This window comes from Lampetra planeri, chromosome 47 (assembly GCF_965212315.1).
Source record: "Lampetra planeri chromosome 47, kcLamPlan1.2.h2, whole genome shotgun sequence".
Classification (NCBI taxonomy): domain Eukaryota; kingdom Metazoa; phylum Chordata; class Hyperoartia; order Petromyzontiformes; family Petromyzontidae; genus Lampetra; species Lampetra planeri.
The window spans coordinates 9,244,753-9,316,841 of record NC_136153.1 but is presented as its reverse complement, the minus strand read 5'-3'; the positions used below and the strand labels follow the sequence as shown (position 1 = coordinate 9,316,841).

The 72,089-nt window shown below is 52.3% G+C and overlaps 1 protein-coding gene and 2 long non-coding RNA genes across 4 annotated transcripts; 2 read left to right on the top strand and 1 right to left on the bottom strand.

Annotated features, from left to right (window-relative positions):
• Positions 1–1,844: 1,844 nt before the first annotated feature.
• LOC144733430 (uncharacterized) lies at positions 1,845–7,116 on the bottom strand. The gene is made up of 4 exons (XR_013588359.1): positions 7,036–7,116; positions 5,649–5,675; positions 3,892–4,034; positions 1,845–2,250 (listed from the first exon to the last, which is right to left on the bottom strand). It is a non-coding gene; the product is annotated as an uncharacterized LOC144733430 (long non-coding RNA).
• A 6,434-nt stretch (positions 7,117–13,550) lies between these two features.
• Positions 13,551–18,874, top strand: LOC144733429 (uncharacterized). The gene is made up of 4 exons (XR_013588358.1): positions 13,551–13,676; positions 15,029–15,055; positions 16,814–16,956; positions 18,473–18,874. It is a non-coding gene; the product is annotated as an uncharacterized LOC144733429 (long non-coding RNA).
• A 3,945-nt stretch (positions 18,875–22,819) lies between these two features.
• LOC144733428 (solute carrier family 2, facilitated glucose transporter member 9-like) lies at positions 22,820–66,914 on the top strand. Of its 2 annotated transcripts, XM_078615340.1 has the most exons (14): positions 22,820–22,892; positions 35,753–35,852; positions 44,080–44,178; positions 52,374–52,534; positions 52,994–53,118; positions 53,619–53,748; positions 55,248–55,396; positions 56,123–56,325; positions 56,933–57,043; positions 58,370–58,471; positions 59,606–59,681; positions 60,528–60,655; positions 64,723–64,939; positions 66,617–66,914. In XM_078615340.1, exons 2-13 carry the CDS (start codon positions 35,829–35,831, stop codon positions 64,912–64,914), a joined length of 1,500 nt encoding a protein of 499 aa, XP_078471466.1. In that variant the 5' UTR covers positions 22,820–22,892; positions 35,753–35,828; the 3' UTR covers positions 64,915–64,939; positions 66,617–66,914. The 2 variants fall into 2 exon arrangements, with proteins under 2 accessions (XP_078471466.1, XP_078471465.1); XM_078615339.1 differs by lacking the exons at positions 22,820–22,892; positions 35,753–35,852; positions 44,080–44,178 and having other exon boundaries at positions 52,174–52,534.
• Positions 66,915–72,089: the final 5,175 nt, after the last annotated feature.

The following is a 72,089-nucleotide window of genomic DNA, read 5'->3' as shown; positions in this document are numbered from 1 at the left end:
TAGTTTGAAATCGCATCCGCACAAACCATGGTAGATTGTGAATACCTGATGCACAAATGGAAAATACTAAAAACCCTCCAGTAGTGTGCGACTGTGGTCATCAAGAACAGGTCAATGCCACGACCCGTATATACGAAGGAGACATCTCGACGATGCACTTCGCTCCAGCTCGTAGTTGTTGCTCTGTATCTACATCAGCCATACGAAAGAAGAAGACAGCTCAACAAGAGCTTTTAATTTTATACTTGCATTGTTTTTGTGTTGTTTGTCTTTTGGCGTTCTTTGGTCTAACACCGTTGGTGAGATAAGGCTGTAAAAATGGCTGTCTCTGGTGCAGGCCAATGTGTTTCAAAGACAATGCATACATCAATAGCAGAGCATGTTGGTTTGCATGTTTTTCCACAAGTACGTGTGGTTAGTGCAGACTTGATTCCTTGCAATGAGTGTGTTTTGTGTTTTCACATCTAAACACCTGCGGATTTATTGCCAGAAAGGGTAAAACCTATTATTCGTTATACATTTATAGTTGTCATCATTATTATTACACCCGCAGTATTAATCAGTGCGGCCGCTGGAATCACGAACTGCGAACGTCAACAATAAGTGGCAATCGCTCGACCGGTGTGCCGCGGCACGCAGAGGTGATGACACCTGTGATCCGCCGGTGAGCCCCAGGTGAGCCCCAGGCGAGGGACGCGCCTCAACCCCCCAGCCCACCTGCCGCCCTCGCCCCTCCCCACATCGGTCGCCCTCGCGCAGGGCGGCAGCTGACACCGTCAGCCACCAGCCCCGGCCCTCCCAACTCCCTCGGTCGCGCATGCGCATTTGGGCAAAGAGCCTCGGACACACACACGCAGAGACACAGATATATACATAAACATGGATACAGAGATACGGATAGACACACAGATATGTAGGCAGACACGGCTCACAGACATACACAGATACGAATACACTCACAGAGACACAGACGCAAAGACACGTAGACGCACGTAGAGACGCACAGACACACAAAGAGGAAGGGCTGTGGACTAAAGAGGAAGGCAATGTGGTGCCTGAAGAGTGGCATGAGCAGGCCATGTTGGTCGAGGGGTTGATGGCCAACGGTGAAGAACGATGATGGAGTTGCAGCCGACGCATCCACGAGGATGTTCACCGAGCAATGAAGACGTGAAACCATATCCCGTGTAGGCAGTGTGCAGATTTGTATTACATTACAAGATTGTAGGTGATGGTGGATTGATCAGGGCTGACGATGACAATGATTGTCACTTCTTCTTTAGTGCTGCCTAACGGCGTGTGCGACTTCACGATGATATTGGTCCCGGTCTAGCACGGCGTGTAGAGTTTGTGCTGCTGTTGTTAATTGTAGCCATGTTTTGATGTTACTGAGCCATGTCGTTTTTGGCCGTCCTGGTCGTTTTTTCCCTTCGATTTTTTCTTCCAGGATTTGCTTTAATAGCTGGTATTTGTGGTCGTTTCGGGAAATGTGGCCTAGGTAGTAACACTTCCTGCTAATGATGGTCTTCAGCAGTTGCCTGTCAGTGCCCATATCTTGCAGAACTTGTGTATTGTTGGTTTTGGCTGTCCGTGGGATTTTCAGCATTCTTCGATACAGCCACATCTCGAAATTGTGACAGTAGGTGGCAACTGAAAAATCACGACAAACTTCTGCATGACGAGAATCAGAATCTGTATTTATCCGTGATAAATCCGATTAGCTATGAAGCTATTTTTGTCACAGACATCCAGTCGGGGCGGGTTAGAAGTGGGCCCCGCCATCACATACGCGTGTTGTCACGAGCCTCCTGCAGCTGAACATAATAATACTGGTAACAACGAAGATCGTTGATAGATTGTGATTTATTCACGTTTTAAAATATCGTAGTACCACACGATTTCAGTAATGTAGTGCATTCGTCAAAATCCCTGCGAGATGTTTCCACCTCCTCCGTCTTCACAGGTCACATCACAAATCCGCAGCAGCCGCTTCCCATCCACTTCCCATCCACTTCCCAGCCACTTATCCAGGCTCACGCCACGGCGTTCTCAAACATCTGTTTCACCCCCCTTTTTAAAACAATAACACATTGATGCATCCAATAAAAATCGATTTTCATGAGAAGATGAGGCATACGTATGCGTATTTAAATGTCAACCACAGAGATCTGCATCCTTTCCATAGGAGCCTGCTGGTCCCAACAGGTTGGATGCGACGATTCCATCTCACTTATTTTTTCCCGGAAGCACCTGGAAGAGAGAGTTGATACGGGAATCAAACTCAAGCAACTGCAGACGGAAGCCCTTACTGTACAGAGACATCCATCACAATAAAGCGGCAGCAAATAAGGCGGACATAATATTGTGGGCCCCAATTGTGATTGCGAAAAAAATAATTAACATCGCTATTTCTCAGAAAAACTATGGAACTATTCACTTTTTTATTTGGCCAGGTAAGACCCACCGATCGAAATAGCTGTTTTTCAGATACGACCTGGCCACAAAGAATAGCTCAACGAAGTGGCTTATCACGTGGGAATGTATTGCAGCCAAATAGCTTATTCTAAACGCATGTTAATTCTAAATGTGGAGGGAAAAACCAGAGGATTTGCAAAACTTCTAATATACAACAAGTGTCAGGGTCGGGATCGAACCCACGACCTCCTGTATGACAGTTGTTAACATCTCGCCACCGTGGCTGCGACGCGCGTACGATTGTCTATTTATAGTTCTCAGAATGTGCACACAATTTGGATCAACGGAATTTAATGCAACTGTTGCCCCAAAGTGTTTGGAACCACCCAGTGTCGTCTCTTAGCATCTCCATTCTGCCATCTCTGTCTTCATTTAAACCCACTCTATTAAAGTCACTAAAGTTTAAGTGTAATTATACAACAATTGCTATTATCATTAACTATGCTTGATTTTCAAAATATGTAATTGTGGAATGATTTTATGTTGTATGCCGACCGAGTCGCACTTCAAAAAATACCTTCTTGTCTCTACGGCTTTAATCGGGGAAATACACTCCTGATTCTGACTCTGAAGTGCGTTAGTGAGTGTGTGAGTGGTGGGTGGATGAGTGGTGAATTGGATAGATGAGTGAGTGGGTGGGTGAGTGAGTGGTGGGTAGATGAGTGGTGAAGTGAGTAGATGAGTGAGTGGGTGGGTGAGTGAGGGGTGGATGAGTGGTGAAGTGGGTAGATGAGTGAGTGGGTGGGTGAGTGAGTGGTCGGTGGATGAGTGGTGAAGTGGGTAGATGAGTGAGTGGGTGGGTGAGTGAGTGGTGGGTGGATGAGTGGTGAAGTGGGTAGATGAGTGAGTGGGTGGGTGAGTGAGTGGTGGGTGGATGAGTGGTGAAGTGGGTAGATGAGTGAGTGGGTGGGTGAGTTAGTGGGCGAGTAAATGTGTGGGGAGGTGAGTGAGTGAATGCGTGAGTGAGTGGGTGAATGGGTGTGTGGGTGAGTGTGTAAGTGGGCGACTGAGTGTGTGTGAGGTTGTTTAATTGTGGGGAGCGGTAGCGGTGAGCGTGCTGCACTGTGAACGAGGTGACCCGAGTTCGATTCCCGCTTACGGCAACCAACACCAGTGACGATTATCTGGGTCAACTCAGCCTCAAATGAGTACCTGGTGCGATACGTAAACATCGCCACTGGGGAGACAAAAGCGGCCGGACGTGGTGCTGGCCACCCACCCCCTCGTGAGCCGTGCCGGCCTTCATAGGTGCTCGCTAACAGCACTTGCCCCAACAGTCTGTGAAGGCTGTGCGGGGGATGTTTGTGTTTGGTGTTATCGTGGAATACGTTGATGTTAGCCGCCCGAGTCCCCCCACCCTGAAGAGGAGCTTCTCAGCTCTCGGGGCTGTACTCTGTTGCTTGGTGTGATACTCACCCATCTGCTGGATCTTGGAAAAAGTGCTCCCGGAGGAGACTCCTCCACCGCTGCTCTTCGCTTCAGATGAGTGCCACCCGGAAGCGGACGATCCGCTGCGGACACCGCTGCTGGTGAATCCGACGTCGTCCAAGGTTGGACTGCTGCACGCGCACGCGAACGTGGTTCTGTTTTGTTGACCTGCATTGAAATCCGCGAGGATTGTGTGTAGGTGTGTATGTGCGTAAGTGTGTATGTGTGTATGTAGGTGTGTATGTGTGTAGGTGTGTAGGTGTGTAGGTGTGTAGGTGTGTAGGTGTGTATGTGTGTAGGTGTGTATGTGTGTATGTATGTGTGTAGGTGTATAGGTGTGTATGTGTAGCGGTGTATGTGTGTATGTCTGTATGTTTGTAGGTGTGTATGTGTGTAGGTGTGTAGGTGTGTATGTGTGTATGTATGTGTGTAGGTGTGTAGGTGTGTAGGTGTGTATGTGTGTAGGTGTGTATGTGTATAGGTGTGTAGGTGTGTATGTGTATAGGTGTGTAGGTGTGTATGTGTGTAGGTGTGTATGTGTATAGGTGTGTAGGTGTGTATGTGTATAGGTGTGTAGGTGTGTAGGTGTGTATGTGTGTATGTGTAGGTGTGTAGGTGTGTATGTGTGTAGGTGTGTGTATGTGTGTAGGTGTGTGTGTGTGTGTATGTGTGTAGATGTGTATGTGTATAGGTGTGTAGGTGTGTGTAGGTGTGTAGGTGTGTGTATGTGTGTAGGTGTGTAGGTGTGTATGTGTGTATGTGTGTAGGTGTGTGTAGGTGTGTGTAGGTGTGTATGTGTAGGTGTGTATGTGTGTATGTGTAGGTGTGTATGTGTGTATGTGTGTAGGTGTGTGTGTATAGGTGTGTGTAGGTGTGTATGTGTGTAGGTGTGTGTGTGTAGGTGTGTATGTGTGTAGGTGTAGGTGTGTGTAGGTGTGTATGTGTGTATGTGTGTAGGTGTGTATGTGTGTAGGTGTGTATGTGTATAGGTGTGTAGGTGTGTATAGGTGTGTATGTGTGTAGGTGTGTAGGTGTGTATGTGTGTAGGTGTGTAGGTGTGTATGTGTGTAGGTGTGTGTGTAGGCACGTCGAACTTTCTTTCGCATCGGCTGTCGTGAAACGAGCACGATTCTTTTGGAAGTCCGCAAAGTCAGGCGAGAGTCCATGAGACACGCAACTAAAACGAAACTACCTTTATTTTACCAGGTAAGGCCCAACTGAGCTGCACCGTAGAGCGCTTTTTTCAGAAGCGACCTGGCCACAATTGATAGCTCAACGAAGTGGCTTACCGTCACGTGGACATTGACAGCAACCAAATACTCAAAACGCGTGATGTTGATTCTAAATGTTGAGGGGAAAACCGGAGGACTCTGTAAAAAATCCACGCGACCGTGGGGAGAGAGGGAGACATTCTCCAAATATACAGCAGCAGGCGACAGAGTCGAGATCGAGCCCACGACCTCCTGTATACCAGGCGAGTAGTTAACATCTCACCACCGAGGTGTTAATTCGCCCGCCTGATATGCAGCTGCATCAGGCGGAACGCGGCTGACAGGCGCGGGACAGCGGGAGGGAACAGTGCGGACGACTCCCGATGGAGCAAGAAGTCAGTTTAGCACCAAAGGCCGACGTTGAGGGGAGCGGAGAGGAGGAGAGGGAGGGGGAAGTGGAGATCGGAGAGGCATCGTGAGGCTACGAAGCAGTGCGTGTGCGGGGGAGATGATGGGGAGGGTATGGGCAGTTACCTCGATCCTGAAGCTCCCATTATGTTTCTGTGGAGCGCGCAGAAGATAACAAGGCGACTGTGAGACAGCTGTAGGGATAATGCGACAATCACTCGGGTCGCCGGGCTCGTAGCGCAGCGTAGCGCTAACCACTACCCTACCGCTCCCCACGTTACTACACAAAGACAAAGATCTCCCCTCAAAGCGTTAAACAGACTGTGGGGGCAAGTGCTGTTAGCGAGCATCTACGAAGGCTGGAATGGCACATGAGGAGGTGGGTGGTCAGCACCACGCCCAGCCGCCTTGTCTCCCTCGTGGCGATGTTTACGCACCACACCAGGTACTCATTTGAGGCGGAATCGACCTAAGGGAGGCCCAGGACCAGTTCAGATAATCGTCACTGGTGTTGGCCGTGAACGGGAATCGACCTCGTGCCGCCGGGTTCGTAGCGCCGCCTGTTAATCGCTACTAACACGACTGTAACACACACTAGTACACTGACAATGTTACACACACACTATTACATATGCACATACAATATTACACACGCAAACAATATTACACACACCCAATATTACACACACACAATATCACACCCAATATTACACGCACAATATTACACACACACAATATTACACACACAATATCACACGCAATATTACACACGCAAACAATATTACACACACCCAATATTACACACACACAATATCACACCCAATATTACACACACAATATTACACAAACACAATATTACACACACACAATATTACACATACAATATTACACAATATTACACGTACAATATTACACACACACACAATATTACACACACACAATATTACACACAAACACAATATTACACACACAATATCACACACACACAAAATCACACACACAATATTACACACACACAATATCACACACACAATATCACACACACAATATTACACACAAACAATATTACACACACACACAATATTACACACACACACAATATTACACTCACACAATCTTACACGCAATATTACATACACACAATATTACACACACACACAATATTACACGCACAATATTACACACACACAATATTACACACGCACAATATTACACACACACAATATTACACAGACACACAATATTACACGCACACTATTACACACACACAATATTACACACGCACAATATTACACACACACAATATTACACAGGCACACAATATTACACACACAATATTACACACACAGTATTACACACACACAATATTACACGCACAATATTACACACACAATATCACACACACACAATATCACACCCAATATTACACACACACAATATTACACACACACAATATTACACACACACACAATATCACACACACACAATATCACACGCACAATATTACACGCACACTGCTGCTGTAGCTGCTGTCGCTGCTGCTGCTGCTGTGGCTGCTGCTGCTTCTGTGGCTGTCACTGCTGCTGTAGCTGCGTCTCCCCTCGCCTCTGCTATTTAAGCATCCCCCTTGCCCGGCGTCACTGCCCTCTTTCGTGGAAGCGAACCGCGGCGAGAGCACGTCACGTGGGATCAATCTCGCCCCGTCACTGCTCGGCAGAGCTCAGTGCCACGTCTGCACGCACCCGGCTCTCGCTCACCCCGGACTCGTTTTACATCTAATAAAGATTAGTTAATTGTTCGTTACACGCATCAAATCGTGGCAGGGGATGGTGCAGAGACAGAGAGGGGGGAGCGTGTAAACTCATTTCTTGAGAACTGCTTCTTGTGTTTAGGTTGTTGTCCTTCCCTCGCACCGTACGTAGCCAGGCGTGCTCATTGGGGGGTGCACGGGAAAGGCAACAAACTATGGGTCTCTGTGTGAGTCTATGGGTCTTTGTGTGAGTCTATGGGTCTCTGTGTGAGTCTATGGGTCTGTGTGTGAGTCTATGGGTCTGTGTGTGAGTCAATGGGTCTCTGTGTGAGTCTATGGGTCTGTGTGTGAGTCTATGGGTCTCTGTGTGTGAGTCTATGGATCTGTGTGTGAGTCTATGGGTCTCTGTGTGAGTCTATGGGTCTCTGTGTGAGTCTATAGGTCTCTGTGTGAGTCTATGGGTTTCTGTGTGAGTCTATGGGTCTCTGTGTGAGTCTATGGGTCTCTGTGTGAGTCTATGGGTCTCTGTGTGAGTCTATGGGTCTGTGTGTGAGTTTATGGGTCTCTGTGTGTGAGTCTATGGATCTGTGTGTGAGTCTATGGGTCTCTGTGTGAGTCTATGGGTCTCTGTGTGAGTCTATGGGTCTTTGTGTGAGTCTATGGGTTTCTGTGTGAGTCTATGGGTCTGTGTGTGAGTCTATGGGTCTGTGTGTGAGTCTATGGGTCTCTGTGTGAGTCTATGGGCCACTGTGTGAGTCTATGGGTCTTTGTGTGAGTCTATGGGCCACTGTGTGAGTCTATGGGTCTTTGTGTGAGTCTATGGGTATCTGTGTGAGTCTATGGGTCTGTGTGTGAGTCTATGGGTCTGTGTGTGAGTCTATGGGTCTCTGTGTGAGTCTATGGGTCTGTGTGTGAGTCTATGGGTCTGTGTGTGAGTCTATGGGCATCTGTGTGAGTCTATGGGTCTCTGTGTGAGTCTATGGGTCTCTGTGTGAGTCTATGGGTCTCTGTGTGAGTCTATGGGTATCTGTGTGAGTCTATGGGTCTCTGTGTTGGTCTATGGGTCTCTGTGTGAGTCTATGGGTCTGTGTGTGAGTCTATGGGTCTCTGTGTGGGTCTATGGGTCTTTGTGTGAGTCTATGGGCCTCTGTGTGAGTCTATGGGTCTCTGTGTGAGTCTATGGGTCTCTGTGTGAGTCTATGGGTCTCTGTGTGAGTCTATGGGTATCTGTGTGAGTCTATGGGTCTCTGTGTGAGTCTATGGGTTTGTGTGTGAGTCTATGGGTCTCTGTGTGAGTCTATGGGTCTCTGTGTGAGTCTATGGGTCTGTGTGTGAGTCTATGGGTCTCTGTGTGAGTCTATGGGTCTTTGTGTGAGTCTATGGGTATATGTGTGAGTCTATGGGTCTCTGTGTGAGTCTATGGGTCTGTGTGTGAGTCTATGGGTCTCTGTGTGAGTTTATGGGCCACTGTGTGAGTCTATGGGTCTTTGTGTGAGTCTATGGGCCACTGTGTGAGTCGATGGGTCTCTGTGTGAGTCTATGGGCCACTGTGTGAGTCTATGGGTCTCTGTGTGAGTCTATGGGTCTGTGTGTGAGTCTATGGGTCTCTGTGTGAGTCTATGGGTCTCTGTGTGAGTCTATGGGTCTGTGTGTGAGTCTATGGGTCTGTGTGTGAGTCTATGGGTCTCTGTGTGAGTCTATGGGCCACTGTGTGAGTCTATGGGTCTTTGTGTGAGTCTATGGGCCACTGTGTGAGTCTATGGGTCTTTGTGTGAGTCTATGGGCCACTGTGTGAGTCTATGGGTCTTTGTGTGAGTCTATGGGTATCTGTGTGAGTCTATGGGTTTGTGTGTGAGTCTATGGGTCTGTGTGTGAGTCTATGGGTCTCTGTGTGAGTCTATGGGTTTGTGTGTGAGTCTATGGGTCTGTGTGTGAGTCTATGGGCCTCTGTGTGAGTCTATGGGTCTCTGTGTGAGTCTATGGGTCTCTGTGTGAGTCTATGGGTCTCTGTGTGAGTCTATGGGTATCTGTGTGAGTCTATGGGTCTCTGTGTGGGTCTATGGGTCTCTGTGTGAGTCTATGGGTCTGTGTGTGAGTCTATGGGTCTCTGTGTGGGTCTAGGGGTCTCTGTGTGAGTCTATGGGCCTCTGTGTGAGTCTATGGGTCTCTGTGTGAGTCTATGGGTCTCTGTGTGAGTCTATGGGTCTCTGTGTGAGTCTATGGGTATCTGTGTGAGTCTATGGGTCTCTGTGTGGGTCTATGGGTCTCTGTGTGAGTCTATGGGTATGTGTGTGAGTCTATGGGTCTCTGTGTGAGTCTATGTGTCTCTGTGTGGGTCTATGGGTCTCTGTGTGAGTCTATGGGTCTCTGTGTGAGTCTATGGGTCTCTGTGTGAGTCTATGGGTCTCTGTGTGAGTCTATGGGTCTGTGTGTGAGTCTATGTATGTATGTATGTTGAACTTCGTTCGCGCCGTACATTGCCAACCATACTGATTGGAGGTGTAGTGGAAGGACAACAAACTAAGCACAAAAATCAGTTCTACACAAATGAGTTTCAATCTCGATTATGTAAACGTGCACAGCTCCAGTGGCTTCCTAATATCGGAAGGAAGAGCGTTCCAGACGGCCGCAGAAGCGCATCTGAAAGCGCCACGCGATGCGGTGATGGTTCGCCAAAAGCCGCTGCTGCGAGGAAGTTCGCGTGATGGTTTATACAGCAGCATCATCATCATCACTCCTCTGCTAGTTTACCCAGAAATGCGTCACTGAGTCCCGCGAAGTTGATTTTTTTTGCAGTAAAGGGAGATTACTGATGCGTGTGTGATCCCAATGGAGTCATTTATGGAGTGAAGTAGTGAAGACATTGTGGTTTGCGCTCCTTCAACGGAATAAAAATGGCAAAGCGACACGAACTCTCTCTTTCTGCTGAAGCCCTCTCGTGGAGGCCAGCAACAGCAGCAGCAGACGTCCATTTTGGCAACATGCTGCTGAATATCAAAATCAGAAGTTAATTTCCCGAATGAAGCCTATTGAACTGAGGAGCTCTCAGTTTAGGGGAAAACCGGAGGACCCGGAGAAAAATCCGCGTGCTTTTTGGTCTCCGTGTCCTCCGATTTCCCCCTCCACATTTAGAATCAACATCACGCGTTTAGAGTTTTTGGCTGCAATGCATTTCCGCGTGATGATAAGCCACTTAATTGGGCTATCATTACGTTTGGTCAGGTCGCTTCTGAAAAAAAGCTATGAAGCGGATGTTTTCTTACCTGGCAAAATTAATATAATTAATTGCAAATATGAAAAATAAGAATAGGTTTTACACTCTCTGCCAATAAAACAGCAGTTACGATGTTCAAATACCAAATATATACCTTTTGCAAGGAATCATGATTACATAAACCACACAGACATGCAAACCGACATGATCTGATATAATATATGCATTGTCTTGAAACTGATTGGCCTTCACTAGAGACAGCCTCATTCGTGGCCGAGTCTCACCACCAGTGTCAGACTCGAGAACGCCAAAGGCGAACGGCACAAAGACAATGCACGTTTCAGAGGATGTATATCTCGGGTTGAGCGGCTGTATCATGAGTTGTAGATAGTTGTGAGTGAACAGTTAAAATATTGTGAACACTGGGGACAAGCGCGCCTCCGCCAGCTCGCGTGCGAGCCCAGACCCCATCCCCGCGCCTCGCCACGAGTTCCCTGTCGAGAAGCGGCCGACGTCACTGCCCTCGGGATGCCACTTAAAACCGATGACACAGCGAGCTGTGAAATCCACTTTATATGCCCTCACCTCACCTGGTTAACAAATGACTAGATCGTTCGAATAAGAGTGCCGGTTCGTCCGTTACAAGTTCATAAAAAAGAGAAATCGATACGACTGATGTAGTGGCCATACTTTATAGGCGCCGCCGGAGGGAAGGAGATGCTACCCCCCGCCTGGTATGCAGGAGATCGTCGGTTCGGTCCCGACTCTGACGCCTGTATGGATGTATGTTGAACTTCTTTCGCACCGTACGTAGCCAACCGTGCTTATAGGACGCGCCTGCTGTTTATTTGGAGTTTCCGTCTCTCTCTCTCCCCGTGGTTGTGTGGATTTTTCTCAGTTTTTCCCCTCTCCACATTTAGAATCAACATCACGTGGTTCGATTTTTGGCTGCTACTATAAAATTCCACTCGATAAGCCACTTTGTTGAGCTATAATTTGTGGCTTCTCAAGAAGAGCTGTATAGCTCAGTGGACCTTAGCTGGCAAAATAAAAAGAGTTTTATATTTTATTTACCATTGGGGAAGGCAAATGACTCGCACTTGTGGCTAAACAAACGGCGTGCAGGAGGAGGCAGAAAAGTGGATGAGTTATGAAGCTCTCGCTCACGGATGTCCAGAGGACGCCACTGCAGTTGAATCTCGAATTAGCACGGTTCGCTGTGGACAGTGCGAACGAAGTTCAACATACATACATAGACTCAGAGACCCATAGACTCACACACAGATCCATAGACTCACACACAGAGACCCATAAACTCACACACAGACCCATAGACTCACACAGAGACCCATAGACTCACACAGAGACCCATAGACTCACACAGAGACCCATAGACTCACACAGAAACCCATAGACTCACACAGAGACCTATAGACTCACACAGAGACCCATAGACTCACACAGAGACCCATAGACTCACACACAGATCCATAGACTCACACACAGAGACCCATAGACTCACACACAGACCCATAGACTCACACAGAGACCCATAGACTCACACACAGACCCATAGACTCACACACAGACCCATAGACTCACACAGATACCCATAGACTCACACAAAGACCCATAGACTCACACAGAGACCCATAGACTCACACAGATACCCATAGACTCACACACAGACCCATAGACTCACACAGAGACCCATAGACTCACACACAGACCCATAGACTCACACACAGACCTATAGACTCACACACAGACCCATAGACTCACGCAGATACCCATAGACTCACACAAAGACCCATAGACTCACACAGTGGCCCATAGACTCACACAGAGACCCATAGACTCACACACAGACCCATAGACTCACACACAGACCCATAGACTCACACAGAGACCCATATACTCACACACAGACCCATAGACTCACACAGAGACCCATAGACTCACACACAGATCCATAGACTCACACACAGAGACCCATAGACTCACACACAGACCCATAGACTCACACAGATACCCATAGACTCACACAAAGACCCATAGACTCACACAGTGGCCCATAGACTCACACAAAGACCCATAGACTCACACAGTGGCCCATAGACTCACACAGAGACCCATAGACTCACACACAGACCCATAGACTCACACACAGACCCATAGACTCACACAAAGACCCATAGACTCACACAGAGACCCATAGACTCACACAGAGACCCATAGACTCACACACAGATCCATAGACTCACACACAGAGACCCATAAACTCACACACAGACCCATAGACTCACACAGAGACCCATAGACTCACACAGAGACCCATAGACTCACACAGAGACCCATAGACTCACACAGAAACCCATAGACTCACACGGAGACCTATAGACTCACACAGAGACCGATAGACTCACACAGAGACCCATAGACTCACACAAAGATACATAGACTCACACACAGAGACCCATAGACTCACACACAGACCCATAGACTCACACAGAGACCCATAGACTCACACACAGACCCATAGACTCACACACAGACGCATAGACTCACACAGAGACCCATAGACTCACACAAAGACCCATAGACTCACACAGAGACCCATAGTTTGTTGCCTTTCCCGCAGAGGTGTGGACTCGGGTCATGTGACTTGGACTCGAGTCAGACTCGAGTCATGAATTTGATGACTTGCGACTCGACTTGGACTTGCATAACAATGACTTTGTCCCACCTCTGCTTTCCCGTGCACCTCCCAATGAGCACGGCTGGCTACGTACGGTGCGAGGGAAGGACAACAACCTAAACACAAGAAGAAGTTCTCAAGAAATGAGTTTACACGCTCCCCCCTCTCTGTCTCTGCACCATCCCCTGCCACGATTTGATGCGTGTAACGAACAATTAACTAATCTTTATTAGATGTAAAACGAGTCCGGGGTGAGCGAGAGCCGGGTGCGTGCAGACGTGGCACTGAGCTCTGCCGAGCAGTGACGGGGCGAGATTGATCCCACGTGACGTGCTCTCGCCGCGGTTCGCTTCCACGAAAGAGGGCAGTGACGCCGGGCAAGGGGGATGCTTAAATAGCAGAGGCGAGGGGAGACGCAGCTACAGCAGCAGTGACAGCCACAGAAGCAGCAGCAGCCACAGCAGCAGCAGCGACAGCAGCTACAGCAGCAGTGTGCGTGTAATATTGTGCGTGTGATATTGTGTGTGTGTGATATTGTGTGTGTGTGTAATATTGTGTGTGTGTAATATTGTGTGTGTGTAATATTGGGTGTGATATTGTGTGTGTGTGATATTGTGTGTGTAATATTGTGCGTGTAATATTGTGTGTGTGTAATACTGTGTGTGTAATATTGTGTGTGTAATATTGTGTGTCTGTGTAATATTGTGTGTGTGTAATATTGTGCGTGTGTAATATTGTGTGTGTGTGTAATATTGTGTGTCTGTGTAATATTGTGTGTGTGTAATATTGTGCGTGTGTAATATTGTGCGTGTAATATTGTGTGTGTGTGTAATATTGTGTGTATGTAATATTGTTTGTGTGTAATATTGTGTGTGTGATATTGTGTGTGTGATATTGTGTGTGTGATATTGTGTGTGTGTAATTTTGTGTGTGTGTAATATTGTGTGTGTGTGTAATATTGTTTGTGTGTAATATTGTGTGTGTGTAATATTGTGTGTGTGATTTTGTGTGTGTGTGATATTGTGTGTGTAATATTGTGTTTGTGTGTAATATTGTGTGTGTGTAATATTGCGTGTGTGTGTGTAATATTGTATGTGTAATATTGTGTAATATTGTATGTGTAATATTGTGTGTGTGTAATATTGTGTTTGTGTAATATTGTGTGTGTAATATTGGGTGTGATATTGTGTGTGTGTAATATTGGGTGTGTGTAATATTGTTTGCGTGTGTAATATTGCGTGTGATATTGTGTGTGTAATATTGTGTGTGTGTAATATTGTGCGTGTAATATTGGGTGTGATATTGTGTGTGTGTAATATTGGGTGTGTGTAATATTGTTTGTGTGTGTAATATTGTATGTGCATATGTAATAGTGTGTGTGTAACATTGTCAGTGTACTAGTGTGTGTGTTACAGTCGTGTTAGTAGCGATTAACAGGCGGCGCTACGAACCCGGCGGCACGAGGTCGATTCCCGTTCACGGCCAACACCAGTGACGATTATCTGAACTGGTCCTGGGCCTCCCCTAGGTCGATTCCGCCTCAAATGAGTACCTGGTGTGGTGCGTAAACATCGCCACGAGGGAGACAAGGCGGCTGGGCGTGGTGCTGACCACCCACCTCCTCATGTGCCATTCCAGCCTTCGTAGATGCTCGCTAACAGCACTTGCCCCCACAGTCTGTTTAACGCTTTGAGGGGAGATCTTTGTCTTTGTGTAGTAACGTGGGGAGCGGTAGGGTAGTGGTTAGCGCTACGCTGCGCTACGAGCCCGGCGACCCGAGTGATTGTCGCATTATCCCTACAGCTGTCTCACAGTCGCCTTGTTATCTTCTGCGCGCTCCACAGAAACATAATGGGAGCTTCAGGATCGAGGTAACTGCCCATACCCTCCCCATCATCTCCCCCGCACACGCACTGCTTCGTAGCCTCACGATGCCTCTCCGATCTCCACTTCCCCCTCCCTCTCCTCCTCTCCGCTCCCCTCAACGTCGGCCTTTGGTGCTAAACTGACTTCTTGCTCCATCGGGAGTCGTCCGCACTGTTCCCTCCCGCTGTCCCGCGCCTGTCAGCCGCGTTCCGCCTGATGCAGCTGCATATCAGGCGGGCGAATTAACACCTCGGTGGTGAGATGTTAACTACTCGCCTGGTATACAGGAGGTCGTGGGCTCGATCTCGACTCTGTCGCCTGCTGCTGTATATTTGGAGAATGTCTCCCTCTCTCCCCACGGTCGCGTGGATTTTTTACAGAGTCCTCCGGTTTTCCCCTCAACATTTAGAATCAACATCACGCGTTTTGAGTATTTGGTTGCTGTCAATGTCCACGTGACGGTAAGCCACTTCGTTGAGCTATCAATTGTGGCCAGGTCGCTTCTGAAAAAAGCGCTCTACGGTGCAGCTCAGTTGGGCCTTACCTGGTAAAATAAAGGTAGTTTCGTTTTAGTTGCGTGTCTCATGGACTCTCGCCTGACTTTGCGGACTTCCAAAAGAATCGTGCTCGTTTCACGACAGCCGATGCGAAAGAAAGTTCGACGTGCCTACACACACACCTACACACATACACACCTACACACCTACACACCTACACACATACACACATACACACCTACACACCTACACACATACACACCTATACACACCTACACACCTATACACATACACACCTACACACATACATACACACATACACACCTACACACATACACACCTACACACATACACACCTACACACACCTACACACATACACACCTAGACACATACACACCTACACACCTACACACCTATACACACCTACACACCTACCCACCTATACACATACACACCTACACACATACACACATACACACCTACACACATACACACCTACACACCTACACACATACACACACCTACACACCTACACACATACACACACCTACACACCTACACACACCTATACACATACACACCTACACACACCTACACACCTATACACCTATACACATACACCCCTATACACATACACACCTACACACATACACACCTACACATACACACCTACACACATACACACCTACACACATACACACCTACACCTACACACCTACACACATACACACCTACACACATACACACCTACACACATACACACCTACACACATACACCCCTACACACACACACCCCTACACACACACCCCTACACACACACCCCTACACACACACCCCTACACACACACCCCTACACACACACCCCTACACACACACCCCTACACACACACCCCTACACACACACCCCTACACACACACCCCTACACACACACCCCTACACACACACCCCTACACACACACCCCTACACACACACCCCTACACACACACCCCTACACACACACCCCTACACACACACCCCTACACACACACCCCTACACACACACCCCTACACACACACCCCTACACACACACCCCTACACACACACCCCTACACACACACCCCTACACACACACCCCTACACACACACCCCTACACACACACCCCTACACACACACCCCTACACACACACCCCTACACACCCCTACACACCCCTACACACCCCTACACACAATCCTCGCGGATTTCAATGCAGGTTAACAAAACAGAACCACGTTCGCGTGCAGCAGTCCAACCTTGAACGACATCGGATTCACCAGCAGCGGTGTCCGCAGCGGATCGTCCGCTTCCGGGTGGCACTCATCTGCAGCGAAGAGCAGCGGTGGAGGAGTCTCCTCCGGGAGCACTTTTTCCAAGATCCAGCAGATGGGTGAGTATCACACCAAGCAACAGAGTACAGCCCCGAGAGCTGAGAAGCTCCTCTTCAGGGTGGGGGGACTCGGGCGGCTAACATCAACGTATTCCACGATAACACCAAACACAAACATCCCCCGCACAGCCTTCACAGACTGTTGGGGCAAGTGCTGTTAGCGAGCACCTATGAAGGCCGGCACGGCTCACGAGGGGGTGGGTGGCCAGCACCACGTCCGGCCGCTTTTGTCTCCCCAGTGGCGATGTTTACGTATCGCACCAGGTACTCATTTGAGGCTGAGTTGACCCAGATAATCGTCACTGGTGTTGGTTGCCGTAAGCGGGATTCGAACTCGGGTCACCTCGTTCACAGTGCAGCACGCTCACCGCTACCGCTCCCCACAATTAAACAACCTCACACACACTCAGTCGCCCACTTACACACTCACCCACACACCCATTCACCCACTCACTCACGCATTCACTCACTCACCTCCCCACACATTTACTCGCCCACTAACTCACCCACCTACTCACTCATCTACCCACTTCACCACTCATCCACCCACCACTCACTCACCCACCCACTCACTCATCTACCCACTTCACCACTCATCCACCCACCACTCACTCACCCACCCACTCACTCATCTACCCACTTCACCACTCATCCACCCACCACTCACTCACACACTCACTCACGCACTGCAGTCAGAATCAAGAGTGTATTTCCCCGATTAAAGCCGTAGAGACAAGAATGTATTTTTTGAAGGGCGACTCGGTCGGCATTCAACATAAAAGCATTCCACAATTACAGATTTTGAAAATCAAGCATAGTTAATGATAATAGCAATTGTTGTATAATTACACTTAAACTTTAGTGACTTTAATAGAGTGGGTTTAAATGAAGACAGAGATGGCAGAATGGAGATGCTAAGAGACGACACTGGGTGATTCCAAACACTTTGGGGCAACAGTTGCATTAAATTCCGTTGATCCAAATTGTGTGCACATTCTGAGAACTATAAATAAACAATCGTACGCGCGTCGCAGCCACGGTGGCGAGATGTTAACAACTGCTATACAGGAGGTCGTGGGTTTGATCACGACCCTGACACTTGTTGTATATTAGAAGTTTCACATGTTCTCCCTGCGGTCGTGTGAATTTTTCTCCAGGTCCTCTGAGTTTTCCCTTCACATTTCGAATTAACATGCGTTTTGGGTAATGTATATTGCTGCTATAAATTTCCACGTGATAAGCCACTTCGTTGAGCTATTCTTTGTGGCCAGGTCGTATCTGAAAAACAGCTATTTCGCTCAGTGGGTCTTACCTGGTCAAATAAAAAAAGTGAATAGTTCCATAGTTTTTCTGAGAAATAGCGATGTTAATTATTTTTTTCGCGATCACAATTGGGGCCCACAATATTATGTCCGCCTTATTTGCTGCCGCTTTATCGTTCTGCATGTCTCTGTACAGTAAGGGCTTCCGTCTGCAGTTGCTTGAGTTTGATTCCCGTATCAACTCTCTCTTCCAGGTGCTTCCGGGAAAAAATAAGTGAGATGGAAGCGTCGCATCCAACCTGTTGGGTCCAGCAGGCTCCTATGGAAAGGATGCAGATCTCTGTGGTTGACATTCAAATACGCATGCTTAATCTTCTCATGAAAATCGATGTTTTATTGGATGCATCAATGTGTTATTGTTTAAAAAAGAGGGGTGAGACAGATGTTTGAGAACGCAGTGGCGTGAGCCTGGATAAGTGGCTGGGAAGTGGATGGGAAGTGGATGGGAAGCGGCTGCTGCGGATTTGTGATGTGACCTGTGAAGACGGAGGAGGTGGAAACATCTCGGCAGGGATTTTAACGAATGCACTACATTACTGAAATCGTGTGGTACTACGATATTTTCAAACGTGAATAAATCACAATCTATCAACGATCTTCGTTGTTACGAGTATTATTATGTTCAGCTGCAGGAGGCTCGTGACTCACGCGTATGTGATGGCGGGGCCCACTTCTAACCCGTCCCGACTGGATGTCTGTGACAAAAAGAGCTTCATAGCTAATCGGATTTATCACGGATAGATACAGATTCTGATTCTCGTCATGCAGAAGTTTGTCGTGATTTTTCAGTTGCCACCTACTGTCACAATCATTGTCATGAGACGCATCGTACACCCGGGTCAGTGGTCGGCGTTGGCTCATAGGGTAGTTGCCGCGGCTGCGGCTTCATCCGCTGTTGACGGTATGATGCACGGGATAGAAATTAGGATGCTCGTTGATACCGGTGAGACCGCGACCATCATTTCCGAATTAATTTATAATGTATATAATTTATATAATGTATATAATTTATAACATCTTTCCCCGAAAGTGTCGTACCCTGTGTCCCGTCGGGGTTCCGTGCTTTGCCGCAAATGGCAGCTCATTGGGCATTATTGGACAGATCATGGCAGAAGTGTGCATTGGAGATATCAAATTGACGGGACCAGTTCTTGTTTCGACGTCCCTTGCCGTTCCCTGCTTGCTTGGGACTGATTTCCTGGGGAAGATGCCCCTGAAAATGTAGACTAGGCTCTAAAGAAAGCTGTCTCTGGTGTGGACCAATCCGTTTCAAAGACAATGCTCATACTGTCAGAGCATGTTTTTATTTGTTTGCATGTTCACCACAAGTATAAGCGGTTAATGCAGTGACATGATTCGTTGCAAAGGTTTCAGTTTGGTGTTTTAACATCTTAACACCTGTTTTATTGCCAGAAAGGGGAAAAACATACTATCATAATTGAATACTGGCAAATGACGTCTCATGATATTATCAAATACAAAATTACGTAAACAATATAATATACTATCTATCTAAATAAAAACATGTGCTTACAAATTGAATGGAATTCGCAAAACGTATTTTAAGAAATATTATTTATGGGGATTTTGTGTTGTATCATAAGAACAATTTCCACTTATAACATACACAGCCTTCACTCTTGAAGAGAGAGGACGACCCAAGAGGTGCGAGCATCCACGAGCGGGATGAGCCTGTACTAAACAATTTCCCAAGATCTGCGGTCCTCTATATATGAAGGTTTGTCCCGGACAATTAATGAGCATTTACAAGTGGGAGCAGTAGTGTAGTGGTAAGCGCGCTGCACTACGAACCCGGCGACCCGAGTTCGATTCCAACCCCCTCACAGCCAATACAAGTTACGAATATCTGAATGGGTCCGAGGCCTACCCTATGTCAACTCAACCTTAAATAAATACTTTCTGTGTTGTGTGTAAACATCGCCACTAGGGAGACAAAGGCGGTTAAGCGTGGTGCTGGCCACCCGCCCCCTCGTGTGTCGTGCCGGTCTTTATTGGTGCCTTGCCCACCCCCTGGTGGCTAAAGCTACGAGTCCCCCACCCCCCTTGACAACCGACGTGAGGTTTGTTTTCAACAAGTGTGAAAGAACAACTTCTTCTTCCTAGCGTTGTTCCCGCTGTGGCGCAGGGTCCGCTTTTCGGCATTGTCTTCTCCATTTGGCTCGGTCCAGGGCATCTTCATGTCTTCCTTTATTCGATCCATCCATCGCTTCTTCGGACGTCCGCGTGGACGGCGGCCCTCTGGCTCAATACGCATGGCAGTCTTGGCCACTGATGACTCTTCACTTCGCATCACATGGCCGTACCACCGAAGCCTTGCCTCAAGCATCTTGTCCGCAATGGGGGGCCACACCAAGTCGCTTCCGAACGTCTTCGTTCATGACACGATCCCATCGAGTGAGTCCGAGGCTCCATCTGAGCATCCTCATCTCCATGGTGTGGAGAGCTTGTTCGTGTACAGATGTGGCTGGCCAACACTCGGATCCATAGAGTGCCACCGGTCGGACGATGGTCTTGTAAATTTTTCCCTTCAGCCTATCCGGCATTTTCCGATCACAGAGGACTCCGGTGACTTGCCTCCACTTCATCCATGCCGCATTGACTCGTGACCTCACATCAGTCGTGATGCTTCCATCTGAGCTGATGGTGGAGCCCAGGTACTTAAAGTCCGTCACTTTCTTCATATCTTATCCGTCAATGCTGATGGTGGCGTCGGTTTGGGGGCCACACTCCATATACTCCGTCTTTTTGATGTTGAACCTCATCCCGTTTTCGTCCAAACGTTCCTTCCACAGGCGCGTTTGTCTTTCCACTTCTCCTATGTCTTCATCTGACGTCATCCGCGTAGAGAATTGACCATGGCAGGGGCGTGTGCAGGTCGGCAGTGATCGTGTCCATGCACAGGATAAACAGGAGTGGTGACAGGGCCGATCCTTGGTGCACTCCAACGCTGATGGGAAATGGCGGTGATATGCCCACTGCGCACCTGACTGCACTGGTGACGTTCTTGTATAGGAGTTGCACCCAATGCACGTAGGTTTCAGGGACTCCATGGGATCGAAGCGAGTGCCAGATGAGGTCGTGGGGGACCCTGTCAAATGCCTTTTCAAGGTCGAGGAACGACACGTGCACAGCTTTGTTCTTCTCTTTGTGCCTCTCCAGCAGGAGCCTCGCCGCGAATATGGCGTCCGTAGTGCCACATCCTTTGACGAAGCCGCATTGGTTGGGTGATAGGGTGATGATGTTTCTAATCCTCGTGTCCAAAACTCGCTCAAAGATCTTCATCGCATGACACAGGAGCCGGATTGGCCTGTAATTTGAGCATTCTGCCACGTCCCCTTTACCCTTCCAAATTGGAACCGTCGTGCTGTTCGACGAGGCTTCTGGGACCTCACCGGTGCTCGTGATGGTGCTGAAGAGCTGGGTAAGGAGGGCAGCACCCTGCCTGCCAAGGATCTTCGAGGCTTCAGCAGGGATATCGTCCGGGCCAGTCGCTTTCCCATTCTTCATTCTCTTGATAGCTTGTTCCACTTCGGTGATGGTGATAGGCAAAACCGGACCGAGGACGTGTTCAGCGCTAATAATCGGTGGGTGGGGAAATTCCTGGTTGCAGATTCCAGAGAAGTAGTCGCTCCAGCGTTGAAGGATGGCGGGCGGGTCTCTGAGAGCGCTGTGATTCTCATCCTTTATGCATTTGACCTGACCAATATCCTGAGTCGAACGATGGCGCGCCTCTGCCAGTCGATAGATCTTATTGGCACCTTCTGGGGTGTCCAGTTCGACATACAGTTGGTCGTATTGAGCTAATTTCACCGCTGCTACTACTCGCCTCGCTGCCGATTTGCAGTTTCTGTAGTGTTGGTAATCCAGATCTGGGAGCGTTTGGCGCCACTTCTTGAAAGCTAGCTTCTTCTCTTTCACTTTCACACACGCGGGGGTACGATACGAAGGGAGAGTTTGAGGCCTAGTTCTAGGCTTTAGGCCTAGCTGTAGGCTTTAGGCCGCTGTGAGTTAATTTTTAATTTAAATGTTTTAATTAAAAGCTATCTCAGGGAATTATAATTTTTATCAGAGGTGCGGGGAAAGGACAACAAACGGACCACAAAAAATGTAATAACCTAGGGGTGCGACTGTGGGAGACAAATTAAATATTGGGGGTGGGGCCTTCCGTGACCGATTGCCACACCCCCTGAGCTGTTGATGTCGTCGTTACTCCGCCACTGCTGCTGGGCAATTACAAAGGCCGACACGTGATGATGACGGTGTCTGGTCAAGGGGGGTTGGGTGGGGGGGTTGGGTGGGAGTTGGGGGGCGGGGTGGGAGTTTGTGGGGGGGTGGGTGGGATTTGGGGGGGTGGGTTGGGTTGGAGTTGGGGGGGGAGTTGGGGGGGGGGGTTGGGTGGGAGTTGTAGGGGGTTGGGTGGGAGTTGGGGGGGGGTTGGGTGGGAGTTGGGAGGGAGTTGGGGGTGCGAGAAAAACCAAGCGCCCGAGGACAATGAGATGAGCAGCAGAGGGAGAGAGACTGAGAGGCATTTACAGCGAAGCACGAAGCCGGAGAGGTCGGGGGACAGAAGTGAGCATTTGTCACGTCGCAGAGGTAAGAACGCATCTTGATGCACACTCGTAACTTACAAACAATAAAGAGGTAATGTGTATGAAACTGGGATTTGTTCGTGTTTATTTTTTAAGATTAAAGAGTTTTAATCTAAATATAATCCGTGCAATCGCCGATTCCAGTGGAGGTCTCTCTCTTTCTCGAGAGAGAGACAGATGAGAGATAATGGCAGAGTGGCGTCGTAGCAGTGAGCAGTCGGCATTGTGTGAGAACGCGTCAGAAGTTTGAGAATCAAAAGTTTCATATTCTTGGTTCTTTCGGTAAAGTCACGTCGAAGGGAAACAATAAAATAGTAAAAATATAAAACAATATTTTATTGTTTCCCTTCTACGTGACTTTACCGAAAGAACCAAGAATATGAATCCCTATAGTCACGAAAGCTTTAAATCAAAATCAAAAGTTTGTTTCCCACCGAGTAAAGATGCTCCCTCTCTCTCTCTTTTAAGTGGCGACTCGGCCGGCAGACAACATCAAAGTTTTTCACAATCACAATTTATACATAAAACTATTTTATTATCGCAGTTATGTTGTAAAAAATATTCACACTTAAACTTGAGTGATTTTGATAGTCGGTTTAAATGAGATGGCAAATTGGAGATGCCAAAGAGACGACACTTTTTTAGGTGTTGTTCTGAAACTTTTGTGCAGCAGCTGCATGAAATTATTTTGATCCAAATTTGGTACGAAATCTGAGAACTCATAATAGACAATCAGACACACGTCTGACCCCGTCATGAGAATATGGAATTAACATAAATTGATGTGAGCTTTCATCGGAGGTCACTGCCCATGACTCGTTGGAGCAGGAAGCCATTCAACTTTTGTCTAATGAGCAAAAACAACAAACAACAGCAGCAGCAGGGCGAGTGAGGAAGACGCGGGGCTGCACTCTCGTAGTCGGCCTGGAGATGTCACCTCCCTCGTCTAGTACGCAGGAGGTCGTGGGTTCGATCCCGACCCTGACGCCTGCTGCTGTATATTTTGAGTTTGCGTGTCTCTCCGTGGTCGCGTGGATTTTTCTCCGGGCCCTCCGGTTTTTCCTTCCAACATTTAGAGTTAACACCACGCGTTCATAGTATGTTGCTGCTGTAAAGTTTCACACGATACGCCACTTCGTTGAGCTATTAATTATTTGCGATAATCAGCTCGCTTCTGCAAAAAGAGCTACAGATTCCAAAGAACACAGGATGAGATGTTACTATCCTTTGTGCAAGCACTTCCAAGAGTTCATGAACAGTGAGCCTGGTGAAATTTGGGGAGCGCATCGTCAGTAGTGAACCTTTGGTTCCTAGGGTGTTTCGGCCTTTCATACTATACACCCTCCCCAAAGGCGGCCAGCGACAGGGTGATCAATCCTTCGCTTGCGTCCCATTCCCAATTAGTCATAGGAGTTGCCTTGTTGTTTATAGCCAACATCCCATGGGACTATGCATGGCAGGGGCGTCCTCCTCCCTGAGTCAAGCATTGTTGACTGCATACCTCCTGGCCCTCTCACTTTGGGGCCCAGCTGGGGTCTTTCCTCTTCATCCAGAGCCACTGACTGCTGCCTTCTGCCGCCTCCGATACAGCTCTGATTGCCAAACGCTGGCTCTGGCCCTTAATTCCCAGGTCTCTAAGCAGTCTGGTTGTAGATGTTGCCACAAAACCTCTGCAGCCCACCTCCACTGGTCGGACTTCTGTGTTCCAGCCATGATGCCGTGCTTCGGCAGCTAGATCGGCATAGTGCAGATGTTTTCGCTCATAAGCCTCATCTACTGAGTCCTCCCAGGGTACTGTGAGCTCAATGATGAAGACCTTCTTGAGCGAACGGGACCAGAGCACCATGTCAGGTCTTAGGGTGGTGGTTGCGATCTCCGGAGGAAACACAAGTTGCCGACCAATGTCAGCTAGCATTTTCCAGTCGCGGGCCAAGCGCATCTGGTCTCGCTCTATTGTTGTAGAGCCGCTCTTCGGTGGTTTAGCCCCTTCGCGGACAAAGGTCGTCCGTAAGGGGTGTGATGCTGCTGGGGGTGGTAAGGAGTTGGTGGCAGCTCGCTTGTCCTCCAGGGCGGACGCAAGGTTTTTAAGGACTTGGTTGTGACGCCAAGTGGAGCGTCCTTGGGTGAGGCTTGTTTTACACCCTGTGAGAATGTGCCTGAGGTTGGCTGGCATGGAACAGAGGGCACAGTCCGGATCTTCACCATACCATTGGTTAAGATTAACTGGTGTTGGAAGGACGTCATATGTTGCTCTGATGAAAAAGCTCAACCGCCTCGCTTCCATGGCCCACAGATCCTTCCAGCTGATCTTCCTCTTCTCCACACTGTCCCATCGAGTCCACTGTCCCTGTTTGGCAAGAGAGACTGCCTTGGCCCACCTTGCAGCCTCCTCCTGATGGCGTACTTCCTGCACTACCATCTTCCGCCGCTCTGGTGCAGTGGCCTTACTCCAAGCAGCACGGCTAGTTAGCCCAAGGCCTCCTCTCCCTTGCTGAACATGACCCACAATGTCAGCATGTCTGAGGGCTGCTGTTGCCTCCTGGACTGCTTTTCCTGGCCTCCATTTGCGCCCAGTTGCCAAGGTCGGCGCGTTGTTGCTCACCACTGGGTCTCGAGATTCATTCAGTGTCATCTGGAGCCTGGTTTTTGCACACTTTAATTCCTCGGTTAGACTGGTGAGGGGCAGCTTGAGGACACCATCTCCATAGAGACCTATGGTGGTAAGGCATCGTGGAACTCCGAGCCACTTCTTTAAGTAGCTCGTGACTCCTCTTTCCATCTTCTCCACTGTTGAGATTGGAACCTCATACACTGCTAGGGGCCACAACACCCGGGGTAGGAGACCAAACTGCAGACACCAGGCCTTTAACTTTCCAGGTAGCTGGGTGTTGTCGATGGACTGTAGGCTACTACTGATGTTCATAATCAACGATTTTTGGGTTTAGATCGCGTTATTTATAAATGTGTCGTAACCGTCCACCACCCAACACGGCCAATCAGTAAAAAAGTGTCACGTTGACAAAAGACAAATAGTTCACTGCTTTAGCCCACCGGTGTGTTGAAGCGTGAAACCACAACATTTACAATTTGAGTACGACGTTTTGCTGGTAATTGCATCCAGCATCATCGGGCAATTCGCCAGAATGGTGAGGCTCTGCTGTGTCTCCCGTTCTTATATAGAGCAGCAGCAGGGTGACGTCATCATTAACTCATTAACTCATCAGGTGCAAAGATTTGAGGGGGGGGTTATTGTAATTATATACTTGATTAGTAATAAGGCTATTGTTACGATGCGAGTTGTAGATTAGTAATCATTTGGAATGTGTTCTATTGTGATTATGCTACATTAATAATCAGTTAGTGCTTGTTTCCCTTATAAGGAATTGTAATGTATCTTATTTAATAATACGCTTCCAGGCCGCACTAAGCCTGTAGCTGTCTGAGCGATTAAAGTTATTTCTGTTTCTCTCAATCTCAATAGATTCTCTAATTAGTCTTTGCCAGTAGTAACTAGTTTTACACAACACTTCAACGTTGTCAAAATCAATTGAGTGTCCCTGTTGGCAAGCATGTTCTGCCACCGCCGACAGTTGTGTTTGCGATAGTTTAATACTTCTCTGGTGTTCTTTTAGTCTTACACTAACGTTACGCCCTGTCTGTCCAATATAGCATCTGCCACATACACAATTAATCCGATATACACCTTCTGTTGATAATTTAGGTAATTCGTCTTTAGTGCACGTTACTAGTTGTTGAATTTTGTGTACTGTACCAAATCTTACTGTAATGTTTTGCTTTTGCAAAACACGGGCTAATTTGTGAGTTACTCCTGAGATAAATGGTATTTTTATTGTTTTAATAATCTGATCGCTTTCAGCAGTGTTGCTTTGCGATCGTGATTTGGCATTTAGTGCTCTGTTAATTTGAGCATTATTGTAGCCATTCTGTCTTAGTGCTTCTTTAACATGTTTAATCTCTCTCACTAGACTTTCATCATCTGACACTGTTTTAGCCCGATGTATGAGCGTCTTGATAAGAGAGGATTTCTGAGCTGGGTGATGATGCGAATCTGCATTCAGATAGGCATCAGTGTGCGTTTGCTTTCTGTAAACGCTGTGTGTTATTTTTCCATTTAGGCCATGCCCAAGTAAAATATCCAGGAACGGGAGTGTGTTATTCACCTCCATTTCCATGGTGAACTGAATGGCCGGGTTTTGTGCATTGAGATGATTTAGAAAATCGTTAAGTGTATCTTTACCATGTGGCCAGACAACCAAAGTGTCATCCACATATCTAAACCAAAAGGATGGTTTTAATGTGCTCGAGGCAAGTGCTTTGGTTTCAAAGTTTTCCATGTACAAATTTGCTATAGCAGGAGATAAAGGAGAGCCCATTGCTGCTCCCTCCCTTTGTTTAAAGAATTCGCCTCTCCATAAGAAGTAAGTGTTATTTAAACAATGGTCAGCGAGTTTCGGAATATCTTTTGGTAAATCTGTATTCTGTACCAGTGTATCAAGTAATTTAAGCGACTCGCTCACTGGAACCTTAGTGAATAGCGAAATCACATCAAAACTCACCAAAATATCATTAGGGTTAAGTTTAATATCTTTGATCATATTCACAAGATGTTCTGAATTTCTTATGAATGATGATGTCCTACCGATGTAGGGCTGTATTTGTTTAGTTACATATTTTGCTAATTTATGTGTGGCAGAGCCAATTGTACTGACTATGGGTCGTAAAGGGATGCCGATTTTATGGATCTTTGGTAGCCCATACAGTCTAGGTGGTTTTGAAGCCCTTGGCTTAATTAGGAATTGCTCATTTTTTGGGATTAATGAATTTGCAATGATTGCAGTAGTCTTACGTTCCAGAGTATTAGTTGGATCTCGTTTAATTTTAATGTAGGTACTTTCCCCTAATAAATCTTTAATTTTATTATCATAATCGGCTCGTGACATCACTACAGTAGTGCGGCCCTTATCAGCTGCTAGGATTTGAATATCTTTATTTAGACGAAGCTCTCTTAAGGCTTTTGCCTCGTTCGAGCTAATATTTACTTTCGGTACTTTACTATTCTCAATTATTTTGGCAACCTCGTGTCTAGTCATCTCTGCCTCATTATGTGGAAGGAGACTTACTGCTGATTCTACCTCAGCAATTATCTCATACACTGGAATAATTGCTGAGGTAGAATCAGCAGTAAGACTCCTTCCACATAATGAGGCAGAGATGACTAGACACGAGGTTGCCAAAATAATTGAGAATAGTAAAGTACCGAAAGTAAATATTAGCTCGAACGAGGCAAAAGCCTTAAGAGAGCTTCGTCTAAATAAAGATATTCAAATCCTAGCAGCTGATAAGGGCCGCACTACTGTAGTGATGTCACGAGCCGATTATGATAATAAAATTAAAGATTTATTAGAGGAAAGTACCTACATTAAAATTAAACGAGATCCAACTAATACTCTGGAACGTAAGACTACTGCAATCATTGCAAATTCATTAATCCCAAAAAATGAGCAATTCCTAATTAAGCCAAGGGCTTCAAAACCACCTAGACTGTATGGGCTACCAAAGATCCATAAATCGGCATCCCTTTACGACCCATAGTCAGTACAATTGGCTCTGCCACATATAAATTAGCAAAATATGTAACTAAACAAATACAGCCCTACATCGGTAAGACATCATCATTCATAAGAAATTCAGAACATCTTGTGAATATGATCAAAGATATTAAACTTAACCCTAATGATATTTTGGTGAGTTTTGATGTGATTTCGCTATTCACTAAGGTTCCAGTGAGCGAGTCGCTTAAATTACTTGATACACTGGTAAAGAATACAGATTTACCAAAAGATATTCCGAAACTCGCTGACCATTATTTAAATAACACTTACTTCTTATGGAGAGGCGAATTCTTTAAACAAAGGGAGGGAGCAGCAATGGGCTCTCCTTTATCTCCTGCTATAGCAAATTTGTACATGGAAAACTTTGAAACCAGAGCACTTGCCTCGAGCACATTAAAACCATCTTTTTGGTTTAGATATGTGGATGACACTTTGGTTGTCTGGCCACATGGTAAAGATACACTTAACGATTTTCTAAATCATCTCAATGCACAAAACCCGGCCATTCAGTTCACCATGGAAATGGAGGTGAATAACACACTCCCGTTCCTGGATATTTTACTTGGGCATGGCCTAAATGGAAAAATAACACACAGCGTTTACAGAAAGCAAACGCACACTGATGCCTATCTGAATGCAGATTCGCATCATCACCCAGCTCAGAAATCCTCTCTTATCAAGACGCTCATACATCGGGCTAAAACAGTGTCAGATGATGAAAGTCTAGTGAGAGAGATTAAACATGTTAAAGAAGCACTAAGACAGAATGGCTACAATAATGCTCAAATTAGCATAGCACTAAATGCCAAATCACGATCGCAAAGCAACACTGCTGAAAGCGATCAGATTATTAAAACAATAAAAATACCATTTATCTCAGGAGTAACTGACAAATTAGCCCGTGTTTTGCAAAAGCAAAACATTACAGTAAGATTTGGTACAGTACACAAAATTCAACAACTAGTAACGTGCACTAAAGACGAATTACCTAAATTATCAACAGAAGGTGTATATCGGATTAATTGTGTATGTGGCAGATGCTATATTGGACAGACAGGGCGTAACGTTAGTGTAAGACTAAAAGAACACCAGAGAAATATTAAACTATCACAAACACAACTGTCGGCAGTGGCAGAACATGCTTGCCAACAGGGACACTCAATTGATTTTGACAACGTTGAAGTGTTGTGTAAAACTAGTTACTACTGGCAAAGACTAATTAGAGAATCCATTGAGATTGAGAGAAACAGAAATAACTTTAATCGCTCAGACAGCTACAGGCTTAGTGCGGCCTGGAAGCGTATTATTAAATAAGATGCATTACAATTCCTTATAAGGGAAACAAGCACTAACTGATTATTAATGTAGCATAATCACAATAGAACACATTCCAAATAATTACTAATCTACAACTCGCATCGTAACAATAGCCTTATTACTAATCAAGTATATAATTACAATAACCCCCCCCTCAAATCTTTGCACCTGATGAGTTAATGAGTTAATGATGACGTCATCCTGCTGCTGCTCTATATAAGAACGGGAGACACAGCAGAACCTCACCATTCTGGCGAATTGCCCGATGATGCTGGATGCAATTACCAGCGAAACGTCGTACTCAAATTGTAAATGTTGTGGTTTCACGCTTCAACACACCGGTGGGCTAAAGCAGTGAACTATTTGTCTTTTGTCAACGTGACACTTTTTTACTGATTGGCCGTGTCGGGTGGTGGAGGGTTACGACATATTTATAAATAACGCGATCTAAACCCAAAAATCGTTGATTATGAACAATATTGGTCGCAAAAGCCTACGTGTTAAACTACTACTGATGTCTTTGCGCAGCTGTTGCACCTGGTCTTTGTCCTTCAGGCTTGCATCATACCACCTTCCAAGGCTTTTTACCGGCTGCTCAGACACTGTTGGGATTTGGTCATCTCCGATGAAGAATTTCAGGTCACAGAGTACTCCCTTCACAATCGAGATGCTGCGTGACTTGGATGGTTTAATCTTCATACGGGCCCAGCTGATGTTCTCTTCGAGTTTTCTGAGCAGTCTCCTGGTGCATGGGACAGTGGTGGTCAATGTTTTAATGTCGTCCATGTAGGCTCTGAGTGGAGGGAAGCGAAAACCAGAGTCGACTCCCTGTCCACCAGCAACCCATTTTGAGGATCTGATGATAACCTCCATTGCCATTATGAATGCCAATGGAGAAATGGTACATCCCGCCATTATACCTACATTCAGGCATTGCCATGAGGTGGTGAACTCTGAGGTGGTGAAGCAGAACTTTAGATCCTGAAAGTACGACTTCACCAGGGTTGTGATGGTGTCCAATATGTGGAAAAATCTGAAGGCAGACCACAGGAGTTCATGGGGCACAGAGCCAAATGCATTGGCGAGGTCGAGGAAGACTACATGGAGGCCCCTTTTCTCCACCTTGGCCATTTGGATCTGGTGCCAGATCATGCTGGAATGTTCCAAGCAGCCAGAGAACCCTGATATTCCTGCCTTCTGTACAGATGTATCGACGTACGCATTCCTTTGCAGATACTCGGCCATCCTCTGGGCAATGACCCTAAAGAAGATTTTACCCTCGACATTCAGTAAGGAGATTGGGCGGAATTGGCTGATGTTCACTGCATCCTTCTCCTTAGGGATCAGGACCCCGCCTGCCCTACGCCACAATTTGGGTATTATCTTTTTTTTGCCAAGCTGTTCTCATAAGCCTCCAGAGGAACCTCAGGACGTCTGGTGCGTTCTTATACACTTTGTACGGGACTCCCTTTGGCCCCGGGGCTGATGCTGTTCTTGCCCTTCGAACTGTGTTTTCCACCTCTTTCCATGTCGGAGGGCTGGTCTCAATATGATGTTCCGGGGGTTCAGTGGGTGGGATATCTGATGGGATGGCCAGATGTTCATGTCGCTTTGAGTCAAAGTTTGTTGTTCTCAGGTGCTCTTCTAGGTCTTTCTTTGTTGTTTTTAGAACTCCACTTTTTTCCTTCGTGAAGAGACTTTTAAGGAACTTGAAGGGATCTTTATAGAATCGAGTTCTAGTTATTAAATAGTGTATAGCTTTCGCACATAGTGAGACAGCTCACTGCGTGCGAAAAGGGGAGAGTCGTATTTTCAGAAGAAATGCAAGTGGCTGCTTTAGTGGGAATTGAACCGGCCTGGCCTTGCTCAGCGACTCGGTATCTGGGTCGATTTCACTGACCTGGACGGGCCGTCCCCTTGGCCTCCAGCGATCACTGACTGACGCGATGTTGAGTAATAATTGTCACCTTGGAACGCAATGTGGCCTCCGCCTCATGGTTTTGTCGCTGACTCAGGCGCGGAGAAAGGACGCCTCAGGCGCAGAGAGCAACCAGAGACGAGCGGGAAGGCAGTAGCAGCAGCAACAGCACAATGGGGTAATCCTGCGTCACAACCGCCAAGCTCTGCGTTCCCCTATATATGAAGGTGTTTTCATCCAATCAATGAAGGCGTTGGAGCTGTGTTGGAGGCATGCCAGGGTGTGACGCCTCCCCGACTCCAATGGGAAGGGAGTTTCGCAACATCTGTGTGTGATCCACCAACCCTCGCTGCTGTTGGATCACAGTCCACATGGACGCCACGGTGGCAAGATGTTAACTCCCTCGCCGAGTCTACAGGAGGTCGTGGGCTCGCTCTCGATCTTGACGCCTGCTGTATATTTGGAGTTTACGTGTCTCTCTCTCTCCCGGTGGTCGCGTGGATTTTTCTCCGGGTCCTCCGGCTTATCCCTCCACATGTAGAATTAACATCACGCGTCTAGAATATCACATTGCTGTAGATTCCCACGTGATGATGATAAGCCACTTCGTTGAGCGAGTATTTGTGGCCAGGTCGCTTCTGAAAAAGAACTAAATAGCTATACAGCTCAGTGGGCCTTACCTGGAAAAATAAATAAATAAATACATAAATAGATATGTTTAGTCGTGGAAAAATATTGGCAGCAGCAGCAACAAAATAAATAATCACGCAGATAATCGACCTTCTTCACACACCTGTCCCTCCATGAAGTAAAAACACACTCAAAATCAGAAAATGTATCTCCACTGGAGGAATCCGATGAGCTGTAAAGCTCTTTTTCACAGATGTCCAGTCGGGGCGGCTTAAGAGCGTTACTAACAACAGGCAGTACAACAACACACAATGGGATTGCAAAGTAAAAGAAAGGTAAACAAATCACACAAACACATCCAAATGAAACTAAACCATCCCCATCTTTTCAACGACGCATTCGACACACCTTGCATACCATTGTGCGTCACTGCAGCAGCGGCAGCATTCCGGGCAATGTCTCCAAACAGACATCATCGTCTCTTTTACATTCCAGAGGCACGCGTCTCAAGACAACTGCCATTTCACCCGCATTGGGTCAAGCAAGCCTATTCTAGATTTGAAGCTTTCGTGACTGCAAAGATTCATACTCTTAGGTTTTTTCGGTAAAGTCACGTAGGTAAAAAATAAAATTAAAAATAGAAATAAAATAATAAATCACGACGTTTCGGAGGCAACACAAGTCACCGTCATCAGGTGGGACCGTCACAGCTAAATTTACTGCATCAAGTGATTCACCTGATGACGGAGACTTGTGTTGCCTCCGAAACGTCATGATTTATTATTTTATTTTTATTATTACTTCTATTTTTATTTTTTACCTACGTGACTTTACCGAAAAAACCTAAGAGTATCAAGCAAGCCTCTTATTCTGCTGCTGATGAGACATTGAAACTCGAAACCCGTCCAGTACTTACTTTTGTGTTCAACCGATGATGTTACGGAATTGATTGCCAGAACACCCATGTGGTTGATGTCATGAATAACAAGTGTGTGGTTTTCTATGTGGAGGTACAGATATGGGAAGCAGGCGATTCGTCTCCTGAAGTTAGTTGTTTTTCTCGCTCATCAGAGCACGCAGACAGGATCCGCATGAACCTGTTTTGTGGCATTTAAAAACACGGTATCGACATACGGACACACACAGCAAGTATCTACATACAGACACACACAGCACTGCTGCCCTGAGGGAGAGCCGTGCTCTGTTCACTGCTGCCCTGAGGGAGAGCCGTGCTCTGTCCACTGCTGCCCTGAGGGAGAGCCGTGCTCTGTCCACTGCTGCCCTGAGGGAGAGCCGTGCTCTGTCCACTGCTGCCCTGAGGGAGAGCCGTGCTCTGTCCACTGCTGCCCTAAGGGAGAGCCGTGCTCTCTCCACTGCTGGCTCGAGGGAGAGCCGTGCTCTGTCCACTGCTGCCCCGAGGGAGAGCCGTGCTCTGTCCACTGCTGCCCTGAGAGCCGTGCTCTGTCCACTGCTGCCCTGAGGGAGAGCCGTGCTCTGTCCACTGCTGCCCTGAGGGAGAGCCGTGCTCTGTCCACTGCTGCCCTGAGGGAGAGCCGTGCTCTGTCCACTGCTGCCCTGAGGGAGAGCCGTGCTCTGTCCACTGCTGCCCTGAGGGAGAGCCGTGCTCTGTCCACTGCTGCCCTGAGGGAGAGCCGTGCTCTGTTCACTGCTGCCCTGAGGGAGAGCCGTGCTCTGTCCACTGCTGCCCTGAGGGAGAGCCGTGCTCTGTCCACTGCTGCCCTGAGGGAGAGCCGTGCTCTGTCCACTGCTGCCCTAAGGGAGAGCCGTGCTCTCTCCACTGCTGGCTCGAGGGAGAGCCGTGCTCTGTCCACTGCTGCCCTGAGGGAGAGCCGTGCTCTGTCCACTGCTGCCCTGAGGGAGAGCCGTGCTCTGTCCACGGCTGCCCTGAGGGACCCCCGTGCTCTCTCCACTGCTGCCCTGAGGGAGAGCCGTGCTCTGTCCATTACATTAGTACTCGAGGTTTTTTGGTGCTTAAATCCACTGCTGGATGAAGGCCCACCGCACGCTGTGCAAGTGGATCGTAAGGATTTACTTGACCAGTCTGTTGGGGGCCGCCGCACGCTGTGGTTGTTCAGGGCCGCCGCACGCTGTGGTTGTTGGGGGGTGCCGCAGGCTGTGGTTGTTGGGGGGCGCCGCAGGCGCCTGTGGCGGCCCCGCACAACCACACACTATGTTGTTGGGGGGCGCCATAGGCAACCTCGTCTCACCAGAGCATGGTTGTGTTTGCAAGTTCACCACAAGGACGTGCGGTTAATGCAGACATGATTTCTTGATAAAGGTTTCTGTTTGGTGTTTGAACATCTTAACACCTGTTTTATTGCCAAAAAGGGTAAAACTTATTGTTAGTTTTTATTCTTGTTTTTTCATACTTTGATATTGACAAAAAAAGGTCCCATTGAGAAGTTTTAAATGTTTGTGGGAGTTGCCGGTGGTCACGAATGGACTCGAGCCGTGCAGTGTTTAATTCGGGGGGGGGGGGGGGGGGGGGGTGACGTGTGAGTCGGCCAGAACTACACCCGGCCCGCATTTGTCTCCCCAGTGCTGATGTTGTACACAGCGACCCAGCTACCGTACTCATTTAAAGGCCGAGTCGAGCTCGCGGAGGTCCGGCAAGATTCGGATATTCGCCGTCGATGTTGGTGATGGCCGTGAGCGGGAGTCGAACTCGATTCGAGGGGTTAGGAGCGCAGCGCGCTCACCAATGCGCGCCATCCTGCCCCCTTCAAACACAGAACAAGACACAGATCCCCCGTGTAGCCTTAACACACTGTTGGGCCAAGTGCTGTTAGCGAGCACCTATGAAGGCCGGCACGGCACACGAGGGGTGGGTGGCCAGCACCACGCTCGACCGCCTTTGTCTCCCCAGTGGCGATGTTTACTACACACCGCACCAGATACTCATTTGAGGCCGAGTCGACTTAGGGGAGGCACAGCACCGGTTCAGATAACCGTCACTGGCGTTGGTGGCCGTGAACAGGACTCGAACTCGGGTGGCCGGGGTTCGTAGCGCAGGCGCGCTAACCGCTGCGCCACCGCTCCCCCTACATGCACTCGGGGCACGCACACAGAGACGCAGCTTCGTGCAATACGCCGGGCAGCTGTAGCAGCTGCGGTGCCGAGGGGGTTGGTCAGAATGAGAGCTGATTGAGAGCTTGCGGGTGGCGGAGTTGGGAGATCGAGAGAGGGGTGAGAGGAGCTGCGTGGGAAGAGAGGGGGAGCAGCCCCCTACCCCATGAGTGCGCCACTGAGGCAGCCCTTGCGGTGCTGGAAATGGCGATCGAGAGGGGGTGATTTCGGCGATCGAGGGGGGGAGTGAATTCGGCGACCTGTGTCGTGTGTGTGAAGGGGTGGAGGAGTCGTCGGTTGGCGGCTCAGTCGGGAACGCCGCGGAGACGGGGAGCTGCTCGCAGCCTGTGGAGAGATGCAGCCCGAGCAGCTCAGCAGGGTACACGCAGCACCGCTTCTACCACGACTCCTCCTGCAGGACTACAAGTCATACGACTCCTACTACCACCACCACCATCATTATTCACCTCCACTCATTCCACCACAATCACCCACACTCATTCCACCACAATCACCCACACTCATACCACCACCTCTACCATCACCCACCTCTTATACCACAACCTACCTCCACCCATAGCAGTACTACCACCACCACCTAGCACCATCAGCCACCTCCACCACTCACCGTCACATACATGCTGGGCAACCCATACGGCTTACCCGTATTCTTGTACATGGAAGTTGAGTTTTCAGGTCCATATGGCGTACAGTCGTTTTAATACGAGCAAAACAAATTACTTTGTGTTTCTCCCTTGTGATGGGACTTTGTGGATGAACACTGAGATTTATAAGTGCACGGGGTTACCAATAAGGGTCTGAATTGGTCTGTAATAAAGTAGGGCACTGGTAAGGGGTTAACAGTGTGTAATGCGGGCGTAAACGGCCTCGCGGATATGACGTCACGGGGGGAGGGGTTAGGTCACGTGGGGGAGAGGGGTAAGCTCTTAAGGGCGGTAACCGGAAGAGACGGGAGGAGAGTGTGAGAATAAAGACAGGAGGAGGCCACGCAGGGCAGAGGGTGAAGAGTGGCGCGATCGCCACGCGGTGGGACTCGGCACCGTCGGCCAGCGGTGTCCGGGCACGGGTGGAACAGAGAGCAGCGGTGGGGCTGCAGCGAGAGCAGCTGAGAGACTGCACAAGGGCGGAGAGGCTAAGAGGGAAGCCTGCAGCGGAGCTGCATCGGGAGCGGGGAGAAAAGGCTACGTGAGCGACGGCAGCTGTCAAGCTGCCAAGCGGAAGGCTCTGAGCGAGGGCCGTGTGGGGCAAAGTTGTAAGAACCCAAATAAAGGACAACGGAGACAGACACAGTGGAAGAGTCCTTTATTACACTGGTGTCAGAAGTGAAACGGCATGTCAAAACAGCTCAGAAGAAAGAATATTCCTGCACCATCGTCTGCTACATCGTCCGACGACGACGACCTTTCTCAGGCGGTGGACCTGCCTGCGATGGAGGAGGAGATCTGAGCGGGAACGAGTGCGGGTCCGGGAGTACAAGATGTCGCCGCGTCGGTGGACCCGTCCGCCCGGGAGGACGCGGACTTACGATGGATGCAGATGGCGGCGCAGCTGGAGACCTTGAAAACCGTGCTGGCGCAACTGTGCGACCTCGTCACGCCGGCGACGGCGTCGGGGAGGCCCGGTGGTGATCCGCAGGCCTCGGCATTGCCTGCGCTGCCAGCGCCATCTGCCACGCGGCACGAAGACGCCATCTTGGGCGTGGCAGGGGAAGAACGGCGGGAAGCCGCCATCTTGCGCTCTCCGCGGCGGGGAGCCGCCATCTTCTACACGTTGCGATGCGACGCCATTTTGAATATGCCGTGTGATGAGTCATCTGCTGAGGACGGTGCAGCGAGGAGTCGCAGCCGTCATCTGACAACTGTTAAAGAATTCTCCATCGGTGGCGATTGGAGTGCTTTCGCCTGCAGATTTTTGGCGGCGGTGCGCTCCGCCAGGTGGACTGACGCAGAGGCCCTGGAGGTTCTACCAACTCTTCTCGACGACGAGTCGGTGCGATTCTTCCGTTCTATAAAGGCCGAGAAAAAGAAAACGTTGAGAGGAGTTTTCGACGAGATGGCAGATGCATACGAGCCGCCGGATGATGCTCACCGCCGGTTTGTTCAACGCCAGCGAGCACCCGAGGAGTCGCCGGTGGCATACAGGGGTGCTGTCTTGGAGTTAGCCATGGCCGCATACCCGGAGACGGAGCCTGACCTACTCGAACCCCTCATTTTGGGCAAAATGCTCGAGCTGTCCCGGGATTTGGGGATCCCTATGCCGGTATGTGGCCACGAAAAGCTGACATCCCGGGCAGCCGCAAAGTGTCTTGATGCCCAGTTTAACCTACGCCGTTGGAAGCAAGTCACGGCGTGGACGGGGGGGCCCATCATCGAGGGAGGTGCCGTGGGTTGGGATCCCAAGAAGGCGGTGTACGTTCCTGACGGGGGGGGCCCGCAGGAGCTGACAGCCGCCTCTGCTCAGTGGTCAGCCCGCGGTGGACCGGGGCCGCGATCTGCGCCGCCGACGCGGGAGCGTCGGGATGGGGGGCCTGCGGCGCGGCGCAACGACATCGAGTGCTTCCGCTGCGGTCGTAAGGGCCATTACGCCAGGGACTGCTCGGCCCGTATCCCAGGTCCGCCCCAGCAGGAGGCCTCGACAGCAGACGTGCCACGGAAGGATCCTCCAGGACAGACAAGCCGGCCGTGACACTGCAGGAGACAGGGGACTCTGCTCAGGGTAGGCTTACCACGGCTGCGGGGACGCCGAGCCCCGCCGCCCTTCCGACCCCGCCGCGGACACGATTGCGGGACACCCCGGACTCTGGCCCTTCGGGGAAACGGGACCGTGGCGTTGGCGGGCCTCCAATAGCGACAGGAAGTCTTGATCCTGTCGCTCTTAAAACCCCGTCGCGTTCTCGGTCTGCAGGGGGGCCGCCGCCCGTCCGGGACGGGCCGGCGACCCGCACGCGGTCGAAGTCCCTTACTTTTCGTTGATTGATACTGTTCTTGTTGTTATTGTTATATTTATTGTATGCTTCGTTGTCCTTGCATGTCTGATGGTTGCTGGTCGCTCGCATTACTTGTTGTTGTTGTTCAGCCGAGGACGGCTGGAATTTTCTCCACGGGGGAGGGTGGTGTAATGCGGGCGTAAACGGCCTCGCGGATATGACGTCACGGGGGGAGGGGTTAGGTCACGTGGGGGAGAGGGGTAAGCTCTTAAGGGCGGTAACCGGAAGAGACGGGAGGAGAGTGTGAGAATAAAGACAGGAGGAGGCCACGCAGGGCAGAGGGTGAAGAGTGGCGCGATCGCCACGCGGTGGGACTCGGCACCGTCGGCCAGCGGTGTCCGGGCACGGGTGGAACGGAGAGCAGCGGTGGGGCTGCAGCGAGAGCAGCTGAGAGACTGCACAAGGGCGGAGAGGCTAAGAGGGAAGCCTGCAGCGGAGCTGCATCGGGAGCGGGGAGAAAAGGCTACGTGAGCGACGGCAGCTGTCAAGCTGCCAAGCGGAAGGCTCTGAGCGAGGGCCGTGTGGGGCAAAGTTGTAAGAACCCAAATAAAGGACAACGGAGACAGACACAGTGGAAGAGTCCTTTATTACAAGTGTAATAAAAGACTTCGTCAGGCACTGCTGGTCTCCGTTGGTCTTTTATTTAGTTTCTTTCTCCGCACCCCGCAGGTCCTGACCGCGGACCAGCGTCTCCTCGCGCGCGCCCCGCACGCTCCTCGCGCGTGCCCCGTACGTGCTCCTTCGTCAGCTCCTCTCCTCGTGCGCGCCCCGCACACGCTCCCTCGTCAACTCCTCCGCTCTTCCTCACACCCCGCTGGTCCTGACAGCGGACCAGCGTCTGCTCACGTGCCCCTCCAATAGCTCATCCACTCCCTCATTCTGCACACCCCTGGCCGACGGCGTGCTGAAGGTCCTTCGGCCAAGTGGCCGATGGCGCGGATCCCCTCTCGCCACCCAACGTGGCTCAGCCTCTTTACTCCCGCAATTGACCCCGATCCCTTCCGGGCTCCCCCTTATATCCTGTTTCCTACGTGATCCTGACTCCTCCCCTTCCAGATCGTTAGATCCGGCCTTCCCATACTGGCTCCGCCCCCCAATACCCCGGCCCGTGTGATTGGGCCAGAGCCCAGCAGCAAACCCCATTTACGCTCGCATTACAACAGGAATGCCCATTCACGTACCACTCGCCCATTCACTCACTCACTCTACACTCGCCCACTCACTCACTCTACACTCGCCCATTCACTCACTCACTCTACACTCGCCCACTCACTCACTCTACACTCGCCCACTCACTCACTCTACACTCACTCACTCTACACTCGCCCAATCACTCACTCTACACCCACCCACTCACTCTACACTCGCCCACTCACTCTACACTCACTCACTCTACACTCGCCCACTTATTCACTCACTCTACACTCACCCGCTCACTCACTCTACACTAGCTCACTCTACACTCGCCCACTCGTTCACTCTACACTCGCCCACTCGCTCACTCTACACTCGCCCACTCGCTCACTCTACACTCGCCCACTCACTCACTCTACACTCGCCCATTCACTCACTCACTCTACACTCGCCCATTCACTCACTCACTCTACACTCGCCCACTCACTCACTCTACACTCGCCCACTCACTCACTCACTCTCCACTCACCCACTCACTCACTCTACACTCGCCCATTCACTCACTCTACACTCGCCCACTCACTCACTCTACACTCGCCCACTGATTCACTCACTCTACACTCACCCACTCACTCTACACTCACTCACTCTACACTCGCCCACTCGCTCACTCACTCTACACTCACCCACTCACTCACTCTACACTCGCCCACTCACTCACTCTACACTCGCCCACTCACTCACTCTACACTCGCCCACTCACTCACTCTACACTCACTCACTCTACACCCGCCCACTCACTCGACACTCGCCCACTCACTCTACACTCACTCACTCTACACTCGCCTACTCATTCACTCACTCTACACTCACCCACTCACTCACTCTACACTAGCTCACTCTACACTCGCCCACTCGCTCACTCTACACTCGCCCACTCGCTCACTCTACACTCGCCCACTCACTCACTCTACACTCGCCCACTCACTCACTCTACACTCGCCCATTCACTCACTCTACACTCACCCACTCACTCACTCACTCTACACTCACTCACTCTACACTCACCCACTCACTCACTCTACACTAGTTCACTCTACACTCGCCCACCTCGCTCACTCTACACTCGCCCACTCGCTCACTCTACACTCGCCCACTCACTGACTCTACACTCGCCCACTCACTCACTCTACACTCGCCCACTCACTCACTCTACACTCGCCCACTCACTCTACACTCACTCACTCTACACTCGCCCACTCACTCACTCACTCTACACTCGACCACTCACTCACTCACTCTACACTCGCCCACTCACTCACTCACTCTACACTCACCCACTCACTCACTCACTCTACACTCGCCCACTCACTCTACACTCGCCCACTCACTCACTCACTCACTCTACACTCGCCCACTCACTCACTCTACACTCACCCATTCACTCACTCACTCTACACTCGCCCACTCACTCACTCTACACTCGCCCACTCACTCACTCTACACTCACTCACTCTACACTCGCCCAATCACTCACTCTACACCCACCCACTCACTCTACACTCGCCCACTCACTCTACACTCACTCACTCTACACTCGCCCACTTATTCACTCACTCTACACTCACCCGCTCACTCACTCTACACTAGCTCACTCTACACTCGCCCACTCGTTCACTCTACACTCGCCCACTCGCTCACTCTACACTCGCCCACTCGCTCACTCTACACTCGCCCACTCACTCACTCTACACTCGCCCACTCACTCACTCTACACTCGCCCACTCACTCTACACTCGCCCACTCACTCTACACTCACTCACTCTACACTCGCCCACTCACTCACTCACTCTACACTCGACCACTCACTCACTCACTCTACACTCGCCCACTCACTCACTCACTCTACACTCACCCACTCACTCACTCACTCTACACTCGCCCACTCACTCTACACTCGCCCACTCACTCACTCACTCACTCACTCTACACTCGCCCACTCACTCACTCTACACTCACCCATTCACTCACTCACTCTACACTCGCCCACTCACTCACTCTACACTCGCCCACTCACTCACTCTACACTCACTCACTCTACACTCGCCCAATCACTCACTCTACACCCACCCACTCACTCTACACTCGCCCACTCACTCTACACTCACTCACTCTACACTCGCCCACTTATTCACTCACTCTACACTCACCCGCTCACTCACTCTACACTAGCTCACTCTACACTCGCCCACTCGCTCACTCTACACTCGCCCACTCGCTCACTCACTCTACACTCGCCCACTCACTCACTCTACACTCGCCCACTCACTCACTCTACACTCGCCCATTCACTCACTCTACACTCGCCCACTCACTCACTCTGCACTCACTCACTCTACACTCGCCCACTCACTCACTCTACACTCGCCCACTCACTCTACACTCACTCACTCTACACTCGCCCACTCACTCTACACTCAACCACTCACTCACTCTACACTCGCCCACTCACTCACTCTACACTCGCCCACTCACTCACTCACTCTACACTCGCCCACTCACTCACTCACTCTACACTCGCCCACTCACTCACTCACTCTACACTCGCCCATTCACTCACTCACTCTACACTCGCCCACTCACTCACTCTACACTCGCCCACTCACTCACTCTACACTCGCCCACTCACTCACTCTACACCCGCCCACTCACTCTACACTCGCCCACTCACTCACTCTACACTCGTCCACTCTACACTCGCCCACTTACTCTACACTCACTCACTCACTCTACACTCGCCCACTCACTCACTCTACACTCGCCCACTCACTCACTCTACACTCGCCCACTCACTCACTCTACACTCGCCCACTCACTCACTCTACACTCGCCTACTCACTCACTCTACACTCGCCCACTCACTCACTCTATACTCGCCCACTCACTCACTCTACACTCGCCCACTCACTCACTCTACACTCGCCCACTCACTCTACACTCGCCCTACACTTGCCCATTCACTCACTCTACACTCGCCCACTCACTCACCCTACACTCGCCCACTCACTCTACACTCGCCCACGCACTCACTCTACACTCGCCCACTCACTCACTCCACAATCGCACATTCACTCACTCACTCTACACTCGCCCATTCACTCACTCACTCTACACTCGCCCACTCACTCTACACTCGCCCACTCACTCACGCTACACTCGCCCATTCACTCACTCACTCTACACTCGCCCACTCACTCACTCACTCACTCTACAATCGCCCACTCACTCACTCTACACTCGCCCACTCACTCACTCTACACTCGCCCACTCACTCACTCTACACTCGCCCACTCACTCACTCACTCTACACTCGCCCACTCACTCTACACTCGCCCTACACTTGCCCATTCACTCACTCTACACTCGCCCACTCACTCACTCTACACTCGCCCACTCACTCTACACTCGCCCACGCACCTCACTCTACACTCGCCCACTCACTCACTCCACAATCGCACATTCACTCACTCACTCTACACTCGCCCATTCACTCACTCACTCTACACTCGCCCACTCACTCTACACTCGCCCACTCACTCACTCACGCTACACTCGCCCATTCACTCACTCACTCTACACTCGCCCACTCACTCACTCACTCTACAATCGCCCACTCACTCACTCTACACTCGCCCACTCACTCACTCTACACTCGCCCACTCACTCACTCTACACTCGCCCACTCACTCACTCACTCTACACTCGCCCACTCACTCACTCTACACTCGCCCACTCACTCACTCACTCACTCTACACTCGCCCACTCACTCACTCTCCACTTGCCCATTCACTCACTCACTCTACAATCGCCCACTCACTCACTCTACACTCGCCCATTCACTCACTTTACACTCGCCCACTCACTCACTCACTCTACACTCGCCCACTCACTCACTCTACACTCGCCTATTCACTCACTCTACACTCGCCCATTCACTCACTCTACACTCGCCCATTCACTCACTCACTCTACACTCGCCCACTCACTCTACACTCGCCCACTCACTCACTTACTCTACACTCACTCACTCTACACTCGCTCATTCACTTACTCTACACTCGCCCACTCACTCACTCTACACTCGCCCATTCACTCACTCACTCTACACTCGCCCACTCACTCACTTACTCTACACTCACTCACTCTACACTCGCTCATTCACTTACTCTACACTCGCCCACTCACTCACTCTACACTTGCCCATTCACTCACTCACTCTACACTCGCCTACTCACTCACTCACTCTACACTCGCCAATTCACTCACTCACTCTACACTTGCCCATTCACTCACTCACTCACTCTACACTTGCCCATTCACTCACTCACTCTACACTCGCCTACTCACTCACTCTACACTTGCCCATTCACTCACTTCCAGTCCGCGGTTGCCGTTGCTTGGCAGACGCCGTCCGTGCGCCTGCTGCTCATGGCGCTCGCTGCGGGGATAGGCGGCAGTTTCCAGTGCGGGTTCAACCTCTCCTTGATCAACGTCCCCACAAAGGTGCCTCTCCGTTACCGTTCACAGCACACACGCATACAGCACGCATACACAGCACACACGCACACAGCACGCACAGAGCACACTCCACTCCCCCCCACCCCCCCCACTCCCCCCCACCCCCCCCACTCCCCCCCACCCCCCCCACTCCCCCCCACCCCCCCCCCACCCCCCCCCACTCCCCCCCACCCCCCCCACTCCCCCCCACCCCCCCCACTCCCCCCCACCCCCCCCCACTCCCCCCCACCCCCCCCACTCCCCCCCACCCCCCCCACTCCCCCCCACCCCCCCCACTCCCCCCCACCCCCCCCACTCCCCCCCACTCCCCCCCACCCCCCCCACTCCCCCCCACTCCCCCCCACCCCCCCCCACTCCCCTCCACCCCCCCACTCCCCTCCACTCCCCCCCACCCCCCCCACCCCCTCCACTCCCCCCCACCCCCTCCACTCCCCCCCCACCCCCTCCACTCCCCCCCACCCCCTCCACTCCCCCCCACCCCCTCCACTCCCCGCACCCCCTCCACTCTCCCCACCCCCTCCACTCCCCCCACCCCCTCCACTCCCCCCACCCCCTCCACTCCCCCCACCCCCTCCACTCACCCCCTCCACTCCCCCCCACCCCCTCCACTCCCCCTCACCCCCTCCCCCCACCCCCTCCACTCCCCCCCACCCCCTCCACTCCCCCCCCACCCCCTCCACTCCCCCCCCACCCCCTCCACCTCCCCCCCACCCCCTCCACTCCCCCCCACCCCCTCCCCCCCCCCTCCACTCCCCCCACCCCCTCCACTCCCCCCACCCCCTCCACTCCCCCCACCCCCTCCACTCCCCCCACCCCCTCCACTCCCCCCTCCTCCTCCACTCCCCCCTCCTCCTCCACTCCCCCCTCCTCCTCCACTCCCCCCTCCCCCTCCACTCCCCCCTCCCCCTACCCCCTCCACTCCCCCCTCCCCCCACCCCCTCCACTCCCCCCACCCCCTCCACTCCCTCCACTCCCCCCTCCCCCTATATTCCCCCCTCCCCCTCCACTCCCCCCACCCCCTCCACTCCCCCCACCCCCCCCACCCCCTCCTCCCCCTCCACTCCCCCCACCCCCGCCTCCCCCTCCACTCCCCCCTCCCCCTCCACTCCCCCCACCCTCTCCTCCCCCTCCACTCCCCCCTCCACTCCCCCCACCCCCTCCACTCCCCCCACTACCCCCCTCCCCCTCCACTCCCCCCACTACCCCCTCCACTCCCCCCACTACCCCCTCTACTCCCCCCACCCCCTCCACTCCCCCCACCCCCTCCACTCCCCCCACCCCCTCCACTCCCCCTCCACTCCCCCCACCCCCTCCACTCCCCCCACCCCCTCCACACCCCCACCCCCTCCTCTCCCCCCACCCCCTCCTCTCCCCCCACCCCCTCCTCTCCCCCCTCCCCCTCCACTCCCCCCTCCCCCTCCACTCCCCCCTCCTCCTCGTCGGCCGCTTCTCGCCGGGCCCCCCGCCGATCGGGTGACCCCCCCCCCGCGCCAGCGCCCTCTCTGAGGGACATCGCTGATTGGCTGGCTCACCACCGCCCGGGGTTATCTCACACACGCCCACGCCCACCGCCACCAACACGAGGGCGGCTGCGTGCACGCGCGCGCCCCTGCAGGCGCTCGTCTCGCACGAAGGCGAGTGCTAAAGCGGCGGTGTGAATTTGCGAGCGCGCCTCGCCGTTAACGCGATTCTTGTTGTTGTTGTTGCGCGAACATGCGCGAGCCTTGGCGAGCACGTTGTTTAGCTCACCCCTCTGCGCCCCAATATTCGCGCGGCACGGCTGCACGGACGCTCACAAAGACTCACAAAGAGTGTAAACCAGCACACGAACTCCGGTCATCCTCGCAGCAACGGTCACCGCATCGCGCGCTTTCAGATGCGCTTCTACAGCTGTCTGTGTAGTGCTCTTTCCTCGTTACTTTATTTCGCGTATTTCGCTCAACATTCCTTCAACCAACATCGCTCAACGTTCCTCCCGCTCACACCGATCCACGGTTCTCCTCCGCGCTCTCCGCTCGCTCGCCGCGTTCCACCTGCCTCGCTCGCTCCCCATCACTCCTCCGTCGACTCTCCTCTCCACTCGCTCCGCCACAGTTCGGCTGCTCTTTATCAGCTCCGCCGTCCCACTCCGTCGTAGCTACATCAGCTTTTCTTCCCACACTCCAGCCGCTTCCTACTGGCTTCGTCATCTCACTGCTACTCTACACTGCTCCACTGCTACCCTACGCTTCTCCACTGCTACCCTACGCTTCTCCACTGCTACCCACACTTCTCCACTGCTACCCTACGCTTCGCCACTGCTACCCTACGCTTCTCCTCTGCTACCCTACGCTTCTCCACTGCTACCCTACGCTTCTCCACTGCTACCCTACGCTTCTCCTCTGCTACCCTACGCTTCTCCACTGCACCCTACGCTTCTCCACTGCTACCCTACGCTTCTACACTGCTACCCTATACTGTTACTCTGCTGCTCCGACTCTCCATCCTCTGTCTCCTCCCAGGCGCGAACTCCTGTCTCCTCGAAAACCCCTGACTTGATCCCCGAGCCAATTAATTCCCAATTAATCAGGGGCATCCCCCGCGACGCCACTCGCCCCCAGCCCCCGCTGCCACGTGGCATGTTTTTTCCAGACACTGGGCGCCATTCTCCGACAACAACCCCTCTCGGCCAATCAGCACCCTGCACCCTTAATTACTCCCTGCCACCTGCTACCATCCTCAGACATCACGCCACCTCCTTTGTGACAACAATAACGACCAGCCAATCAGCGCCCTGTCTCCTCATTTGCTCCCACTGTACACCGACTTCAGCGTGTGACGCGTATCTCAAGCACGACATCTGGAAGACTCTTCCTTGCGATATTAGGAAGCCACTGAAGCTTTGCACTTGTAAATCATCTACATTAACAAACTCACTTCTTGAGAACTTTGTGTTTAGTTTGCTGTCCTTCCCCCGCACCTCCGGTTAGCACGTACGGTGGGAAAGAAATTCAATATTGCTCAAGAAGTGAAACGGCTGATGGACTAAACCGTACCTTTTTATTTGTTTGAGTTTAACCAACGTCAGTGTATTGACCTCATCCTCGCATCCAGAGCCTGGATGCGAGGATGAGGTTGTCAAACACAAAGATCCCCCGTGAAGCCTTAACAGACTGTTGGAGCAAGTGCTGTTAGCGAGCACCTATGAAGACCGGAACGGCACACGAGGGGGTGGGTGACCAACACCACACCTGACCCCCTTTGTCTCCCTAGTGACGATGTTTACATACCGCACCAGGTACTCATTTGAAGCTGAGTCGACCTAGGTGAGGCGCAGGACCGGTTTCATAATAATCGTCACCGGTGTTGGCCGTGAGCAGGAATCGAACTCGGGTCGCCAAGTTCGTAGCGCAGCGCGCTAACTGCTACACACGCATTCACAGACACTCTCCTCTTACGGTCAATTCACTTGTCTCCTCTCAAGGTCAATTCACTTGTCACCGTCAGGAGAAACCACCGCGTCTGGACACGTCGGGGCGTGCAACAATCCCCAACATCTTCTTGGTTCTTTCGGTAAAGTCACGTAGAAGGGAAGTAATAAAATAAGAAAAATAAAACATAATAAAACAATTCTCACGACGTTTCGGCCACAACGCAAGCAGCCGTCCTCAGGTGAAAACCAGGTCTGTCGAGGCGACAGCGTCTGAATGAAACAGCACACGTGCTTGGAGCATATATATAAGCTAAGTTGGAAGGGGGGGAAAAGGGCGCCTTGACAAAAGAATATGCATATCAATAGGAATCTATCATATGTATGGGAAATGCAAGTATGTGAATAGTACTACTTATGCCCGTGCATTATGCAGGATTAGCAGCATCAAAGGGAGGGGATAGGGGTAGCATTAATAAAGGGAAGGAGTGTTAATAGTATGTAACTGCAGTAACTAAAACCAACACGTAAACAACTAAAGTATAAACTACACAGTATCATCAGTATACTAAATATACTCTACAATAAGCTGAGTTACTAACAGTAAGTAATACATTACAATTATACATACTATTAACACTCCTTCCCTTTATTAATGCTACCCCTATCCCCTCCCTTTGATGCTGCTAATCCTGCATAATGCACGGGCATAAGTAGTACTATTCACATACCTGCATTTCCCATATCCCCTCTCTTTGATGCTGCTAATCCTGCATAATGCACGGGCATAAGTAGTACTAATCACATACCTGCATTTCCCATATCCCTTCCCTTTAATGCTGCTAATCCTGCATAATGCAAGGGCATAAGTAGTACTGATCACATACTTGCATTTCCCATAAATAAGCAAAATTCCTCTTGATATGCATATTCTTTTGCCAAGGCGCCCTTTTCCCCCCTTCCAACCCAGCTTATATATGTAATGTAGTAACTCGGCGGGAGACGACTTCACGGGTAACACACTCTTTATTTTATCAAACTCGTTCACAGGTGACTAACACCTACTTTGTATCTCGGGTGACAAACACCCACTTAGTATCTCGGGTGACAAACACCCACTTAGTATCTCGGGTGACAAACACCCACTTAGCTACTTGGCGACTAACGCCCACTGAGCTACTCGGATGACCAACATCCACTTAGTATCTCGGGTGACAAACACCCACTTAGCTACTCGGCGACTAACGCCACTGAGCTACTCGGATGACCAACATCCACTTAGCTACTCGGCGACTAACGCCACTGAGCTACTCGGGACACTCCCTGCCCGGGGTATCCGTCTCGACTGTGGGTCCCCAGCCCGACCCACGGGGGCGTCGGACCCCGGGTCCCACAGCCTCGCCTCCGAGCCACACAGGGCCCCGGTCCCCACAAGGACGGCGGGACTAGGGGTCTCGGGGCACTAGGTCTTCAGCTCCGTCTTCGGGTCTTCAACTGGGTAACTCTCCCCGAGTGCTCTCGCGCGTCCCCCTTTATACCCCACCTGCGGACGTCGCTGCGAGCACCCACTTATTCGACCAATCGCCGGGCGCTGGCTACGATCCTGTTTTCCCACATCTCATCGTGCCTCACCACCCACGCCGCGCCGCCCCGTCATCTGTCACTCCCGGCGCGCGCGTCCACACCACGCCCACAACGCGTGCCCAACCCCGCACCCCGCGCCGCCCCGTGATCCATCACTGTCACAGTCGGCGCACGTCAATACCACCACTACATCACCCCCTACCACATAGCTCGCAGCCGACCCGGCTGCTATAAAAATATACAAACCGCCCTGTGTGCCCCGTAACACAACACAACAACAAGAACAACAACTAACTTAACAACACAACACGACGCGAACACTACCATCCGCAACCCTCAACCAATGCCACCGCGACAATAGAACAATATATACAAACCGGCCAGTGACAATAGCAATGTGTATGCAAAAAGGAAAATAAATGGAAATTTTTTTTTTTCTTTCGACTCGTGCAGTGTCCCCTTCTTTTTCCGAGCGTCCCTACAACGGGACATTACCCCGGCAGAGGGGAACACCGGGCGAGCTCGGTGTAGAGGAAAAACGTCTTCATGAAAATTGTTGAGCCCTAGCCCGAGTCCGCCTTGCCGGTCCGTCGTACGGCACCAGACGCGGTTGAACGTCCGGTGGTGCCGGCGGTTCAGGAAGACATCGGCCAGGCATCGAGGACCCGTGCGTGCCCCGGGGTTCAGGCTCTCGACGGTCAGCAGCCGTCAAGCCCGAGGCACCGGGTTTTGTTGGGATGACTTGTGGCCCTGGTCGTCGTCCCGACGTGGTCCTGTGGCGCGCTGACGCGGGGCCCGGCACCCGGCTGCGACGTGACCCCGAAGGCCGCAGTTGTAGCAGACGACGGACGTCGTAGGTTTCGGTTGCTCCAGCTTGCGGGGCGAACGTGTGGGCGAACGACCTCCCGTTCTCCACTCCCCCGGACGCGATGCAGCGAAGGCCTGCTCCTGCACCGCAGCTGGCTGAGGTTCGGCGATCGTGGCGGCCAGTGCCGCGTTCCCCGCCCATTTGCAGACGACCCCCGGCTTGCGTTTGAGGACCTCGTACGCGTGAATGCTCGTGGCGATCGCCAGGGAGCAGATATCCATCTCGTCCGCCACGTTGATGGGGACCCCCAACTCGTGGGCCAACACCAGCAGCTGCTCCGTCACCATGGCGTCCTTCCCCTCCTTATCCATGCGGGGAAAAGCTGCGTCCGCCAAGGCGAGTAGTGCCGTGCGATAGGCGAGCGTCGTTTCTCCAGCCACCTTCCGCCGATCGTAGAACTGGTGGCGACACGTGGAGGGCGGCCCGAACATCTTCGCCATCAGGTGTAGTGCGGCCTGGAGCGTAGAGCGGGACGACCTTGCAGCAGATGTGAAGGCTGCAAGCGCGTCGTCGTCAAGCATCGCTGGCAACGCACGCAGGGCAGTGGTGTCGGACCACCCCGACATCTCCTGATGAGCGAGGAACCTTCGTTGGAAGGCTCCCCAGTCGCCCCCATCCGCCTTGAACGCCGACAGCGCGGGCAATCTTTGCTGGAGGACCCGATCGTCGTCGACGTCGGAGAGATTTTCCCGCGCTCCGCTGTAGTTGTGTAAAATGTCGGCTCGGTTGTCAGGCGCAAAATGGAGGGCTCCGGCGCGCGCTGATGACGTGGGCTGCGCTGCGCGGAGGTGTCCGGCCACGTGGCGTCCGTCTTTCCCGCCAATCGGTGGCGGCCCCCCAAAAACGGCGGCAACTTCCAGACTTTTGGCGCGAAGCGCCTTTTGGCGGGAATCCTCCAACGTCGCTTCCTCCACGACCCCCGCAGCCGTTTTTCCGCTCGCCGGAACGGAGATGTCGGCCAAGACAGCGGCGGCGGCGAGTAGCAACTCCGCCAACCGGGAGTGCGCGTCCTGGAGGCTGGTGTCGGAGGCAAGCGGAGCGTCGGCCATCACCGCGAAGTGCTGCATCGGCGGCAACTCCTCGTCCTCTACTCCCGAGGTCGGTGTCCCCGGTACGCCGTCGTCGTCCCGACCTCGCTCGTGGGTACGGGTAGTCTTCCTCGTGTCCATACTTCTTGAAGACAGGTTTACTTCTGACGCCAGTTGTAATGTAGTAACTCGGCGGGAGACGACTTCACGGGTAACACACTCTTTATTTTATCAAACTCGTTCACAGGTGACTAACACCTACTTTGTATCTCGGGTGACAAACACCCACTTAGTATCTCGGGTGACAAACACCCACTTAGTATCTCGGGTGACAAACACCCACTTAGCTACTTGGCGACTAACGCCCACTGAGCTACTCGGATGACCAACATCCACTTAGTATCTCGGGTGACAAACACCCACTTAGCTACTCGGCGACTAACGCCACTGAGCTACTCGGATGACCAACATCCACTTAGCTACTCGGCGACTAACGCCACTGAGCTACTCGGGACACTCCCTGCCCGGGGTATCCGTCTCGACTGTGGGTCCCCAGCCCGACCCACGGGGGCGTCGGACCCCGGGTCCCACAGCCTCGCCTCCGAGCCACACAGGGCCCCGGTCCCCACAAGGACGGCGGGACTAGGGGTCTCGGGGCACTAGGTCTTCAGCTCCGTCTTCGGGTCTTCAACTGGGTAACTCTCCCCGAGTGCTCTCGCGCGTCCCCCTTTATACCCCACCTGCGGACGTCGCTGCGAGCACCCACTTATTCGACCAATCGCCGGGCGCTGGCTACGATCCTGTTTTCCCACATCTCATCGTGCCTCACCACCCACGCCGCGCCGCCCCGTCATCTGTCACTCCCGGCGCGCGCGTCCACACCACGCCCACAACGCGTGCCCAACCCCGCACCCCGCGCCGCCCCGTGATCCATCACTGTCACAGTCGGCGCACGTCAATACCACCACTACATATATATGCTCCAAGCACGTGTGCTGTTTTATTCAGACGCTGTCGCCTCGACAGACCTGGTTTTCACCTGAGGACGGCTGCTTGCGTTGTGGCCGAAACGTCGTGAGAATTGTTTTATTTGTATTATTTTATTACTTCCCTTCTACGTGCCTTTACCGAAAGAACCAAGAAGATGAATCCCTGCAGTCACGAAAGTTTTAAATCGAAAATCCCCAACATGAAAAAATTGCAAAATATGAAAAAAACTCTCAGCTCAACGTTTCCCTGCAGCTCCGCTCCCACGGCTCCCCATGATCCCCTCGCCGCGTTGTGTTCCCAGGAGGTGCAGGCGTTCATCAACAGCACGTGGCAGGCGCGATACGCACATCCCGTGAGCGACAGCACGCTCACGCTGCTGTGGGCGGTCATCGCCTCGGTGTTTGCCGTGGGCGGGCTCGTGGGGGCTCTCGTGGCCAGGCCCATGGCGCTGCTCATGGGGAGGTGACGGGAACCGCTCGATCGCTCGAAGCCACGCGGCGCACGCACCGCATGCCGCACGCTCACGCGGCCGTAGAGTGCCCGGACCACACAGCCCACATGCCACATACCACACGCACACGGCCACGCAACGCACATATCGCATAATACACACACACATATGCACAGCGCACATACTGCATACCACATATTATACACGGCCATGCAGCGCGCATACCACACGGCCAACACCGGTGACGTGTATCTGAACTGGTCCTGGGCCTCCTCTAGGTCGACTTGGCCCCAAATGAGTACCTGGTGCGGTGTGTAAACATCGCCACTGGGGAGACAAAGGCGGCCGGGCGTGGTGCTGGCCACCCACCCCTCGTGTGCCGTTCCGGCCTTCACAGGTGCTGCTCGCTAACAGCACTTGCCCCAACAGTCTGTTAAGGCTACACGGGGGATCTGTGTGCGTGTGTTTAGGAAGGCAGGCCTCCTCGCTAACAACGCGTTCGCCATTATCGCCGCCCTGCTCATGGGGGTGAGCGAGGTGGCCACCTCGTTCGAGCTCATCATCATCGGCCGATTTCTCATCGGGGTGAACTGTGGTAAGTGGCGCGACGGTCGTGGGGATCCAAGCGGAGCCCTCGTTCCTCCTCGTGTGTCCAGGCTGTTTGATGATGAGGGTGCTGCTGTGGCGAGAAATGATCTCCCTCGCCTGGTATGAAGGAGGTTGTGGGTTCGAACCTGACCCTGACAATACCTGTAAATTTGGAGTTTGCATGTTCTCTCAGTCTCTCTCTCCCCGTGGTCGAGTGGATTTTTCTCCAGGTCCTCCGGTTTCTCCCCCCCCCCCACAATAAACGTGCGTTTAGAGTATTCGTCTGCTATAAATTTCCACGAGATGATAAGCGACTTCGTTGAGCTGTCATTTGTGATAGCCAGATCGCTTTTGGAAAAGCTACATAGCTCAGTGGGGCCTTACCTGGGAAATAAAAATGTAAATCGCTTTGTACAGCGAAACAGAAGCGGTTCCTGATGGGTGGACATGTGGTGTCTGCCGCCGTGGCCTGCGTGTGGCCTGCGTGTTCGCGTGGCGTGCGAGCAGGAGCCGGCCTCGGCCTGCACCCCATGTACCTGGCGGAGAGCGCCCCCCAGCAGCAGAGGGGGGCCCTGGCCATGACCACGTCGATGTTCCTGACGTTCGGCATTCTGGTCGGACAGATCGTGGGCCTGAGGTACGCACGCCGAGATTCCCTTTGACCCTTTCACGTGTCCGAGACGTCATCTGCAAGTTGTGGGGTGGGTGTCTCCGTTCACCGCCGAATCTCGGAACGTGCGAGCGGCTTGGCGTTCGTTTTATTTAGAGAGACGTAGCGCCGCTGTTGTTAAAGACGCTGTACCGTACACTGCGCAGAGAACCGTAGCGACACGACCGCACTCTACGATAGCTGGCTCCAAACTGTGCCACGCATCCTCCCGCGTGGCCCTTCTTATTTACATTCCATTCCGATGACGTACACCTATGGAGTTTTTCTTCCGATATGAATCAGAAGAAACACTAGGGATGTACACGTACGCCATCGAAATGGGAGAGGTTTAATAATTCACGTCTATGACCTGCAGAGTAGGGTTAGGGGTCAAGACCAGAGGTCGCAATCGGGTACCCGATACCCGTACCCTACCGGATACCCGGCTACCCGTACCCAGCCGGGTACAGGTACCCGTTTGCGACCCTGGTGCGGCCGGGTACGGGTACGGGGGGGTAAGGAATCAAAACCCGTTTGCGACCTCTGGTCAAGACTCCACGGCGAGGGCAGTCACAACTGCTTCCCCACGTATGGCGAGTCGATGGTGTCTGCCTAGTCACCATCAGCAACAAACTTATCGCGTTAATATATTGCGGGTTTTTTCTCCAAGTCAAATTTGGCTGAATTGCAGCTCATGAGAATAAAAGAAGTGAAATGTTTTCTGCAACACCACGATGGCGTGGCGGGTTGGGGGACATGCGCCGCAGCGTTGTGCACAGCGGAGGCACAACTCACGGCAATCTCGGACGGAGTTTTCTTGAGAGCGCCTCTCTTACGTGGGCCGCGCTCTGCCGCACCCCCCCTGCCCCCCCCCTCTGTCCGCCACCCCACCTGCCCCCCATCGCCCCCCCCCCGATTCAAATGCACGCACCGCGCCGCCTCTAATCATGGGATGCCGCTGTGGCGAGATGTTATTTCCCTTGCCGGTTCTTCAGGAGGTCTTGGGTTTGAAACTATAAACTATTTTCATTTTATCAGGTGAGGCCCACTGAGCTGTAGAGCTCGTTTTCAGAAGCGACCTGGCCACAAATGATAGCTCAACAAAGTGGCTTGTCATCACGTGGACATTTATAGCAGCCAAATACTGAACACGCAAGTCGATTCTAAATGTTGAGGGAAAAACGGGAGGACCCGGAGAAAAATGTACGCAGTCACAGGGAGAGAGGGAGAACACACAAACTTCAAATATACAGGCATCATCAGGGTCGGGATCAAACCCACAGCCTCCCGTATACCAGGCGAGGTAGTTAACATCTTGCCACTGCAGTGCCCCCTAACTGGAGTGTGGGAGGTAAGAGGGCCGCGCTGGCGAGGTTCCACAGTGTGGGCGCAGAGGGCAGGGGTCCCTCCCACTGACTCCGGGTGCCAGGGTCGCTGACCCCGGGTGCCAACGAAGAGGGCGTTGGTTGATGCTGGAGGTTTCCCAGGCAGGTGCTTGGTGGGAGCTCCCTCTGGCCCGTGGTGCTGGCGCTGCCTGCTCTCCCTGCCATCGTCCAGCTCCTCGTTCTGCCCTGGTTTCCCGAGAGCCCCATATACCTCCTCATCACCCGCAAGGAGCCGAAGGAGGCGCTCAACGGTAGAAACGGCACGTTCGAGACACATCGTCATCGTCACTGTCACCATCATCTTCATCGACATCATCATAAACGTCACTGTCACCGTCATCGTCGTCACCGTCATCGTCATCACCATTGTTATCATCACCTTCACCGTCGTCATCATCATTATCATTGTCACCGCCGTCTTCTCTGCACCACCTCCGTTGATGCTTTGCGTGTGGCATCTGGACATGGGAACTCACCCCGCCAGTGCATGGTGATCGCTCATCATCATGCGGGCCATTGGAACAATCGAAGCGCTGTGAATTCGTAATATCATCTCGTTTATTATCATTTTATCTCTGTTTCATTCACTCTATTGTAGCCTTGTTACAATTTGAATTAAGCACGTGACGATGATCATGATGATGGCGATGGTGCAATCCATCAGTTCCGATCAGTACTCAACGAGGGATCGATGGATTGTGACGACACTGCTGAATGCACCCACGAGTCGAGGCCCAGAAGCCGCCACCCCCCCCCCCCTTGGTGGGGTGGTGGGGGGGAGCTGTGACTCTCCAGCCCAGGGCTCACAGTGAACCCAGTTGGAGGTGGACACGGGGTGGACACGGGGTGGACACTAAAACAGCAAGCGTCCGGGTCGGGATCGATCCCACGACCTCCTCTATACCAGGCGAGGTAGTCAACATCTTGCCACCGCGACAGCGATGCCGGTCGTGAGTGGCGTCGACTGTGCCCCTCAGCCCTCCGCTGGCTCCGACCGCGCTCTACGACCCTGCAGAGCGTGGAGCTGGAGCTGGAGGCGATGGGCGCTGAGCAGAGCCACGCGGCGTCGGGCGTCGCGCGCACCGGGATGCTGGAGGTGCTGTGCGAGCGCTCCTCCCGCCGGCAGCTCGTCGTGGTAGTGACGCTCAACATCACCCAGCAGCTGAGCGGCGTCAACGCGGTGAGCGGGAGGGGGAATGGGAGGGTGAGCGGGAGGGGCGAGGGGGGAGTGGGAGGGGCGAGCGGGAGGGGAGGGCGGGGGCGTTGTGATGCTATGCTTGGCGTAATCGATGGATGCAGCATCAGTGGCTAAGGCTAAGCATCGAATCGCGTTGCGTGAGAGTCGGTCTTCATGACATCCACACTCTTCATCCACCACGAGGTTTAACACAAATCTCTTTTGTATCTGGTGTATCACGGTGACACGCTGCCTGGGACCGTGACGAGGCGAGCCACATCATCAGGGGTGCCTCGGTGGCGATATGTTTACTCCCTCGACTGGCATGCAGAAGGTTGTGTACGGTGCGTACGATTTGCATATGTAATTATTAATTGATGCCTACGCTCATGATTTAATGCATGTATGTAACTTCTTTCACACCCATACGTAGCCAACCGTGCCAATCGGAGGTGCGGGGGAGAGGACAACAAACGGATGGACGTGTGATCAGCAAGCAACATTTCTGTTTTAATGGAGATTCTCCAAATGTTGGGACGTCGCGGGCCGGACATTGACTCCCCCGCCCACTCCGTGCTCTCCCTGTGTGTGTCCGATCTGTTCTGTTCAGATCTACTTCTACTCCACCTACATCTTCAAAGAGGCAGAGATCGCAGAGGAGCACATTCCCTACGTGACACTGGGAACCGGAGCAGCGGAAATCCTGACAGCCGTGACCTGCGTGAGTGGACACCTAGCCTGGCACGGAGCGGGCCTCACACGCCTCCTCTTCCTCACCCCCACCTCCTCACCCCCACCTCCTCACCCCCGCCTCCTCACCCCCACCTCCTCACCCCCACCTCCTTACCCCCGCCTCCTCACCCCCGACTCCTCACCCCCACCTCCTCACCCCCGCCTCCTCACCCCCACCTCCTCACCCCCCACCTCCTTACCCCCGCCTCCTCACCCCCGCCTCCTCACCCCCCACCTCCTTACCCCCGCCTCCTCACCCCCGCCTCCTCACCCCCACCTCCTCACCCCCGCCTCCTCACCCCGACCTCCTCACCCCGACCTCCTCACCCCCACCTCCTCACCCTCACCTCCTCACCCCCACCTCCTCACCCCGCCTCCCGGCCACCACCTCCTGGACATCCTCAGCCACGCACTCAATGCGCTTCCTTGGGACTATCTGCACCCCTCCACTGGAATAAACTCCCCCTGTACATTAAGCAGCACTCCCCCTTAACCCAACACTGCACGTAGACTCAACACTGCCTGTAGACTCAACACTGCCTGTAAATTCAACGCTTCACATAGACTCAACGCTACCCCCTGTACATTAAGCAGTACTCCCCTCCCCCTCCTTAACCTCGTTCCTCTCTTAAAACGTTCCTCTCTTAAAACCTCACCTCTTCTCTATCGGGCCATTCCCTTCCTCTTTCCTTCCCTCGCCCCTCCAGCCCTTGCCTCCCCTACCCTGTTGTATGTATGTTGAATATCGTTTGCACTATACGTAGCCAACCACACGAATCGGAGGTGTGGGGGACGGACAACAAATTAACAAAAAAAGCAGTTCTAAAGAAATGAGTTTCCAATTTAGATGTAAAAGTGCACAGCTCCAGTGGCTTCCTAATATCAGAGGAAGAGCGTTCCAGGCGGCCGCAGAAGCGCATCTGAAAGTGGGCAATGCCGTGATTGTCTTTGTTCGATAGCTAACCAATACTGCTTCCAGGATGGCCAGAGTTCGTGTGATGGTTAATGCTCCTTTTTGAGATCAGCGAGGTATTGTGGTTCATTTGTGGCAAACACTTTGTGGGTAATCAGTGCAACCTTATAATCACTATTCGTTTGGCAGCCAGAAGCCAATGCTGCTCGGCAAGCACTGGACGGACGGACATAGTCGGATCTTGCAGTACCCATCAAGGCACCTTCCAAATAATGTTCTACACGCTGCAGCTTAGTAATGTTTTTTGGCAGACGTTCTGCTTTCCAAAATGCAGTGCAGAAATTGTCATTCACCTGCCTCTCTCTTCGCCCCTCCCCATCCCCACGTGTCTGCCTCTGCCAGGGAATGATCATTGATTGGCTGGGACGTCGCCCCCTGCTGATCGCTGGCTACTCCCTCATGGGCCTGTGCTGCATTTTGATCACCATTGGACTGGCGTTACAGGTCCGACCCGTTGACCTTTCTCTCTTCCCCCCCCGGGCGCACTGTAGTGCGAGGCAGTGGTCGGTGTGTCCCGTGCATCCCGACCGATGTATGTTGAAGTTCTTTCGCACCGTCCGTAGCCATCCGTCCTAATCGGAGATGCGGTAATGGCCTTCATGGGAGATCGCAAACAGCAGTGCGTCGTTTTTTACAGATCGTTGTGATGTGCTCTTTGGGCGAGCCGGAAGGCCATGGCGTAACGTTTATCTGAAGCGCTACCGGATGTGCCGAGGGGCGGCGGCGGTGGCAGCAGCAGCGGCGGTGGCGGTGGTGGCGATGGCGGTGGTGGCAGCTATGGCAGTGGTGGTGGCGCAGTGGTGTGGTTATGCCAGTGGTTTTACATGAAACGCGGCTCTGATGAAGGCTGGGACACCCCGGGTTGTCCTTGCGTGCGTCTCAACGCGTTTAGTTCGTCTCCTGGTTAAATACAGGAGACGACAATGACAACAACAATAACAACGAGCATGCACTGCAGATGTAATTATCTGCTCGTTCCTTCAACGTCAAAAATGTAAACTCGACGTCAACAATGGACCGCGGATCTCAACTCGTCGCGAGGAATGAGTTGACCGTGTGGGTCGAGTTGTGGATGATCGCCGATCACGCGAACGAATGAGGTGTCTATTAAGGAGGTGTTTGTTATCCCGGACGTGCCACTGCGTTCGCCAGCAGCGTTCTTCCTGATCTGCGTGGTGAGATCCTCGGATGGTGGCGGCAGCGGCAGCGCGATCCCAGAGGGTATGGGATCGGCACTCGAGTTGACTGTGGCCAGGAACGCTGGTTGAGGTCTTTCTTGATGACGGAGCAGGTGGTTTGTCGTTTGGCACAAAAGCGCGAAGACGACTCCCTTGCAGCGTGGGCGCGATGTCTCCTGCGGGTGTTTGGTGGCAGAATGTTCGTCAGAACGGGGAAGCCCCCAGGGGGGCGCGGTGTGACGACTGGCGAAGGCGGGTTTGACGGTTATTTAAATGATGACGATGACTGGAACTCTCTCCGGAGTTTTTAACTCAGGAAAAATGACGCAACTGCGATCGCGCGTCACCGTGCGGAACCTCCCGTTGTTTCGCCCACCCCCCCCCTCGCTCCCTCCCTTAGAAGTGCGTCTCGGCTCTGTCGTACTTCAGCATCGCCATCGTGTTTGCCTACATCCTGAGCTTCGGAATCGGCCCCGGTGAGTTCGACACGTTGTGCCGCGGTGGGGTGGGGATGGGGGCGGTGGGGGCGGTGGGGTGGGCAGTTGGGGGGGGGGGGGCGGTGGCAGATCGGCCTCCCCCCGAGCCGGCAGCAGAGTGAACCAGGGGAGTGAACTTGGGCTGAAACCACAGCTCCCTTTAAAACCTCGAATATCGTTTAAAGAACCGGACTGCTGATGAGACCTAGCCGGTTGAAAGTAGAGCAACGTTTGCTTCCATCATGCGTTGTCGTGAAATGTTGATTTAAAACGCCAGGAGGCTGACGATGCTGGACTAGTAACGCGACCTTGTATGGAGGCACGAACTCTTGTCTGCTGCTTTAACCTAACCTAAAAACTCAACTAAAGAATGTTTCATTTTAGCAGGTAAGACCCACGGAGCCATGTAGTCATTTTTCAGAAGTGACCCGGCCACAAATGATAGCCCAACGAAGTGGCTTATCGCGTGGACATTTATTGTAGCCAAATACTCTAGACGCACGTTCATTCTTAACGTGGAGGGAAAAACCGGAGGATCCGGAGAAAAATCCACGCAACCATGGGGAGAACATGCACACTCCAAATATACAGCAGCAGGCGTCAGGGTCAGGATCGAACCCACAACCTCCTGCACACCAGGCGAGGTAGTCAACACCTCGCCACTGCGACACGATGGATGTCTGCTGCTTGACACGTCGCCCACAACGCCGCTCCGCAGTCGCGCCGCAGTCGGATGGGATGAATCGCAGCTTCGTGTGAGACGCTTTGAGCGATGCGCGACGGTTGATGCGCTGGGTAACCGTCGTGAAACCTCAATGCCCTGGCCCCCCCCACCCCACGGGGAAGGTGGCATCCTGAACGTCCTGCCGGCCGAGCTCTTCTCCCACCACGCGCGCCCCACCGCCTACTCCATCGCCGGGTGCGTCAACTGGTTGAGCTTCTTCGTCATCGGCATCATCTTCCCCTTCCTTGTGGTCAGTGCTGCTCCTTGCCCCCCCTCCCTCCCTCCCTCCCTCCCTCCCCCCCCACCCCTCCCTCCTGCCGGTGTTGCTCCCCCTCCTCGCGTGCGGCATTGAGACGGCGACCGGCAGAGCGGCGCGGCCGTGGCGTCGCGAGGCGACGGACAAGCCTCGCGTCTCTCACGGTCGTCGTCTCCTTGGGTCTCCTCGGGTCGCCCACTCGGCGTCATGCTCGGTCCAGTTTCACACCAGCCCCGCCCCACCGACTTGAAGCTCTCTGCAGTGGCCGTCGTCTTTGCCTTCGCCATCATCGGCTGTGACCGCGTGGGTTTGGGGATTTGAGACTGCTGCCACGTGATGAAGTGAGGGCACCCTGCAAGTGGCAAGATGAGTGAGGCTGAATGTACACCCCCTCCCCACACTTCACTGCTGGTCTCCGTGTCCCCTTTGTCTCCACGTGAGAGTGAGATGGTTGTGAGATGTTAACTAGCTCGCTGGGTATGCAGGAGATCGTGGGTTCGTTCCCGACTCTGACGCCTGCTATATATTTGTAGTTTGCATGTCTCTATCCTCTTGGTCACGTGGATTTTTCTCCGAGTCCTCTGGTTTCTCCGGTTTTTCCTTCCACATTTAGAATCAACGTGCGTTGAGAGCAGTGGTTCTTAACCTTGACTGCAGCCTGCACCCCTTTGGTTCTCAGGGCATCTCGCACTCCCAGGGGGTGCATGCACCCCAGGTTAAGAACCAATGGTTTAGAGTATTTGGCTGCTATCAACTTCAACGTGATAAGTCGCTTCTGTTGAGCTATCACTCGCGATAGCCGGGTCCGCTTCTGAAAAAAGACCTGAACAGATCAGTGAGGCCTTACCTGGTAAAATAAACGAATAGTAAAAAAAAAGTTTAGTTTCGTTCAGAGGGTGAGTGAAGCCGGATACACAAATCCATCCGCTGGCTGTGCTGCCACCGTACCCTGGGCAGGCCAGGAGATGGCAACCTCCATGCTTTGTTGGTGGAACGGGCATCGGCGTTGTGTGTATGTACGGACGGGGTCTCCTCCACTTACGAACTTCAACTTACGAAACTTTCAGAGATACGAACAAACCTGTCCGTATGTCCAGTTGCCTGTTTGGAGCGAGAGTCGTAAGTTCAACGACTACGCAATAGATGGTGGTGGTGGCGTCTACATCTGCAGGACGCGAAGAACCAGTGGCATCCACATCTACAGGAGATTATACAAGTTTTAAAGCCATTCCCCGTGTTTAGTGTACATGCCATACAACTTGTTTGGAATCGACAGGAGTAAAGTTGAACTTACGAACAAATCGACTTACGAACAGACCTGGAACCTCACTCGTTCTTAAGTAGAGGAGTCCCTTTACAGTTGCTCATCGATTATCCGGCTTCCAACATCTGGCGGTCCAGGGCCGATCCGACAAAACCGCTTCAGTCCGGCAATCGGCACCATGTGCATGTGACAGAAAAAGTCTCTATGCTTGATTTCAGTTTTAAATATTATATACGGTACATTATACACTACATACAACGATGAAAATACTGCAAGTATATACATCACCCCATGCAGAGTCTTTGAGATTGAAGTGTTAGGTACAAACCTGTTAACCCCTTATCAGTGCCCTACCTTATTACAGACCAATTCAGACATTATTGGTCACCCCGTGCCCTTATACATTTCAACGTTCATCCTACAAAGTCCCATCACAAGGGAGAAACACAAACAAATATAAAAATGTATTTGGCCGTATTGAAACGGCTGTACGCCGTATGGACCTGAGAACTCCCTGTACAAGAATACGGGTTAATCGTATGGGTTAATAGGTATGTAATTACCGTACAGTAAATACAGTATTTTTTAAAGTAGGATATTTCTTTTTGTCTTTGTCTTATGCCAATTTCATATCGTAAACATTAAAAAAAAAAAATTAACACCTAAAAGTCAAATGACATACAATAATGTGAAAAAATAATCTATTTTAAATATAGATGAGTCGCAATTATCCGGCCAGCGCCACCTCCCCCCCCTCCCCCCGAAGCCACCGGATAATCGATTATCTACCGTACCTTGAACGTCTCGCGTGAGCGCGTGAGACTGGCAGGCGAGGGGTGTCTCTCAAAAACGAAAACTTTTTTTTATTTCACCAGGTAAGCGATGTAGTCGCTCTTCTTCAGAAGCACCCAGCTATCACAAATGACAGCACCTAATTGAGGTGGCTTATCATCATCACGTGGAAATTTATAGCAGCAGCCAAATGCTCTGAATGCGTGATGTTGATTATAAATGGAGGTAAAAAACCAGAGGACCCGGATAAAAAATGCCAAAAGTGAACCACAATACCTTGCTGATCTCGTCAAAGACCAGAAACCATCATCACGCGAACCCCGATCACCGTCGCAAGCAGCGGTGGCTTCTGGCTGGCCGTCAAACAAAGACGGTGGTCGCCGCAGCGCGTGGCGCCTTGGAATGCGCTTCTGCGGCCGTCTGGAACGCTCTTCCTTCCGATATTAGGAGACCATTGGAGCTGTGCATTTTTAGATTATCTAGATTAACAAACTCGTTTCTTTAGAACTGCTTTTTGCATTTAGTTTGTTGTCCTTACCCCCACACCTCCAATTAGCGCGTTTGGCTACATACGGTGCGAAAGAGGTTCAACAAACAGTTCACACAACCCAAGATACACATTAATATTCCTCCTACACTTATTTAACCCAGGAAGGCCTCACTGGATCTCAAGATTATTTTTTTATCAGGTTCCTGCCACGTTTTTGCAGTAAGGGGCGATGTTGTTGCAGTTGCTACTTCTGTGTAATTTGCGGGCAATGTTTCACCATTGGGATATTTGTCCAATGCGAAGCTGCATTGCGCGTGTGGTTGGTGGCTTTATCTGTGGGAGAACATCCGGACTCCACACACGCGCACACTCACACAAAAGACGAAGATAAAGATCCACCGTGTAGCCTTGAACAGACTGGTGGGACAAGTGCTGTTAATCCCCCCCCACATCGCTCAAAAAGTGCTCACAAGTGACGCCATCACATCTACGCCTCTATTTAAGGAACGAAACAGGAGGATTTCTCCACAAATCTGGCTATCGTCTGATTAAGCTGGTTGTAATTATTCGCGAAACGTTGTACTCAGATTGTAAATGTTGTGGCTTTCCTCCCCAACACACCGGTGTGCTGCTGTACTAGTCACAAATTGGCACTTTCTGTTTACGTGACAAACCCTGCGAATTGGCTGTGTCGGGTGGTGGCAGGTTTAACGACATATTTATATATTTACGCGATCTAGCCCAACAAAACGATATTATGGAGGTGCTGTTTGTTCGTGCGCAACTATTAAGACCAGTATGGCACATAAACGGGTGGATGGCCAACACCATGCCCGGCCGCCTTTGTCTCCCCAGTGGCGGTTCAGATAATCGTCACTGGTGTTGGTGGCCGTGGGCGGGAATCGAACTCGGGTCGCACACTTACTCTCTCTCACACTCTGTAAAACGGGGAGAACGTACGAATCGCACACGGCCAGTCGTCGTTGATTAGACGTGTGTGCGTGTGTTCTGGGAGCGGTGGCGCAGTGGTTAGCACACTGTGCTCTGAAACAGGTGACCCAAGTTCGATTCCCATGTCACGGCCAACATGAGTGACGATTCTCTTAATCTGTCCTGGGCCTCTCGTAGGTCAAATCAGCCTGAAATGAGTACCTGGTGCAGTGTGTAAATACCGCCACTGGGAAGGCAAAGGTGGCCGGGCATGGTGCTGGCTATCCATCCCCTCGTACGCAGTGCTGGCCTTCGTAGGCGTTGCTCACTAACAGCACTTGTCCCAATAGTCTGTTAAGACTATACGGGTGATCTTTGTCTTTGTTTGGGGAGCCGTAGTGTAACGGTTAGCCGTCCTGCTCACGGCCAATACCGGTGACGATTATCTGAACCGTTTCTGGGCCTTCCCAAGGTGGACTTAGCCTCAAATGAGTACCTGGTGTGGTGTGTAAACATCGCCACTAGGGAGACATTCAGTTGATGCTACGCGGGTGGGTGGAACTTTGTGTCTTTGTTCTCCCCCAGAGGGCGACAGGGCCCTACTGCTTCCTCCTGTTCCTGGCGAACAGCGTGGCCGGCGTGCTGCTCGTCTGCTGCCTCCTCCCCGAGACCAAGAACCGCTCCTTCCTGGAAGTGTCGGAACTCTTTGACGCGAGGAGGAGCAACGGCTACGGGACGCTGGGCACCGCGGCGACGAGCGGCGACGAGCGGCGATGAGCAGAGTGGGGTCACATTGCCCGAGGCAGGTCTTCGTCGCACGTCGGTACCGACTGCCGAGGAGGGGGGGGGAGACCCCCGTCTCCCGGTGTGGGGGGGGGGGGGTCGTCCACCGGGGGTTTTGAGGCTAGCGACGGCCGCCCTTGGCGACGCTCGCGCCTCCACAAGCTGCTAGAAGGCGCCTGGGTTTGGTTTCTGATGCCCGGGGGGGGGGGGGGGGGGTGGTCGCGTCTTTCTTGCTTGGAGATTCTTTGTTCTCCCCCCCACCTCGCTCCACGTGGGGATTCTCTGGTTTCTCGGCCCCCCACTACTGTGAAAAACTCAGAATCAGAATCTTTATTTGTACTGGAGGAATACGATGAGCTATAAAGCTCTTTGTCACAGATGTCCCCCGTAGGTGCGGGTCAGAAAGTCACTTGGCAGGACCCTCCTGAAAAAGAGTCTCGAGATTCGGAGGATTCATTTTTTTTGGATAACTCATTGGCAACATTGTTGGGATCATTAGAGACCGTTTATTTCTCTCAACTGCTGTATGAAGAAGGCATCCTCACCGTTTGGTTCACGTGGAGTTTCGTCTCTGCTGAGTAAGCGAGGAGGGGCATCGCTGCGATCGTCTCTTTATGGTGGCCTGGCCTTCCATACCGCTGATGCTGTTGTGAGCACAATCCCGGCACTGGCCAAGGGTTAACGCCACTCGGCCTGTTTGTTCAGGGATTCACTTGGCAAGGACAGAGACGGGGTGGGGGTGCTGATGGGGGTGGTGGTGGTGTTTAGTGGTTCGGGGGAGCGGTGGGGTAGCGGTTATCGCGCTGTGCCACGACCCCGGCGAGCACGGTTCGATTTCCCGCTCACAGCCAACACTTGTAGCGATTATCTAAACCGGCCCTGGGCCTCCCCTAGGTTGACTCTGCCTCAAATGAGTACCTGAACTGGTGTTTAAACATCGCCACATGGGAGACAAAGGCGGCCGGGCGTGGTGCTGGCCACCCACCCCCTCGTGTGCCGTGCCGGTCTTCATTGGTGGTCGCTAACAGCACTTGCCCCAAGGCGACATGGGGGGGACCTTTGTCTTTCATGTTGATCGTGGTACTGTTGTTGTTGACAGGACTTACTGAATATGTTGCAGGTTCCTTGGGAGCCTGTTGTGTAAGCACTCGGCCATAGCAACAGTCTACTGGATGCGTTGAAATATTTTCAGGGTCTCAGGCGCAGACATGCCTGGCTCAGACCATGCCTGGCTCAGACCATGCCATCGGGGTGGAGTGGTGGCACTGTGGTTCACGCGCCACGCCACAAACCCAGCGACCCCAAGTTCGGGCTCCTGACCACGACGGCTCATCAGTAGCGAGTGATATCCGTACCGGTCCAGTCAGTGTCTCCTCCTCCTCATCATCATCATCATCAGCGCTCCATTCCTTCGCTACCATTCCTGGGCTGTTCTCGCCCACCGCTCCCGTCATCCTCCGTAGTGGCGGCCTCCTCACCAAGCCCCCACTCGCATCCCCCAAACAGCTGGAATGAAGCCCTTCACGTTGCTGCGTGCGCACTCCAAGCGGAGAGTTCCTCTATCGCCATTCCGCTTAATTTCTGTTAAAGCGCCCTCCGTCTATTCCGCCACTCGCGTTTGCTAGGTTTTTGTTGTTGCTGCTGCTGTTGTTCATATTTGGTGTGACGACGTTGTTTTGTTGTGTGTCTCCCCTAGGTCGCCTCGGCCTCACATAGATGAGGGCGGCTCGGGACACGATGCTGTGGCTGCACCCCCCGCCCCCTCCCCCCATTCCTGCCCTGCGGCCGGTCTTAAGTAGTCACTCGTGGACAGCTCGAGGACAGCTCGCGTGTCCGTCTCGACAGCGGCCCTCTGGCTCGGGAGGTCAGGGCGCTGAGCCGGCGCTGTTGAGAAGCCTGAGTTCACACCCGGGTGGGTGGCATCCGCCTGCCCTAAAAGCGCATCGTGAAGTCACTCCGCGATAGCAACACAAAATAAAATAAATTTAAACAAACGTCGCAAGGCATTGGCTGCTGCGCTCAATCTGCACGGAACGTCGGTGACACCGCTCGTAGCACCGCACGTGACACGGCACGTGACACCGCACGTGGGTGTCACCACTCGACGTCGGCACCGCACGTGAGCGACACCCATGTCGGTGACACCGCACGTGACACCGCACGTGACACCGCACGTGACACCGCACGTGACACCGCCCGTGACACCGCACGTGACACCGCACGTGACACCGCACGTGACACCGCACGTGTCACCGCTGGACGTGGGTGACACCGCTGGACGAGAGTGCGATGGCTCCCAATCGGTTGTCTGTCATCACGTGACGCCGGTGCCACGTTCGGGATAGAGCTGCACGCACCCCGCCTGCACGGGGGGGGGGGGCGGCGTCTCCGAGTGGCCGAGCCGAGTGCAGCATTCCCCTCCGTTTACCTCACCTGTGCGCAGGTGTGGCCTGGTGGGAGGGGGTGGAGGGGAGGGGTAAGGTGGGTGGAGGGGAGGGGTAAGGTGGGTGGGAGGGAGGGGGTGAGGGAAGTGTAATGCCACGTGAGTTGACTGTGACACTTGGTAACACTCCGCGTGGAGGGGGGTGAGTGGGGGTGGTTGACTCGGGGTGGGGGCGACTCGGGGTGGGCGCCGTGCGTCGCACTCGATGCAAGATGCGTCAGGGATTGTTGTTCGGTGTTCACAACTGCACTTCCCCCTCCCCACCTCTCCTCCTCACCTCCCCTCCCCACCTCTCCTCCCCAACTCCCCTTTCCACCTCCCCTCCCCACCTCCCCTCCCCACCTCTCCTCCCCACCTCTCCCCACCACCATCCCACGAGGGGAGGGGGGCGCGGGGGTCGGGGACCTGCGGCTGCAGAGCCACACGCGGCCCTTTCAGGACTGCGCTTCGTGACGTCGTTTATAATTTTGATGAAGAAACCACCGCGTCTCGTATTCACGTTGCGTTTGCGCCTCCGATGAGCGAGCAGGGTTGGCTACGTACGGCGCGGAAGAAGTTCAACGTACGGTGTATACACACATGGCGGCTCTTTAAATATTGAGAGGGGGGGGGGGGATTTTTCACCGAATAAAAATCAAGTAGATTCCTTTTGTTTTGGTTGCCGACCCCTGACCTCGGGGGTTACCTCTGGTGGGGGTGTAATTGGATCGTGCCCAGCGTGGGCACGACAACGAGGCTACGTGCGAGACGTGGGATCCGTGGGTGACACGGCGGCTGACGTGGCACCGCGCTGTGCCCGGCCCTGATTCGCCCCCCCCCCCGGGGAAGTGGGATTCGTGGCCGGGTGCGTTCCGCGGTGGGCGCTCCCAACCCGCCCCCCACACTCTGGGCTGTGCCCCCCCCTTCTCCCCCCGCGATCAGCTGAGCAGAGTTTGGCTGGCAGCCCTCGCCATACGTCACCTTAAAAAGAAGCTCCCACCCTCGTGAATAATCTCACGACGTCACTCGCTCGCTCCGAGTCGTAGATTCTCTCTCTGCCTGCCCACGAGTTACCGCCTCTGGGCACTTTCATCGAACCGCTCCTTCCAGTTTGTTCACTTTACGATACGAGCGCAGCACAACCCACCCCCGCCGCCACCAATGTGTACGTGCGTGTATGGATGCTGAACTTCGTTCGCACCGTTCGTATTAGAATACTGTGTTTATACTGGAGGAATCCGATGAGCTATCAAGCTCTTTTTCACAGATGTCCGGTATCGAACCGCGCTCGTCCGGAGTTGTATGGTTGGTTGCTTGGGATCGGGGCAGTCGGCGAGCACCTATTGGTGTCGAAACATCGCTGGAGCTTGGGAAGTGGCCACCAATTCGTATCTACCACGCCTGGTCATCCTTACAGCGGCTGTTGGCTGGCCATCAAACAAAGACGGTCACGGCATCGCGCGCGAGCTCAGATGCGCTTCTGCGGCCGTCTGGAACGCTCTTCCTTCCGATATTAGGAAGCCACTGGGCACCTCCGATTTGCACGGTTGGCTACGTACGGTGCGAACGAAGTTCAACATAATGTACACATAATCGGGAGAGTAATCAATTGCTCAAATGCTCGTTACGTGCCAGCTGTAAACAGGAACACGTGGGCGGCAAACTTGCATTGGGTCTCACGATTTCGAGTGTTCGGGGGTTAGAAACTGGAATTTCATCTCAAGCCAGAGGACGAGAGGACTCTAGCCGCCACGCATATAAAGGATTTATAGTGAAAAACTTTGTTTTTACGGGTTAATTTTTTCCTGATGACAACCGCTTGTGTTGCGATCGAAACGTAGTTTTTTGTTATTTTCTTTGAACCTATCTACGTGACTTTACCGAAAGACCCAAAGAATACAAACGCTTTGTTTCATAAAACCCTATGAATTTATTAACATTATACATCGTTTTTTTTACGATTGAGAACCAGATGGGTGCAATGCTGCAGTAAAGGTTAAGAACCACTGCTCTAGAGGGGACTCCAGACCTCAGGGCCCTCAGATAATTAAATGTGAAGCGGTTGGAGCGATTGATGATTCTCCACTCAATGATTCACTCTGCAGTCACTTGCTGACTGCAGGGTCAGTCTCCGCTGTTCCTCTCTTCTCATCGCTGCTACCATGGCGGCTGCAGCCTGTGCACTTCACTCGTTGATTCCTTCTCCTACGTTGGAGGAATTGATCGTAACTAAGGCAAAGATCCCCCGTATAGCCTTAACAGACCGTTAGGGGAAAGTGATGTTAGTGAGCACCGATGAAAGCCGGCACGGCACACGAGGGCCAGAACCACGCCCGACCGCCTTTGTATCCCGAGTGGCGATGTTTACACACCACACCGGGTACTCATTTGAGGCCGGTTCAGATAATGGGCACGGATGTTGGTGGCCGTGAGCGGGAATCGAAATCGGGTCGCCGGGGTTCATAGCGCAACGCGCTAACCGCTGCACTGCCGCTCATAACACACTCATCCACCCATCCACTCATTCATCCATCCACTCACTCATCCATCCACTCACTCATCCATCCATCCACTCACCCACCCACTCACCCACTCACCCACTCACCCACCCACCCACCCACTCACCCACCCACCCACCCACTCACCCACCCACCCACCCACTCACCCATTCATCCACCCACCCACGCACTCACTCACCCACCCACCACACTGCAGGTCACGTTTGCTTCTTCCCTCGCACTGCTCCACTTTGTGAATTCTCTCCTCCCATCACGGCCTCTTTTTCCCATCTCTGATAATAATAACCTCGTTCAAGACACGCGTTAACAACTCTTATTATCTATTACAACTGTGATCGTGCTGCGTGTTGCTGGCCACTTGACACTACGGACCTTTGTTCCAAACCCCTTTTAATAAATAAAATAATCATAAGCTATTGTTGGGTTCCCCTTCTTTCGATCGGACATTCCAGTAAGATGAGAGAAGAGATGGAATCGAGCTGTAGAGAGATTATAAAAATGCGGACACAAATAGCGACGGTATTGAGATGAGAGATTCAGATTAGACAAATATGTCGGGAGATGACAGAAGAGATAATAGACAAGGGTAGAGATGTAGAGGGACAAAGAGAGACAAACTAGACAAAATGTAACTCAGCTACAGTATGTCACCAAGTGCACTGATCTATTATTGGCTGTTGTTCAGAGGCGACCTCGCCAGCAAACATGACAAGCGCGTCATCGCAGCGGCTGATTTCCTCATCCACACACGTGGGGAATTTATAGCAGCAGCCAAATCATCCGAACGCGAGTTGATTCTTAATGTGTAGGTAGTGCAAAAGCGGAGGACCCGGAGAAGAAATCCACACGACCACGGGGAGCGAGAGACACGCAAACTCCAAATATACAGCAGGTGTAAGGGTTGGGATTGAACCCACGACCTCCTGTATACCGGGCGAGGTAGTTAACATCTCCGAGCCACCGTGGGATCGAGGGAGGTAGCTGTGTGACATCCACTTCCGCGTGCCTCGTTCTCTGAACACACGGAGCGGGGTCCCGCTGCTCTGAGATTCCTCGGCTCGTGGCGGGGACGCCGGCAGCGGCGCCATCGCCACTGCGAGAGGAAGAGGCGTCCTGCCCAAGTCGCACAACGTGAATGGCTGTTGCGTCTCATCCACGTGTACACAACGACCACATGTGCAGTGGACACCGACGGGGCTATCTGCCCATGGATCCACCCGCTCCTCTTTCTGTTTCTCAGTGGAGTGCCCAAGCGCTGTCGCTGCCCCCCCACCCCCCGCGATTCCTTGCGCACTTTTCAGTTGTTGCATCGTTTCCATTCCTTGCAAACTTTAGACTTCCTTAACGTGCTCACCACCGAGATGTCACAACAGATCGGACACACTCATAACAATAACGAGGGTGAAGATTCAATCTCCGTGCTCCGCCAATTGGGGTTTGGCCAGGAGACGTCATAGACGCTACGATCACGTTGACCCGAGTTCGATTCCTGGCTCACGGCCACCAACACCAGGTGACGATCACCTGAACCGGTCCTGGGCCTCCCTTAGGTCGAATCAGCCTCAAATGAGAACCTGTTGCGGTGTATAAACATCACCACTGAGGAAATAAAGGCGGCCGGGCGTGGTGCTGCCCATCTACCCCCTCGTGCACCGTGTCAGCCTTCATAGCTGCTCGCTACCAGCACTTGCCTGTCAAAACTCGATATAGGGGGATCTTTGTATGCGGAGTGGCGCGCGGTCGCGTAGCGGTGAGCACACTGCGCTACAAACCCAGCGACCCGCGTTTGATTCCCGGTTCACGGCGAATATCTGAATCGGTACTGGACACCTCGTGGCACTGGCCAATCAGCCACCCCCTTCATAATGGTGCTCGCTAACAGCACTTGCCCCAAGTCGTTTATGGCTATAAGGGTGGTTAATGTCCGTGCTGCCTGTACACATGTTTACTGTGTACAAAATATCGCGAACCGGGCAGGTAGAGGTCACAGCCGAGAGAATGCCGATGTCCTTTCTGAGTCCGCGCTGCTCCAATCCACTCAGAGCCAGATCCATTGGAAGCCACACACACTCGAGCATGCCACCACGAGCTCGCACCACCCACACCCCGGGTCTGGTTCTAACCGACTGCTGCTGCTGCTTCTGTTGACGGGGTGGTGGGCAGACAGTATCATCATCAGCATCATCACCATGATCAATCCACTGCTGGATGAAGGCATCCCCAAGCCG

Coding starts and splice junctions, on each gene's coding strand:
- LOC144733428 (XM_078615339.1), top strand. CDS start 52,227: ATGAATCCCTGCAGTCACGAAAGTTTTAAATCGAAAATCCCCAACATG. Junction 56,326..56,932: donor AGCTGAGCGGCGTCAACGCG/GTGAGCGGGAGG, acceptor TGTTCTGTTCAG/ATCTACTTCTACTCCACCTA. Junction 57,044..58,369: donor TCCTGACAGCCGTGACCTGC/GTGAGTGGACAC, acceptor TGCCTCTGCCAG/GGAATGATCATTGATTGGCT.